Here is a 67,205-nt window from a genome sequence, read left to right as displayed (position 1 = left end):
TTTAGTCCTTTAACTTTTTAAGGATCGCCTAGAGATGTCCTTATGACTTGTTTATTTCAGTTCTTCACAATGTGATGCTCTATATGCGCAACTATTTGCCGTGCAGTTCAATTTCATCAATAACAGTTTCAACAGTACCACTATGAATTACGATATTTGGTTGCTATTAAGGATATTGCAGTTAACATGCCTTTTCGTTTTTCAATTGTTGTTTAGCAACATGCATTGTACTGAATGACTAAATATGCAATCCCAGGCTACATAGCAACAAGGAAGAGTGTTACCTTAATGTTCTGATGATGTCTAGATATACATGTAATAAAATCTTATATAATGGGATGGATGGAATGTTGTACTACATCATTTTTCAATTGTTGTTTAGCTTCTAATATTAACTTGGTGCTTTTAGGTACATATATCATTGCCAAAGATCCACACTTCGACCCTTTCTGCGCATGGGGCAATGAGATATTCATGAACCAGCATCAAGTGAGGAAACTGATAAAGATTGTTACTAAAATGGGTCAAAAGATGTCAATCAAACTATTTGTTTACACTTTATGCAAGACAATAGTGAACTGCAGGATGGTAAGTAAGAACCCTGTAGCCTTCTTTTTACTGCCCGTAATGAGTTGTGTTAGATGACAATATCTGGATCTTTTTTCTTTTGCAGTGGATCCTGAAGCAGTTTACTCAAGATTACCTCTCAAACTACATGATTGGCGGTCGGCCATCACAAGGGGTTGGACTAGAGTCCTGCATGCCTTCTACATCGAGGAGAGCACAATAGGGCCATTCCGCTTCATCTTGCTCAGCAACTGGAATGTTTGTCGCCTCTTTCTTTACCATCTGTAATAGTACAAGTATAGAACCCTGGTACATCATTCTTTATTTGGTGCTTATGTAATTCTTAAAAATATGTACCTGTGAATCGAATAATGCATTGGTTGTTTGAACCTGATGGATATGAACAAAGCTATAGCTTACTTTCAAGTTTAAATTAGGTACAATTTTAAATAGCAGCAATTAAATTAGGGCGAAATTATGTTGTGCGGGTCATTACGGCACACACACGGTTGGTAAAACACAAACGTTTGCGATATACACCATAATCTGAGACGGTTCACAGAGAGGAAACGTGTGCAAGAATGCACATAGTTGCCGTTCGCAAAGTGTGTGTGATGTCAGACACTATCACATACGATGCGGGAAAACTAAATGTGTGTGATTGTCTACCTATTGTACACGGTTTATAATCATGACTGTTTGTGATGTGCTAGGCATCATAAATCTCCCGTGCCTGGAATCTGCCTAGAATCTTCTTTGAAAGCTCCCGTGCCTAGAATCTGCCTGGTTTAGGCAGAACCACAAAACTCCGACTGCGATGGCAATGCAAGCACAAACGAGTAGCAAGGATGGAGCATTTGGGATATTTGAGATATCAGAAACAGTTATATAGGGACAACGGTATGCATCAAGGCTCCCTATCCCCGACGGTTTCTGGGTCGTGTGGGAAGGACCCCCCCTATCGCCCACACTCACTTGCCGACGGTTCCAAATGCCATCGTGGAAAGGGGTAAAAACCCGTTTGTTTAGGACCGACGCGCACCAGTGTTATGTCATTGATATGAGTCATTATAATCTTTAAGAGTTATTGTCGACATGGTTAGTTATAATGCTGGCTGAAAACCTGGGTGCTGTCTAAACTTATTTATGCAAACAAGAGCAAAATAGTTCGTAAAAGTTTTTCTTTCTCACTTTTAGTTTATCAACTGAATTGCTTGAGGACAAGGAAAGGTTTAACCTTGGGGGAGTTGATACGTCTCCAACGTATCTACATTTCTCACGCTTTTCCTCTTGTTTTGGACTCTAATTTGCATGATTTGAATGAAACTAACCCCGGACTGACGCTGTTTTCAGCAGAGCTACCATGGTGTTGTTTTTGTGCAGAAATAAAAGTTCTCGGAATGGAACGAAACTTCATGAGGATTTTTTATATAATAAATAAGAATTTCTGGAGCCAAGACCTACCGGAGAGGGGCCCCTAGGTGGGCACAACCCACCAGGGCGCGCCCCCTCTCCTGGCGCGCCTAGGTGGGTTGTACCCACCTAGTCGCCCCATAGACCTCAACCCTGACACTATAAATTCCTATTTTCGGAGAAAAAATCAGGGAGAAAGAATTATCACGATCCACGAGATGGAGCCGCCGCCAAGCCGCGTTCTTCCTCGGGAGGGCATATGGAGTCCATTTGGGGCTCCGGAGAGGGGGGATCTTCGTTCTTCATCATCACCAACCCTTCTCCATCGCCAATTCGATGATGCTCCCCACCGGGAGTGAGTAATTCCTTCATAGGCTCGCTGGTCGGTGAGGAGTTGGATGAGATTCATCATGTAATTAATCGAGTTAGTTTTGTTAGGGCATGATCCCTAGTATCCACTATGTTCTTAGATTGATGTTGCTATGACTTTGCCATGCTTAATGCTTGTCACTTTGGGCTCGGGTGCCATGATTTCAGATCTGAACCGTTTATGTTATCACCATTATACCCATGTGCTAGATCCGATCTTGCAAGTTATAGTCACCTACTACGTGTTATGATCCGGCAACCCCGGAATGACAATAACCGGGACTACTCCCGGTGATGACCGTAGTTTGAGGAGTTCATGTATTCACTATGTGTTAATGCTTTGTTCCGGTTCTCTATTAAAAGGAGGCCTTAATATCCCTTAGTTTTCAATATGGACCCCGCTGCCACGGGATGGTAGGACAAAAGATGTCATGCAAGTTCTTTTAACAAAGCATGTATGACTATTTACGGAATACAGACCTACATTATATCGATGAACTGGAGCTAGTCCCATATCGCCCTAGGTTATAACTATCACATGATGAATATCGTCCAACAAGTCACTGATCCAATGCCTACGAATTTATCTTATATTGTTTCTGCGAAGTTACTACTGCTATCATCACTGTTACACTTGCTATAAAATTACTGCTATCACTGTTACTGTTACTATTGCTGCTGTCACTACTGTCAAAACTATCAAACTACTTTGCTACTGATCACTTTGTTACTGTTACTATTTCGGTTACTGTTCCGGTTCTCTATCAAACTACTTTGTTACTGTTACTGTTACTGTTACTATTGTAGTGGTGTTTGCTTGTGATAAAGTTAGACCTTATATTGTTGATTCCAAAGTAACTATCCACACATACCATGCTGCTATTAAATGTCTTATGGAAAAAAAGATGCTAAACCTAGACTTATTCAATGGGTTCTCTTGTTACAAGAATTTGATTTACATATCATTGATAGAAAAAGAGCTGAGAACCCAGTAGCTGATAATCTGTCTAGGCTTGAAAATGTGCTTGATGACCCACTACCTATTGATGATATTTTTCCTGATGAGCAGTTAGCTGCAATAAATGTTTCTCACAGTACTCCTTGGTATGCTGACTATGCTAATTACATTGTTACTAAATATTTACCACCTAGCTTTACCAACGAAAGAGAAATTCTTCTATGATTTAAGACATTACTTTTGGGATGACCCACATCTTTACAAAGAAGGAGTAGATGGTATTATTAGACATCGTGTACCTGAGCTTGAACAGGGACAAATCCTACGGAAATGTCACTCCGAAGCTTATGGAGGGCATCATGCTGGAGATAGAACTGCTCATAAGGTATTGCAATCTGGATTTTATTGGCCTACTCTCTTTAAGGATGCCGTAAGTTCATCTTATCTTGTGATGAATGCCAAAGAATAGGTAATATCGGTAAGCGTCAAGAAATGCCTATGAATTATTCACTTGTTGTTGAACCATTTGATGTTTGGGGATTGGATTATATGGGACCTTTTCATTCCTCTAATGGGTATACACATATTTTGGTTGTTGTTGATTATGTTACTAAATGGGTAGAAGCTATTACAACCAGTAGTGCTGACGACAACACCTCTATTAAAATGCTTAAGGAAGTTATTTTCCCAAGGTTTGGATTCCCTAGATATTTAATGACTGATGGTGGTTCACACTTTCTTCATGGTGCTTTCCTTAAAATGCTCGCCAAGTATGATATTAACCATAGAATTGCATCACGTTATCATCCTTATTCTAGTGGTCAAGTTGAACTTAGCAATAGAGAAATAAATTAATTTTTCAAAAGACTGTTAATAGGTCCAGGAAGAATTGGTCTAAGAAATTAGATGATGCACTTTGGGCTTATAGAACAACATATAAAAATCCTATGGGTATGTCTCCTTATAAAATGGTTTATGGAAAAGCTTGCCATTGCCTCTTGAGTTAGAACATAAAGCATTTTGGGCAATCAAAGTAATCAATTATGATTTCAAACTTGTCGGTGAAAAGATGTTATTTGGTATTAGCTCTCTAGATGAATGGAGAACCCAAGCTTATGAAAATGCAAAATTATTCAAAGAAAAAGTTAAAAGATGGCATGACAAAAGAATTCAAAAGCGTGAGTTTAAAGTCGGAGAATATGTTCTTTTGTACAACTCTCGTTTCAGATTCTTTGCAGGAAAACTCCTCTCAAAATGGGAAGGCACATATGTCATCGAGGAGGTTTATTGGTTTGGAGCCATCAAAATAAATAATTCTGAAGGTACTAACCTGAAGGTTGTTAATGGGCATCGAATAAAGCATTATATCTCAGGTACGCCTATTAGTGTTGAAAGTAATATTATAAAAACTTTGACACCGGAACGGAACACTCTAGAATCTTAAAAATAAGGAGGTACGTGATACGGTAAGTAAACGGACTCCGAAAAATCTGCAAAAATATTTTTTATTAGTTTTGGAATATTTAAGAATTTTGAAAATAAAGAAACTTCCAGGAAGCATCCCCTGGTGGGCACAAGACACCAGGGCGCGCCAGGTGCCTGGCGCGCCCAGGTGGGTAGTGCCCACCTGGGACACCTTCCGTACTCCGTTTTTCTACAGTATGCTTGTCCTCCAAGATAAAAAAAATCTATATATACTTTCCGAACCTGTTGATCACCGTATCGCAGAGAAATCCTCTGTTCTCTTTTCTTGCTGTTTTCTGTCAGATCTGTCGGGCCAAGCATCATGTCTTCTTCTTCCTCCAACAACATGGAAGGGGATGCTTGGTTGATGAAGATCGAGCTGAAGAGAGAAGAGCCCGTGGAAGCCGTCGGAGGAGATGTGAGCAAGGAGGTTACCGTAGATCAGCCTCTGGTCTTCGAACAAGCACTGCCAGCTGAGGAGGAGGAGGAAGATATCCTTAAACCTTACCTTACTCATCTTACTCCTGCTGAGATTGAAGCCTTTCTCATCATTGAAATAGTTCGCATACAAAATAAGTATCTCACTCGTGAAAATATTCTGCATCAAGAGCACATCACCCACCTCCGGAGCGGCATCCGTCGGTTGGAGAATCTCTTAATACTTAAGGATAGAATCGCTTCATCACCACCATCATCTTCTTCATCACCAAAAGAGAATAAAGTATCGGTTATGGGCACTCCCCTTGGCTTCCGCCAAGCTTGGGGGAGGTGCCCCGGTATCGTATCATCCCACTATCTTTTTGCTTTTACTTATTTTTAGTTCGATCTTTGGCTTTAGATGAATAAAAGTTTAGTTCGATCCCTTCTTCTTTGAGAGTTTGCTTAGTGACATATCCTTGTAATCGTGTGCAAGTTATATAATAAAGTTTAGTTTGAGTTTTTGCTTTCTTTACTTTCGTGTTGCAGAAATAAGAAAGAATAAAGGAAAGGGAAAAATAATGAAAAGATTATATACTAATCGTATGGTAGGTGATGGCACCACATAAGGAAAGGTATAAGTAGAAAATTTTATTAGAGATTGACAAACATAGCATGAGTCAATGATGCAACTCATGAAAGAATTAATAAGGGAAGAGAAGATTCACATATAAATATACTATCCTAGAAATCTTTTATGATTGTGAGCCCTCATCAAAATATTATATACCAAAATTGTTGAAGTTGGACAAGGAAGACAACTTAATGATTTATATTTGTTCATATTCACATAGAAGTCATATTGTCGTGGATCCTTTAACATGTGGTGCTTGCCCCCTATCTTTGTTAGCCAAAAATTCCGCACTAAGTAGAGATACAACTTGTGCATCCAAAAAACCTTAAACCCAAATCTCATTTTCAAGTGTCCACCATACCTACCTAGGGAGTGAGCAAGATCCCTCAAGTAAGTTGTCATCGGTGCAAAAAGGCAATAAAAATTGCTTCTAAAAATGTGAGATCATTTAGTGTAAGAGAAAATTGAGCGTTGCACGAACTTGTGATGGTGAAGAATAAAAGCAACAGACTGCATAATAAAGGTCGCTATCACAAGGGGCAATGTAACATGGCGTTCTTTTGCACTAAGGGATTGAGCATACAAACAAATAAGCGCATGGCAACGTCTTCTTCCCTCTGCGAAGGGCCTATCTTTTACTTTTATGCAAGAGTCAAAGTTTTTCTCTGTATTCCTTTTATTTTTCTCCTTTGGCAAGCATCATGTGGTGAGGAAAGATCTAGGAACATATGTCCAGTTGAATATGGGTGGCATGAGTTATTATTGTTGACATCACCTTTGAGGTGAGTACGTTGGGAGGCGAAACCATAAGCCCCTATCTTTCTATGTGTACGGTTGAAACGTTTTGCTCATGTGTACGCGGTGAGTATTAGCAATCATAGAAGACTATATGACGGTTGAGTATGTGGACATTCCTAAAGGCTCCGACACGTGACCCTTCCTGAAAAGATGATGAATTGTAGTTGCAAAGTTGACTGAGAACATAGTTTGTTGGTTTCTAATAGAGTTTTTGCTTTATACTTGGATCGTGTGATGAACTATTACTTATTCATGAGAAGTATATGATAAAAGCCCTATGTTTAATTGTGTTGTTGTTATAATAGTCAACATGATGCTTCTATGTCCGTATTTTGTTTTTATCGACACCTCTCTCTCAAAACATGTGGACATGTTTTTCGATTTCGGTTTTCGCTTGAGGACAAGCGAGGTCTAAGCTTGGGGGAGTTGATATGTCCATTTTGCATCATGTTTTCTTACTGTTATTTATAATGTTTTTATATATAATAATTCTTTTTGAGTAATTCTAATGCCTTTTACCTCATAATTTGTAAGGTACACACCAAGAGGGAGAATTCCGGTAGATGGAAATCTGGATCTGGAAAAGCTACGTCAGGCTACCTATTTTGCACAACTGCAAACAAGCTGAAACTTCACGAGAATTTTTTATGGAATATATAAGAATTATTGGAGCCAATAAGTACCAGAGGGGGCCTACCAGGTGGGCACAACCCACCTGGGCGCGCCAGCGAGCCCAGGCGCACCCTGGTGAGTTGTGCTCCCCTCGGCCCACCTCCGGTGCCAATCTTTTGGTATATAAGTCATTTTGACCTAAAAAAATATAGGACTTTCGGGACGAAGCGCCAACGCCTCGAGGCGAACTTGGGCAGGAGCATTTTTGTCCTCCAGCGGAGCGATTCCGCCAGGGAAACTTCACTCCCTGAGGGGGAAATCATCGTCATCATCATCACCAACAACTCTCCCATCTTGAGGAGGGCAATCTCCATCAACATCTTCAACAACACCATATCCTCTCAAACCCTAGTTCATCTCTTGTGTTCAATCTTGTTACCGGAACTATAGATTGGTACTTGTGGGTGACTAGTAGTGTTGATTACATCTTTTAGTTGATTACTATATGGTCTATTTTATGGAAGATTATATGTTCCGATCCAATATGCTATTTAATACTCCTCTGATCATGAGCATGTTTATCATTTGTGAATAGTTACCTTTGTTCTTGAGGTCACGGGAGAAATCATGTTGCAAGTAATCATGTGAATTTGATATGTGTTCGATATTTTGATAGTATGTATGTTGTGATTCCCTTAGTGGTGTCATGTGAACGTCGACTACATGATACTTCATCATATTTGGGTCTAAGGGAATGCATTATGGAGTAGCAATTAGATGATGGGTTGCTAGAGTGACAGAAACTTAAACCCCAGTTTATGCGCTATTTCAAGGGATCGATTGGATCCAAAAGTTTAATGCTATGGTTAGAATTTATTCTTAATACTTTTCTCGTAGTTGTGGATGCTTGCGGGAGGGTTAATCATAAGTAGGAGGTTTGTTCAAGTAAGAATAACATCTAAGCACCGGTCCACCCACATATCAAATTATCAAAGTACCGAACACGAATTAAACCAACATGATGAAAGTGACTAGATGAAATTCCCGTGTACCCTCAAGAACGCTTTGCTTATCATAAAAGACCATTTGGCTTGTCCTTTGCCTCAAAAGGATTGGGCTACCTTGCTGCACTTTTGTTACTACTATCATTACCTGCTCGTTACCAATTATCTTATTATCAAACTACACTGCTACTTACAATTTCAGCACTTGCAGACATTACCTTACTGGAAACCACTTGTCATTTCCTTCTGCTCCTTGTTGGGTTTGACACTCTTACTTATCAAAAAGAGCTACAATTGATCCCCTATACTTGTGGGTCATCAGCCATTAGGCCCATTACGTACTCTAACACCTGTCCTTCTCCCACTTGTTCCCTATCACCTACCATTTTTCTCTCGGCATAGTGACTTGTATGTCTGCCCCACCATTTTCTTCTTCTTCGTCATCCAATCCAATCGATAGTGGAACTAGACCCATGGATTTTTCTTCATCTTCTTCGTGCTGCTTTCAATCTCCTCGAGGACGGTTTGCCACTTAGGTTTTCCGTTCAATTTCATCCAACAATGTGACATATTGAATGGCTTCTTCTCGGGTTGATGGCACAAAGTCCTCGTCAAAGTTGCATGGGTTTGAAGTCCAATGCCGCTTTGGTTCCGGCTAACAGCTTGTTTGTGAAAACCAACAAATTTGCTCACATTTTCTTGGATGGTGGACAAACTATGTTGTATTGATTGGGTGTGGCCTCACAGGGTGTTTTTGCTCATGATAAAATATGTGGATTTTTTCCCAATATTTCTCGCCTTTTTTCACATATCGGATCCATGCTAGTGTTCAACCAACTATCAACCAATAAAACATCTTCAAATTGTGTGAATGCCGGACCTTTGGCTTCACTACCTTCTTCTTTTTAGTGTGTGATGTTTGCCCAACTTCAAACACCGAGGAGATTAGCATTCCCCATGTTAAATTGCAGCCAACTTTAAACACCGAGGAAATTAGTATTCCCCATGTTAAATTGCAAAGACTTTTGACCATCAATTTTTTATCATGTTAAGCAATATTTGTTTTTTTAAACAAACTCGCAAAGTTTTTATTAATTTGTCACAACGTTTACATGGACAGATGGGAGATTGCCGGCATGACCTAACCAAATATGACGGCCACCACCGAGTGCAAGAGAGCGCTTCTCTAAATTGTGAGCTCCTAAATTCATGAACTATTTTACGAGAAATAAAAGCAGTAGAATGGTCCGATATTTCATGTATAATCGCACCATAACTTGCTGCATTCCTTTGCTTGATGTCACTGACAACCACCATGCAGTCTGAAAGCAATGCTCCCACAATATGCATCACACTTGCACGCGGGGGACTTGGCAACACGAAGCTTCGTAGTACTACGGTAGCACTGATTTTCTATCTTATGCCTCGTGAAATTCCAAAATCTCCGCCTCTACTGCTCGTCCTATTCGTTGCGGCTGCCGGGAAGCTGAAAGGTGTAAATGCGTAAATCAACCTTAAGCGCTTGGCTCTTCGCATCCCAACCCAGAATTAATTGACAGGCAGACGGAATCCCACCGGCCCGCTACCGTGCGTGCCCTTTTATATCCATCGTCGACGGCGACACACCTTGCTGCAACCTGAAACCAAGCCCCACGCATTTGCAAGGCCTGCGACCGATCAAAAACTTCTCTCGCCGGAGCCCGGCGGCGCGGGAGTGGCAAGATGAGCTTCTACAGCTATGACAGCTACGACGACGACGACGACCTCGTGCTCGTGCGGCAGGGAAGCGAAATGACTGCACGGGCGGCAAATGATAGCAGGTACAGCATGTGGACGCAGACCGAGATGGAGAAGCAGATGTTCTCGTGGTCATTTGAGCAGGTGCGCAACAGGAATCTTCTCAAGAAAAAGGTAATTCTTCTCAGTTACGTAGCTTGTTCTACCTGTTTATCTTCCTTTGTTTTCCAGATGATTGCCTAGGTGTTACATAGGCAAGTTAGCAGATGTCTCTTCTACACTTCTGAATAATCAATGCATGTTCGATCGTCAAAAAATAAGTGTCTACCTTTCGTGCAGACAGATTTGTTATAGGCGTTTTAGTGTCAAAGCATGCACTTCGTTTCTGTTAGAATTTTCAGTACATTTTTTATAGGATTTTGTAAGATGCTTTGGTTTTGTTAGAAAATAGTAAGTATCTGAGACGCGTCGTCCCAAAATACCAGTATACGTCTGAAAGGAAACATAACTGATCAATAAGGTTTGATAAAAGATCTATCAATCTGAGCATAGTATGTTCATCAAACTGTAAAGGTCAAATACACATTCATGGAACAAATATAAATATATTCACCCTGAAGCCCATATTTTTTTTTGAAAAGGGGGACTCCCCGGCCTCTGCATCAGAATGATGCATACGGCCATCTTATTAACCAAATAAAGAAGTGCCAACAAGGTTCCAAAGTCTCCAAAAGTAATGAAAAGCAAAGAAAGCTCACATAGAGCTAAAAAGAGGCTAGAAACACCAACTAGCCATGAACAGACGCCACAACCAGCTGGCTAAAGCTAGGTAGGTAAACTAAACGCCTATCCTATTACATGACCGCCATCCAAACCGATTGAAGATATCCCGAGCTACCATCTCCCAGCGGAAAGATCACCCTGAAGCCCATATAATTCATGGACCAGCTAGGTATTTCTTATGTATCTCCTATATTTTGTTCTTCAATTGTTCTATCAGATTTATTAAGCTTTTCTTAATAACTGTAAATATGTTAGTTTTCTTAATAACTGTAAGGAGTACTACTGTTTTGTTGTGCACAGTTGGCTCGGTCCTGCACTCTGTGTTCTGTGCTCTAGTCTTATTCTGTTGCATTTACATCAGGTTAAGAAGGTACCAAGAACTTTCACTTCACTAGAGGAGTACATGGGATCATTTACCCTACCACTGATTGAAGAAACTCGTGCCGATCTCTACTCTGCGCTGGAGTGTATCAAACACGCACCAGCCACTGAAGTGAAACGGATCGACGAGCTTTGTTCAAAGCAGTCCATCTTCAGCATCTTGGTCAAGAAGGCTGACCCTATGAACACAAACCCGGGGGAAGTATATGCCCTCAAGGATGCAGACATACTTGTGTTCTTGGATAGGAAGCCGAGGCACATCTCGGACCTGGGGCGCAGCAAGGTGCCCTATGTGATTGCCTCGGTGCTGAAAGCAGAGGACGCCAACGGCAATGCGATCGTGAGGCTGTCAGGCGGGAAACGGGACCTTGTGCCGCCCCTCGTCGCGGTGTTCCTGATCAACATGACAACGTACAATCGTATATGGAATGCACTGGACATGCATGTTGCTGGTCTCAGGAACACTAGCATCATTGAGAAGATTGTACGTTATGCTCCAAAGGTTTGTACTCCAATTTACATTCGACAGGCTTTAATTTTATCTTGTAGGAACTACATCTTTAAGCAATGTAAATGTGTGTTTACTTTTTTGATGGTGGTTGGCCAGGAGGACAGTTCAGAACTACCTCTACATTTGCCAGACAGATCACTTGGCCTTGAAAAATTTAGGCTAAACAGGTCACAGCAGATGGCAGTACTTGACTGTGTTTCAGCAATGGAGCAGCAGGGTACATATCCGGTGCGTCTGATATGGGGGCCTCCCAGCACAGGGAAGACGAAGACGATCAGCACGCTCCTGTGGTCCATGATGGTCAAGAACCACAGAACGCTGACCTGTGCTCCGACCAACACTGCGGTGGTGGAGGTCGCGTCTCGGATCCTCAGCCTCATCGGAGAATCCTCCGCTGGCGGTGGAAATGGCTGCTTTCTGAGTGATGTTGTCCTGTTCGGAAATGAGGATAGGATGAACGTCGATCAGGACCTCACGAAGATTTTCTTGGAGAAGCGCGTTCGCCGTCTCCAGAAGTGCTTGACGCCAGGTTCGGGGTGGACCAGCTGCCTGAGCTCTATGGTACGAATTCTCGAGGAACCTTTGGTTCAGTATGCTTCCTACGTTGAGCACACTGAAAGGCTGATCAAGGAACTTGCCAAGAAAGAAAAAGAGGAACTTGCGAAGAAGGCGAAGAACAAAGGGGTGGAGGTGAAGGAGGATGTTGCTAAGAAGGAAGCAGATAAGAAAAGCATAAAGATACAGTCGTTCAAAGAATATTTCACGAGTAGCTACAAACGAATCGAGGATGAGCTCCGCACCTGCATCGAGACTTTCCGCGACGATCTCCCAAGATCAGCCACATCTAGGCAGAATTTCCGTTGCATGACGGAGGTTCTGCACCTGCTTACAGAGTTTGGGAAACAAGTGCAGTCCGAGCCAGAGAAGCAGCTGCAGACGCTGTTCAGAGACACGTCGGACGGGAAGAACAGCTGCCTGTTTCAGAGTCTGGTGTCATACGCGGAAGACAGCGTGCGCTCAGAACTTAAGCAAGCGAGAGCCCAGTGCGTCGAGAAGCTGAATCACCTGTCCAACAACTTCGACCTCCCGGGCATTTTCGACAAGCGGTCCATCGAGGAGTTCTTGCTGCAGAAGAGCAAGAGCGTGCTCTGCACCGCGTCCAGCTCCGCCCGCCTGCACTACCTGCAGAAGGCCGAGCCGTTCGACATCCTCGTCGTCGACGAGGCCGCGCAGCTCAAGGAGTGCGAGTCGATGATACCTCTGCAGATTCCTGGGATCCGGCTCGCCGTTCTCATCGGCGATGAGTACCAGCTTCCGGCGCTCGTGAAGAGCCAGGTGACACGGCATTGTCCTTGGTGCTTTTGTTGGTTGTTTTGCCCGTTGATCGCTAGCTAACTCTTGCGTTGCGTGCAGGTGTGTGATGAAGCCGACTTCGGGAGGAGCCTGTTCGAGAGGCTGAGTTCGCTGGGGCACCCCAAGCACCTTCTTAACGTGCAGTACAGGATGCACCCGGGGATAAGCAAGTTCCCGGTCTCGAGCTTCTACGGCGGCCAGATCGACGACGGCGAGAACGTCCTGCGCAGGGACTACGAGCGCAAGCACCTGACCGGCCCGATGTACGGGTCCTACTCCTTCATCAACATCGAAGGCGGAAAGGAGAGCTCCGGCAAGCACGACAAGAGCCTCATCAACACCATCGAGGTCGCCGCCGTGACCCGGATCGTGCAGAGGCTCTTCAGAGGTACGCACGCACGCTAGCTTAGCTTCACTCTGAATCCATGGATGAATTCTTTCTCCATTGCTTTGGCCACCGAAGAGATGAATGGATGATTTGTGCATGCTCGTAGAGTCGGTGGAGACGAGGAGGAAGCTTAGCGTGGGCGTGGTGTCGCCGTACAAGGGCCAGGTCCGCGCCATCCAGGAGAAGCTGGGCAAGACGTACGAGATGCACGGCGGGTTCTCGGTGAAGGTCCGGTCGGTGGACGGGTTCCAGGGCGCCGAGGAGGACATCATCATCTTCTCCACCGTGCGGAGCAACAGCACCGGCACCGTCGGCTTCCTCAACAACGTGAACCGCACCAACGTCGCGCTCACACGGGCCAAGTGAGCCGAGTCGAGCTCCCCGGTTCGCCTGCAGCATTTTCCTCCATGAGCTGCATGTGATTTTGTGTTTGCTTGCGCAGGCACTGTCTGTGGATCGTAGGGAACGCGACCACATTGGTGAGCAGCAAGACGGTGTGGCAGAAGATAGTGACTGACGCCAAGGAGAGGGGCTGCTTCTTCGACGCCAACGACGACCAGGACCTCTCGGGCGCGATCGTCAAGGCCGTCATCGAGCTCGACGAAGTGGAGAGCGCGCTGAGCATGGAGATGGGCAACCTCCGCATCGGCGGGTCACGGTCCGGGGTACGAAACAACCAAACCCCGTGCACAAATCCTGGTGCCAATTAGCTGACGGCGTTTTTTACTTCAGGCATTTCTTCTCTCTCTAAATAAACACCATGTTTTTGCTGCAGAAATCCAAGACAAAGTACGTGTGAAATTCTGGATGCTGCTACAAGAAAAGCTTGCACGGTTGTCTGGTCGTCGGCGAGCAGAAGAAATTACCAGCCGTGTGCTCTGCAAGACAGTAGTAGTAACTCTGATGCGGCGACGACTGCGACCAACCTTTCCCTAGTGTGTCTTGTACTGCTGTGTTCAAGACTGTCAATATTGTCTCAAGAACATATTTATTAAACTTCTTAATGGAGCAACCTTTATCAGTATGATATGTCTTGAAGGGCATATGACGAGCATCCACGCAAATATCCTAACTGTCGCGTCAAAGCCCACTGGCTCATCTTAAGCGCCGGGTTTCAGTGAACGATGCACGCTCATACTACTGTACTAAAAGTCCTTCAGTCTAGCCCAATCACCAGCAGCATTGAGCCGTTGAATCACGAGATTCAACTTGAGCCCATCAACTTTGCTCACGAGATTCTAACTTCTAAGCATCCAATTAACAACGCACCATAACTACTGTCAAAAGACTCTGAACTTACTTAGTTTAGTGATCTAAAAGATCTTATTAGTTTACAGAGGGAGTAGGTAGCACAAATTCTCTATAAAAGCATCATCCTCCTCGTTACAAACACAAGAAGAGACATTTTGAGCTTCCAGTTTGTGCTGCTTTAGCTGCTGGATCGTGCGCAGCATGGACCATGACATGTCCAGGAAGCCTCGAGATCAGCAGCACAAGAGCTGCAGGTCCAGGGCCCTGGTTCTACTTATCGCCGTCGCCACCAACACCGCCATCTTCCTCCTCTTCTCCGACACCAGCTCCGCAATCGGCATTCGCTCCGGTGAGCACGGCTTCTTCTGGAAGTCGACTAAGCTGTCATTCCGCGACATCAACATCACGGAGTATGCGCTGGCCGCTAGCCGCGACGAGCTCCTGCACCTGCACGATCGCCTCGCCACGGCAAGCTCCCTTGTCGTGACGCTCCTGGGCATAAACGACACTTCCAGCGACATGGCAGCCGCCAGGGACGAGCAGAAGCATGCGGGAGCCGACGGACTGTGGCAGCCGGAGCTCACCGGAGAGCTCCGGCTGGCCGTCGGCCCCCACAAACTGCCATTAGGCTTCACGAAGAACCTGGGGTCCGATCAGCTGTTCCCGGCGGTGGGGCAAGCGTGCCGCCGTTTCCCGGACGAGCTGGAGCGATATATGAACTACAAGCCCGGCGGCGAGTGTCCGTCTGACGAGCAGTTCTCACAGCGGCTCATGCTCAAGGGCTGTGAGCCACTGCCACGGCGGCGGTGCCGGACACGCAGCCCGGCAGGGTACGCCGAGCCCACACCACTGCCGGCGAGCCTGTGGTCCATGCCGCCGGACACCAGCATCATGTGGGACGCGTACACGTGCAAGAACTACTCCTGCCTTGCTAATCGCAGCAAGACCAAGGGATTCTACGACTGCAAAGACTGCTTCGACCTGCTCAACGGCCGGGAGAAGGGCCGGTGGACGCGCGACGACGGTGCACTCTCATACTCCATCGATGCTGTGCTTGCAACGAAGCCAAACGGCACAGTGCGCATCGGGCTTGACATTGGCGGCGGGTCAGGCACATTCGCTGCACGGATGCAGGAGCGTGGGGTGACCGTGGTGACCACGTCCATGAACTTCGATGGCCCATTCAATAGCTTCATAGCTTCACGGGGTCTTGTCCCCATGCACCTCAGCATCGCGAACCGGCTACCGTTCTTCGACGGCACACTCGACATCGTGCACTCGATGCATGTGCTCAGCCACTGGATCCCTGATGTGATGCTCGAGTTCGCGTTGTTCGACATCTACAGAGTGCTGAGGCCTGGAGGATTGTTCTGGCTCGACCACTTCTTCTGCCTCGGCACACAGATGAACACGACGTATGTGCCCATGTTCAATCAAATCGGTTTCAACAAGGTGCGGTGGAATGCGAGACGGAAGCTGGACCGAGGGATCAAGATGAACGAATGGTACCTTTCAGCGCTGCTCGAAAAGCCCACCACCTAAGTGACCATTTGCTATTTCACTCTCTGACATTATACTCCAGCAGTTTCATCATGATGCAGGAGAACAAGTAGATGAAGCAATGTATCCATTCCACAAATTAGTGGTGTACAGCATAAGCATAGACTGTACTTATCAACACTCTCAAAATCGATCATCTTGCCATGATCGCTTCAACTTATTCTCAAACCATGTAAACTGCATAATTCTTAGCCTACATATCAGAACTGCAAAACAGGAATTGCCGTCTCGAATTTCTCTCTGTTTGTATGATTCTATTGTACCATATTTTTATTGTACCATCATGGTATCCCGCAAAAAAAAATGAGAGCATCATGGTTTATTGGTTTTCCAACCTATATTTTTCCTTCAATTCAAAAGAAGGGACCAAATGCCTACCTTATTTGGTGATTCCAAATCCACTGCACCCACATTTTCTTCCCCTCCGCCTCTGTTTCCGCCTTCTCTGTCACGGACTCTCCCTCTGCCTCTGCTCCTGCTTCCACCTCCTTGGTTGCCGAGATCACATTGTTAAATTGGCGCTGAATGTCGCTGGCGATCGCGAGCAGAGGGAATTACCAGCCATGTGCTCTGCAAGACGGTAGTAGTAACAATTGGATGCAGCCACGACTGCAACCAACCTTTACCTAGTGTCTGTCTCTCTGTCTTGTGCTGATGTGTTGGAAGACTCTTAAGATTGCCTCAAGAACATGCTTCATTGTCACAACTATTTACACTTCTTAGTGCAGCAATCTTTATTAGTATGATATACATGTCTAGAAGCGCGGATGACCAGCATCCACACAAATATCCTAACTGTCGCGTCAAAGCCCACTGGCTCATCTTAAGCGCCGGGTTTCAGTGAACGATGCACGCTCATACTGAAAGTCCATCAGTCTAGCCCAATCACTAGCATTGAGCCGTTGAATCACGAGATTCCAACTTGAGCCTGTCTACTTTTCTCACCTGTCAAGCAACACCCCAGTTCTAAACTGTCAACTGTGAGGTGAGGTTGGACTCTAAACATTTTTAGTAAGAGTCGTAGTAAAAGAAAGGAGTAGTGGGATAGCACAGTTTCTATAAAAGCATCGTCCTCATTACAAACACAAGAAGAGGCATTTTGAGTTTCCTTGTGCTGCTTTAGTTGTTGTTGCAACATGCGCAGCATGGACTACCACATGTCCAGGAAACCTAGAGATCGGCAGCACAACAGCTGCAGGTCCAGGGCCCTGGTTCTACTTATCGTCGTCGCCACCAACACAGCCACCTTCCTCCTCTTCTCCGACGCCAGTTACTTAGTTGGCAATGGCTCCGGCGAGCACAACCGCAGCGTCCCCTTCTGGAACTCCGGTAACATCACGGATTACGCTCTCGCTGCGAGCCACGATGAGCTCGTGCACCTGCACGACCACCTCGCCACGGCAAACTCCCTTGTCGAGACGCTCCTGGGCCTAAAGGCTACTGCCAGCGACATGGCAGCCGCCAGGGATGAGCAGAAGCATGTCGGGGTTGACGGACTGTGGCAATGGGAGCTCACCAGCGAGCTCCAGCTGGCCGTCGGCCCCCACAAACTGCCATTAGGCTTCACGAAGAACCTGGGGTCCGATCAGCTGTTCCCGACGGTGGGGCAAGCGTGCCACCATTTCCCGGACGAGCTGGAGCGCTATATGGACTACAAGCCCGGTGGCGAGTGTCCGTCCAATGAGCAGTTTGCACAGCGGCTCATGCTCAAGGGCTGCGAGCCATTGCCACGACGGAGATGCCGGCCACGCCGCCCGATAGGGTATGCTAAGCCCACACCACTGCCAGCGAGCCTGTGGGCCATGCCGCCAGACACCAGCATCGTGTGGGACGAGTACACGTGCAAGAACTACTCCTGCCTTGTCAACCGCCGCAAGACCAAGGGTTCCTACGACTGCAAAGACTGCTTCGACCTGCTCAGCGGCCGGGAGAAGGGCCGGTGGATGCGCGACGACGGTGCACTCTCATACTCCATTGATGCCGTGCTTGCAACAAAGCCAAATGGCACGGTGCGCATTGGGCTCGACATTGGGGGTGGATCAGGCACGTTTGCTGCATGGATGCAGGAGCGTGGGGTGACCGTGGTGACCACGTCCATGAACTTCGATGCCCCATTCAATAACTTCATAGCTTCGCGGGGTCTTCTCCCCATGCACCTGAGCATCGCGCACCGGCTACCGTTCTTTGATGGCACGCTCGACATTGTGCATTCGATGCATGTGCTTAGCCACTGGATCCCCGATGCCATGCTCGAGTTCACCTTGTTTGACATTTACAGAGTGCTGAGGCCCGGAGGATTGTTCTGGCTCGACCACTTCTTCTGCCTCGGCACGCAAATGAACACAACATATGTGCCCATGTTCAATCAAATCGGTTTCAACAAGGTGCGGTAGAATGCCAGACGGAAGCTGGACCAAGGGATCAAGAGGAACGAGTGGTACCTCTCAGCGCTGCTCGAGAAGCCCACGACCTAGGTGACCATTTCCTATAGATTTTTCACTCCTTGGCATTATATTCCAGCAATTTCATCATGATGTAAGAGAACAAATACATGAAGCAATGTATCCATTCCATAAATTAGTGGTGTACAGCAGAAGTATAGACTGTACTTATCAACACTCTCAAAATCGATCACCTTACCATGATCGCCTCGACTTATTCTCAAACCATGTAAATTGCATAATTCTTAGCCTACATATCAGAACTGCAAAACAGGAATTGCCGTCTCGAATTTCTCTCTGTTTGTATGATTCTACTGTACCATTAGAGCATCATCATGGCGTTCCAACCTATATTTTCCTTCAAAAGAAAGGGAGAAAATGCCTACCTTATTTGGTGATGATTCCAAATCCGCTGCACTCACAGTTTCTCCCCCTCCGCCTCTGTTTCCGTCTTCTCTGTCACGGGCTCAGCCTCTGCCTCTGCTGCTGCTTCCACCTCCTTGGTCGCCGAGATCGGCATTGTCAAATTGGCGCTGAATTTGTCGCCGGCGATCGCCTGGCAGCGCTCGAGCATCGACTCCGACTCCGCCGCCCTGCCCAGAACAGAGTACAGAACGTACTGGCAGAACAGGGGGCGGTAGTCGCCGGGGTCCTCCCGCGCGAGCTCCTCGAAGGCGGCGATCGCCTCGTCGGCCTTGCCGTCCACGAAGAGCGTCTGCGCTGCGAGGAGCCGAGCATAGTCCTCGCCGCCTCCGGCGGCGGAGAGGCGGGCCCGCGCGGCCTCCGCGCCGCTGACATGGGAGAGGGCGGCGGTCTCGATGATGAGCTTCTCGAAGAGGTGGGAGTCGTCCTGGATGGCGTCCTCGGGCGAGACCGTGACGGTGGGCGCGGGGGGCGGAGGCGGGGGCGGCGTGCACGCGATGGCCGGGGAGGTGGCCGCGAGGAGGACCGCGGCGGAGGCGGCGAGGCGGAGGGAGGAGATGATGGGGTGGCGGGGAACCGAATTCGAATTGGTGGTGGCCTTCACGGCCGTGGGTAGATCGTACCGGCGCCGGGAGGAGGAGACGAGGGCGAAGGGGCTGCGGATGGAGGCTGCGCCGGCGTGGAAGGCCATGGCGGCGGCTAGGGTTTGCGGCGCGGAGATTACCAAGGTTTGAGTTTGTATAAATCACGGACAGGACAGAGGTGGAGAGAGCAGCGGCGGAGTTTTGTTTTGTTTGCTGGAGAAAAGAATTGAAATTTCGGTTGGTACGCTCTATGCTGTTCGGTAGCCTGGCGGTAGGTGGCGTCGGCGCCTCCGACTATTCTTTACTTCTGTTTTTATTTCCTTTTTCTCTTTTCGATGAAAGCCGAATAAAACTGACTAGTACTCCTCTACTGTGTCATGCACACAAATTTGAAAAAAAAATTAGGGGTACACAAATTTGAAAAAATACCCAAAATGCGCATAAGATTATTTAACCTTTCTGCACATGATTTAACATTTTGTCTTTACATTTTTCAGTTGAACTTTTCGACTGAATTAAACTTTTCTTTTGAGCTGTCCTAAGAGAGGATAAAGGCAGATTCATGGCTAGAGGAAATTGGAAAATTGATTGGTGCGTGGACATCCTGACAGCCGAAGCCTTGGCTCTAAGTATTGGCCTATAACTTGCACGCTTAGTTATTAACTTTGATAATTTAGAGGTACCATGAAGAATGGAGGGCGTTCTGATGCAGCGGTGGTGACTGCTTTTAACGATTTTTTATTTTATTGCTTGTGGTTTTCGTCTCGCTACTTTCAAACATTGTAATAAGGAAACTAATAAGGTTGCTTTAAGCGAAATTTTACCCCCTCATAAACAATGCAAACTGTTATTTCAAACGAATAAAGCTTTGTGTTTTTCAAAACAAAAATAGCTTATGAGGAATTTTGCCTGCTCAACAAGTGAAGATGCTTGATTTCTAATCACACCAACAGTAATTAATTACATGAAATTAGCACCCTTAAACTATCAAGTTAGTGGCTACATAAGGTAAGTTCACGCGTAGATTTCAGATCCCTGTCTGTACACATTTTGAACGACCAGACCATAGACCAGCCCTTTTTAAGTCTTGGGGTCGCATTCAGCTATGTTGCAGCAACTTCTCTATATTTCAGCTCAGAAGGGGACACCGCTTTTATCTCTAGCCGCTGCTGAGGGGATGGTAACGTGCGAGCTTTAGCTTCGAAGGGATCCTCCGCAGAATGTACAGGACAAGAGCCGAAGGAACGATTTCGACAAGCTGTAGAAAAAAGGAGGTTAACATCAATGCCAATGATGGTTTCAATTTATAGACTAGGCAAAAATAAAACGAGGTGGTGACTATGAGCTGCAAAAGTCACACATACGAGGTAATATATGAAATTCAGAATTGGATGGTCAAGAACATCCAGATCAGCATCTTTATTGAAGGCAGCGAAACACATCTGCAGAAAAACAAAAGTGCGTCAGCAACAGTGAGAAATGAACCATATGACTTGCAATCTCGTTCAAGGATCGGAGGACAGACATCCTTACCATTACGCATCTTGCCAAGAAGCAACAGGAACAAATAGCGGCCACTCTGCCAACCTCGCTCAGCTTTTGTTGCCTCCCTTTAGACTCGATAGGGAAACGCTTCAACATGAGGAATAGCCTGCCAAACAAATCAGGAGCACACGGATACAGTTAGTACCATAGTGTTATAGTTGTATTGTATAATTAAATAGATCAAACCCTGAAACAAATGGGTATAGTCTACAGTACCAAACTACAGAACCGTTACTAGACTGCGGCTAGCCTCACTGATTAACTTGACTGTAAACATGATCTAAGTGAATCATAATTCAAACTTTATGAAAGAGGTATTCTTACCTCCCTCCGTACAGCAGAAAACCCAGAGCAGCGGAAAATGAAAGTCCCGCAATGAATAACTTTGAAAGCACAAGCATAGATGAATTTGGATTCAACCACAACAATACCCACACCAAAACCTGAAAGCAAATGTATTCGAGTATTTTCAGCCAAGGCAGTCAAACGGTGATTGAGCACACATAATAAAAACAGATGAACGGAGCAGTTAGTTAAGTGAGAAGAACTCATGTAGAACAGGCATGTGAGGGTCAGTATTTAAATAAAAAACACCAACCATCAAAGACTACAATAAATGACTAAGTGCAAACTATTTCCCTATTACCTTCATGCATTTGTTTCTGTTATACTGTTCCAGATATGCACTACTCCCTCTGACAAAACATACGGCATCCACACATAACTTTGACCACCAATATAATTTATCTGCCTCGATGCTATAATTTCCATTGCAGATAAGTACAGAACACATATATATTACCGGTCTAATTGATGGTTACAGTTAAACCTCGAAATGCATGACATACATGACCCACATATACTATTGGTCTAACCGATGGTAAGTGTATCATAGTTTTTCATATTGAAAAGAGTTTTCACAAGAATAAATTTTCAGGATTCACCAGTACGATAAAAGGGAAAACATCCTGACATGTATAGGGTTTAGGGTCAGATAGTTCTCGTACAACTATACAAAATACTACTACTTCTCTACCAAGATAAGACGTTTTTGCAGTTCAATTTGAACAACAAAAACATCTTATATTTTGATACAGAGGGAGTAGCTATCTACCACAATATAAGACATTTTTGCAGTTCAAAAGACATCACGTCATTACGTCTTATATTTAGTGCAAATTTATATTAAAAAAAACTGCTTTACCTGCATCGCATAAACGACACCGTTAATAGTATAGAAACCTGATCTGAGGCCATCAGTGTCTAGACCACGTGCTTGATAAGATATTTCAGCCCAGAAAAGTGCCAACATTGCATAGGTAGTGAAGAATGCAAGCCCCGGCAGATCAAGAATAACATGCTGAAAGATCTGAAATAAAATAAACACGATTAAAACTCTGATCAATCAAATTGAATATTTCATTCGAGTGACAGAAAATAATGAAGCTATCCAAACCTGAGGGTTCACTAGTTGCACTTGACGACGGAAAGCAAAGATGGAACACCTTGCTGCAGATTAGCAACAGAGTAAAATTAGAATTACACGGGATATAAATGAGCATGCAAATTTTACCCCAGTTGAGACTGAACAATGTACCTCCATTAACCAAGAAATTAAGGAACTGGAAGACCTTTTGTGTTGTCCATCCATATTCAGGAACTCTGTGCTGTATTCTGGCAACTTGGATCTGCATATACACATACATAGCACAGTGTTAATATTGCCTTCTCTTCCTCGAGTAAATTTATTCATCAAGCTGTAAACATTGGCATGTGCACATGACAAGTATAAACCTTACTAAGATATTTATTTATTTATTTGCAAGAAACCGAGGTATTTACAGTTGAGAGTTCATAGAATTATATGCATAATTCAGATGCTACCAGCGCATTCTTATCCACCAAGGTTTTCATGGATTAGAGAGAGATAAGCATGAAAGCAAACACAGGTCCTTGTCCACCTATCCGCATTCAGAATCACAGTTTTCCCCTTGATTGATCTAAAGCTCTGTGAGATGCTATTCGTTCGCATTATCGGCTTTCATACAAAAGCCTAGTATTATGCTCAAGCCACAAAGCAAATAAAAACAGCCTTTATTCTCTAGTGAAATCGCTGGTTGTGACATCACAAATTTATTCATCGGTACCCCTGCCAAATATTCTCTTGCCTCGCCACCAGGGCACCAACCTAGCAGTAGAAGGGGTACAGGTTTGTTCCGAGGACAGATTGGATGCTTACGAAGGAGGAGGCGGCGATGAGGCCGTAGAGTGCGGCGAGGGCCCAGAAGATCCCGTCCTGCCACGCCGGCGAGCCGTTCACGTGCTCCCACCACCCCGCGAAGGCCGCCGGCAGGGGCACCGGCGCCGGAGCCGATAACAGCGCCGCAGCCGCCATCGCCGCCAGGCTGCACGGAGATCCCTGGAAGAGAGACAGACAGACAGACAGACAGACGGCCTTCCTCTCGGGTAGAATCAAAAATCAAAATTTTTGGGTGGCTTGGGGAATCTGGTGGTGCCGCTGGCGGCGACGTGGGTTTGTAGGGGCGGCTCGCGTCGCCTTCGTAGCTCGGAACACAGGTTGGATCGGAGCCGACGTGTTTGGTAGTTTTGTAATCCGACGGAGTACGTCCTAACATCAGCCGCGCTCTGCTTATATCTGCGCCCTGCTTATATCTGCGCCCGCGTTCTTGGCTAGAATTAGGACGTACTCCGGCTCGGGGGCCCATCCGAGTCCGGGGAAACATCAGCTTTTGTGTCCTTGTTGTCCTAAAAAGAAAAGAAAAGGAAAGGAACCCGCAGTTACGTCGGATCCCGATCAAACACATAGAATTATTTATTGTAGCGCGACGATATTTTCTGATAGTAGTTTTTTACACTACATAAAGTTTTACTTTAGAACATGGTAAATTTTGCACGGCGGCATGATAAATTTATCTGTTTTCACATGTCCAATCTAGATGTTCGCTGGCAAAAGCTGGAAATCCGACGTCGGATTTTTAACATTTAGAAGAAGAAATAAACAGTCTGATTTAGTATGCGAGAGATCCGAAAGTGGAATAAAGAGTGTCTGCAAGAGGCCCCTCTACCCGCCGGCGAGGGAGCGGATCCCTGCCTCCCCTGCTTGCTTCCGCGGCGGGGGGAGTTGGGGACTCGCTCATCTTCTTTAGGCGTGTAGACATGCCATGTAGGTGTCGATTTGGAGAAGGGTTCATCGCCGATCTGGAGAAATAAATCTGCCACTTCCCTTCTCCCGTGTCGGTGTTGGTTTTCCCGCCATGAGGGCGGCATTGCTATCGGTGTTCTGGGAACTAGGGTATCCAGACCTGCCTGCCTGCAGCCCACGGCGTGGCTCTATTGACGGCCTGGTACGGCCCATCTTCAACTTCGGTAAGACAAGACCCTCGCGAGACGGACGACACCAAGACCTCCGGAGGAAGCGACCTCCCTAGGCTGGCTCCTGGGGAGCGGAGACTTCTATGCAAGCGTTCACCTCATGAGGCTGAGGTGACGCAAGCCATGACGACCAAGGCTAGACGGGCGCCAGCGGGCGCAAAGCAGCAGGTTTCCTCTTTGGTGCTAAGGATGCAAGCGCAGGTGCAACGAGACTAAAACCGCCAGGACGGATGTTATCACCGAGCCCACCGTGGCGTCACGACCGGAAGCTTTGCAGGCGAAGACGACCTTTTGTCAGGATAGGATGTACTTCCTGTCCCCCTTCAAAATTGGCCATTGTGGGATCCCTTCCCGCCTTCATTTGGGGGAAGAGGACCAATGCCACTATAAATATAGCTGAGCCACCACCGTAGGAGAGAGAGACTTCTCTTGCTCACACCTACACAAGAACAGTCCTTCTGAGGTTGTTCTTCCTTTGTAGTAGTTCATCCTCAGCCCCTCGCGAGGCTAATCCACCCGAAAGTAGGAGTATGGTCTTACACCGCAAGATGGCCCGAACCTGAGTAAACTGCCGCTTCTCTTTCCTTCCCCGTTCGTCGAGCTAGGCCGGGAAAGCGACGATCAGTTGGCTTGAGAGGTTGAGTTCTTCGCACACGTCCCAGAGTTCGAACCTTTATTGGGTCTGCGGAGCCCTGAATCCGACAATTGCTCTCCCTTGATCTACGTATCAAACAGTAGTTTGGATCCCATGTCCGTTGGTGGCAGCGACGTTCAGTGGGATAATTTTGCTCATCGTGGGTCTCTGGATCGCTCTGGTTCTTCGATCAAACAGGGAGGCGAAGCGACGTCGGCATCTTCGTCTTGTGAGTTTTGTTCTGCCCTCCCTCCCCGTCATGGTGTCGGTGTATTCCCCATCTTTAGCGCGGTGGCAGAGTCCTGGTGTGCAAGTAGGGATGATCTATGGATACGCGTGGTGATTCCTCGATGATGGTTATTGCTCCGGTGTGCTGGTCCTTGGTGGCCGAAGTTGGAGACTTCCCATCTGCCATGGCTGACTTCAAAAAGGTGTTGGCTCCGGGAGGAGTGTAGCGGCGGCGGCACGCCCTCAACTCGCTCCGGCGAGCGTAGTCTTCGTGAGGTGGTCTGAGGACCTTGTTGTAAATTTATTTATTTTTAGGGTGCTTTGTACTACATCTGAATCATCAATGTTATCCTGAGGTCCTTTTCGCAAAGAAGAATAAGAAGAAGAAAAAAAACATTTGGATACTTTGTTGGCTGGGCGAGTCATGAAAACACCCGTTTTTGTGTTTGGTTATTATAATCCGACGCGGTCAGGTCCAGCCGTCCATGGTCCAGCTTAATTGATAACACTCACCTTAATTATGGTCACACTACTTTGTTTTTTTGCAGGTAACTCGCGATTACCTACCATGTATTGATTGATTTTTGTTCCCATGTAGCCTCCCGCAAGCCGCAACTCACCAACCTCCTAACCTACCACAAACCTCACTATCCACAGCGTGTTAGCAATGCCGGTCAAACCTGATGAGCATCGTGCCAATATTCTACGGCACTTGCGTTGTTGGTGGTGGTGTAGCAGCCAGTGCGATGGGAGACGAGACCTTGTCGTTAGGCGACTCGTGAATCGCTGAATTGTTCTGCTACATGTTGCCAAGTTGTTTGTTTCGGATTTTTTCAGAGTGCTGAAAGTTCAGAGGGGGTATTCGGCCCAGAGGTTGCCATCTCACCGGTCCGTGTCACCGTCGGCACACATTCAGACAAAACCAACGATCAGCTTACCAGAACGAGAAGATATGTAACTTTCATATGTAAAAGCCACTTTCGGCTAGTTAGGCCTGTCTTTGTGACCAGAGAACAAGAATCATTCGAGCTTCGGTTCTCCCTTGTATTGTTTTCCTTTAAATGGCAGGATTCAGCATTAATTAAGAAAAAAATAGTTGATCAGTTAACTACAGAAAATCGAGCGAAAACCATATTGTTTAATTAATTATAAAGAACCGAGTGAAAAATCATCACAACCGCTGAGCGGCACACATAAAATAGCCCACGCACAATACTTCAAAAAGTGTCTCGTCGAGACAGCAGTCGGGCGTTATCACCATCACTCCTCCCCTAGAAGCGTCATCGCAATTCCTAAACCGTGAGAAAACGACTCCGACTACACCATAGGCGATCGTCGACCCAACCCAACATTGTAGAGGCCATGTGGAGATGTATAAAGATCCGCGCCAAAACTCATGCACTTGTGACCAGACATCGCAGCTCCGACTCTGATAGAGAACCATGGAGGAGAACTAGACATGGCTGGCGCCGTGAAAGATCATCGAACGAACCACCTGTTGCCCGTCATCGTACGCAACTGGGACCCTCCACCGCAACTCCGACTTCACAGTAACAAACCGGCCGAGGCAATCCCGCGGACACGTCGGAGAAGAGCCAACTACCTCAACCATAGCTACGTCTCCGACATTGCTCCCCCCATCATCGTTGCCCCAGAGGCCTCAGTGCCAACACCACTGTCTTCCACTGGCCCTGCTCGCCAATACTCAGCTGCAAAGACGAAACCCCCAAGGAGGAATAGGACACCATGGTAGCGACATCGTCCGATCAAACAAGATCAAAGTTTTCCTCCAGAGCTGCAATGATCCGCGTGGGAGGGGTGTGGAACGATGCCTCCAAGAAGGTAAGTGACCACCATGGGCACCGCCAACGCTGGTCATGGCGACAATCGAGATAGGGTCTTCACCGAAGCTCACGACGCCACCTCATCCGCGTGTCATCTCGCCACGACGCCCACCTAGCACCACCGTCGAGCCAGCTCACAGTTGAAGAAGCCCATCGTCGGAGCAGCCGACCGCACCTTGCAAAGGTAGCCGACCAACACTAGTTGCTAGCCACCAATAGGAAGTCGGGTCACAGGACGCAGCATGAACCATCTATCCTTGCCGAGTATCGCGCCGACAGGGACCAAAGATAAGCCAACCGAGGCCATGAACTACCTTGGCTTCCTGTCGTGACCAATATCCCACGCGCACGTGCACCACGTGCACCCGCTGGAGAACGCAGAAGAACCAACAGCCGCAAGCGCCCTCCTGCTCCATCACTACACGTTGCTCCACCACGCCACCCACTAGCTGTCGCGCCGCCCGAGCAACATCCTCTCAGTGCGCCACTGTCCAACCTCACGGCGACAAGTCCTCGCCGCCGGACCCCTTGTGCCGCACCTTCCCACGCAGACTCACCGCGACTCGGCCACGACCAAAGCACCTCACAAGACCACCGCAGAGGAGCCACAAAACAGATCCGCCACAACCAACCCTTCAAGCCCCTCCCACCGTCGCCGTCGCTCGCTACCAACACCTCTAACGGCCGCCATGATCAGGCTCGCCCTGCCGCGCCATTGTAGGCCTCTTGCGCCATCAGCCCCGCGCGTGCCACCATGTCACTGAGCAACAACAGCGCCACAAAGTGGGCGCCACTACAACGTCCCGAGCAGCCGCCGCCACCGCCCTCATGCCCGCAACTGCTGCATCCACCATGCGGAAGGAGATGCCCTGCTGTCACCATCTTGGGGACCAGCCGAGCTTCGTTGGCGGCTCCTCTAGTGGCAGCAAGACGAGGGAAAGGGCGGAGGTCGCTCGCGGGTGGTGAAATGCGGCTAGGGGTCCCCATGCCACCACCAAGGGAGGGTGGCGTGAGGGGGTGGGGTAGGGAAGTACCACTCTTAGGTCGGTTGCGTGGTAAAAGATCGTGGATGTCGAGGGGGGTGAATAGGCGCTTTAAAATAATTACGGTTTAGGCTTGAACAAATGTGGATTAAAACTGGAGTTTAATTTGTCAAGCACAAAATTTAAAACAACTAAGCTCATCTATGTGCACCAACAACTTATTGTAAGCAAGATAAACAACTAAGTGATGATATATATATATATATATATATATATATATATATATATATATATATATATATATATATATATATATATATATATATCATGAAACACTATGGCTATCACAAGGTAAAGTGCATAAGTAAAGGGCTCAGGTAATAGATAACCGGGGCACACAGAGACGATGATGTATCTCAAAGTTCACACCCTTGCGGATGCTAATCTCCATTTGAAGTGGTGTGGAGGCACAATGCTCCCCAAGAAGCCACTAGGGCCACCGTAATCTCCTCACGCCCTCACACAATGCAAGATGTCGTGATTCCACTAAGGGACCCTTGAGGGTGGTCACCGAACCTGTGCAATTGGCAACCCTTGGGGCGGTCATGGAACTAGTACACTTTGGAAACCCTTGGGTGCGGTCATCGGAACCCGTACAAATTGCTCGGGGCAATCTCCACAACCTAATTGGAGACCCCGACGCTTGTCCGGAGCTTTACATCACACTGATTGAGCTCTGAGACATTACCAACCATCTAGGGCGCCCAAGCACCCAAGAGGAACAAACTCTAGGGTACCAATCACCAATGAGTAATAAGCTTCTCAACTTTTCACTTCCATGAATTACCGTGAAGAACCCAAACCGATGCAACTAATGCAATGGCAAGAACACACGAAGTGGTCAAGTCCCTCACTCCCAAATCCCACCAAAGCAATAAAAGTTATGGAGGAATATGAGAGGAAGAACAAGGAGATCACCAAGAACTCCAAGATCTAGATCCAACGGGTTCCCTTCACATAAAGGAGAAAGTGATTGGTGGAAACGTAGATCTAGATCTTCTCTCTCTTTTCCCTCAAGAACTAGCAAGAATCATTGGAGGGATTGAGAGATAGCAAGCTCGAAGAAGGTCAACAATGGGGGCAAAACACAAGCTCAAGAATAAGGTCCATTGGGGAAGAAGACCCCCTTTTATAGGTGGGGGGAAATCCAACCGTATGCCCTCTACCCATGCACAAGCGGTACTACCGCTTCAGGTGGTAGTACCAGAAGGTACTGCGGTACTAAGTTGGTTGACGACAAGGCAGTACCGCACAAAAGCGGCACCGGGCAGTACTACCACCCTAGTACCATGAAAGTTGCGAGGGACTACAGAAGTAGAAAGATAAGCGGAAGTGCAAGCGGAGATAGAATGTGGCAGTACCGCACAAGCGGTACCACCGCTTAAATTCCCAGGGCCACAACAAGAGTTGCGGTAGTGAGGCAGAAGTGTGAGCCGTAGTGCCACTTGAGTGGTACTACAACTCGCCACTACCTCCCTACTACCAAAAAAGTGTCCCGTAGCCCGAGAACAAGCGGTAGTTCCCATGATGCTGGACCGCAGAAGTACCGCACAAGTGGTACTATCGCTACCTAGGGCGGCACTACCACTAGTGAGCTTCAAAATAGCCCAAGAAAAACAGATGGATGCAAGAAAACCATAACTGCCATAACTTCTGTAAATGAGCTCCAAATACAACGAACTCAAGCTTGTTGGATAGATGACGACAAGTACTATCCAAAAGTGATGTGAAACCTCCATCTGTGAAGAACGAGCATAAACTACATCATCAAAAACATCATAGAAGATGCATATGAACTCCGTTTTTGATGAAATCGAGGTTGTCATGAAGATGACTACTAGCTCAAAAACTCACATAGAGGAAACACCAAACAAGAACCAAGAAAGATGATGGAAGGATGCAATGGTTTGAGCTCTGTACGAACGATATGATCAAGCTAACCACTTAAGTGCCCCCTTAATAGTATGACAATCGGTCCTATAACCCGGTCTCCCAATTACCATCGTGAGACCGGTAAAATAGAAAACCTATCAAGGGCAAACCTTTGCCTTGTGCATAGTCCACTTGAGCTAGATGATGACGATCTTGTCCTCCTCAAGTAGGACCACCTCTCTTGATTGCGCTGGCTCGATGAAGACTAGTAGATTGCTCCCACATACTCCACTATGGGTGAGCCCCTCTTCGGCACATCTTCACAAGTCAATCGTCACCACAATGGACGACAAACTTCAAGCATGATCTCTTTGTGATGTTGCACTTGAACTTGCACACCGCAGTCTTGATGACGGTCACCACTTGATGTCATCCTCCATGGGTTGTATGAGAGCTTCCTCTTGAAGGAAGCCCATGGAAACATACCTAACCCCACGTAGAACTCTCATGTAGGCCATGGGTTAGTACACAAAGCGCAATGGACAATACTTACCATATCATAGGATCACTTGATCCTTCTCGGTACATCTTCTACGCTTTTTGTGTTGATCAACTTGATTCACTCTTTGACTTAGTCGTGATCAACCTTGTATCATGTCTTCTCTATGATCAATTTGTTGGGGAATGTAGCATGCAATTTCAAAAAAATTCTTACGATCACGCAAGATCTATCTAGTAGATGCATAGCAACGAGAGGGGGAGAGTGTGTCCACGTACCCTCGTAGACCGAAAGCGGAAGCGTTAGGTTAACACGGTTGATGTAGTCGAACGTCTTCATGATCCAACCGATCTTAGTACCGAATGTACGGCACCTCTGAGTTCAGCACACGTTCGGCTCGATGACGTCCCTCGAACTCTTGATCCAGCAGAGGGTCGAGGCAGAGTTTCGTCAGCACGACAGCGTGGTGACGGTGATGGTGATGTGATCCGTGCAAGGCTTCGCCTAAGAACTACGATGCTATGACCGGAGGAGTAAACTATGGAGGGGGCACCGCACACGGCTAAGAGAACAATTTATGTGCCTTTGGGGTGCCCCCCGCCCCCATATATAAAGGAGGGGAGGAGGAGGCCGGCCGGCCCTAGGGGTGCGCCAAGTGGGGGGAGTCCCACTAGGACTCCTAGTCCTAGTTGGCTCCCCCTTCCTTCCAACGGAGAGGGGGAAAGGGGAAAAGGGGGAGAGGGAGAAGGAAAGGGGGGTCGCGCCCCCACCCCTTGTCCAACTCGGACTACTGTGGGGGGCACCTCTTGTGGCCTGCCTCCTCCTCTCCATTATGGCCCATGAGGCCCATTAACTTTCCCGAGGGGTTCCGGTAACCTCCTGGTACTCCGAAAAATCCTTGAACCTCTTCGGAACCATTCCGGTGTCCGTACATAACCTTCCAATATATGAATCTTTACCTCTCAACCATTTCGAGACTCCTCATCATGTTTGTGATCTCATCCGGGACTCCGAACAAACTTCGATCACCAAAACAAATAACTTATAATACAAATCATCATCGAATGTTAAGCGTGCGGCCCTACGGGTTCGAGAACTATGTAGACATGACCGAGACACATCTCTGGTCAATAACCAATAGCGGAACCTGGATGCTCATATTGGTTCCTACATATTCTACGAAGATCTTTATCGGTCAAACCGCAATAACAACATACGTTATTCCCTTTGTCCTCGGTATGTTACTTGCCCGAGATTCGATCGTCGGTATCATTGGTACCTCTTGAGCATGCGTTGGTTTTCCCTTGAAGAGGAAAGGGTGATGCAGCAAAGCAACATAAGTATTTCCCTCAGTTTTTGAGAACCAAGGTATCAATCCAGTAGGAGACCGCGCGCGAGTCACCTCGTACCTACATAAACAAATAAGAACCTCGCAACCAACGCGATAAAGGGGTTGTCAATCCCTTCACGACCACTTGCAAGAGTGAGATCTGATATAGATGATAATAATAAGATAACTATTTTTGGTATTTTTATGATATAAATTGAAAGTAAAGATTGCAAAATAAAATAGATTGGAAACTTGTATGATGGAAAATAGACCCGGGGGCCATAGGTTTCACTAGTAGCTTCTCTCAAGATAGCATAAGTATTATGATGGGTGAACAAACTACTGTCGAGTAATTGATAGAATTGATTATAGTTATGGGAATATCTAGGTATGATCATGTATATAGGCATCACATCCGTGACAAGTAGATCGACTCCTGCCTGCATCTACTACTATTACTCCACACGTCGACCGCTATCCAGCATGCATCTAGAGTATTAAGTTCATAAGAACGGAGTAACACTTCAAGCAAGATGACATGATGTAGAGGGATAAACTCATGCAATATGATATAAAACCCATATTTTTATCCTCGATGGCAACAATACAATACGTGTCGTTTCGCCTACTGTCACTGGGATCGAGCACCGCAAGATTGAACCCAAAGCTAAGCACTTCTCCCATTGCAAGAAAGATCAATCTAGTAGGCCAAACCAAACTGATAAATCGAATAAACTTGCAAATATAACCAATCATACATAAAAGAATTCAGAGAAGATTCAAATATTGTTCATAGATAATCTTGATCATAAACCCATAATTCATCGGATCTTGACAAACACACTGCAAAAGAAGATTACATCGAATAGATCTCCAAGAGAATTGAGGAGAACTTTGTATTGAGATCCAAAGAGAGAGAAGAAGCCATCTAGCTAATAACTATGGACCCGAAGGTCGGAGGTAAACTACTCACACATCATCGGAGAGGCTATGGTGTTGATGTAGAAGCCCTCCGTGATTAATGCCCCCTCCGGCGGAGCGCCGGAAAAGGCCCCAAGATGGGATCTCACGGTTAAAGAAGGTTGCGGCGGTTGTCGGTGTCAAAACCGGCGAATCTCGGGTAGGGGGTCTTGAACTATGCGTCTAAGGTTGATGGTAACAGGAGACAGGGGACACGATGTTTACCCAGGTTCGGGCCCTCTCTATGGAGGTAATACCCTACTTCCTGCTTGATTGATCTTGATGAATATGAGTATTACAAGAGTTGATCTACCATGAGATCGTATTGGCTAAACCCTAGAAGTCTAGCCTGTATGACTACGGTATTGAGTATATCCTTTCCGGACTACACCCTCCAGTTTATATAGACACCGGGGGGATCTAGGGTTACATAGAGTCGGTTACATAAGATGGAATCTTCATAATTGTTCACCAAGATTGCCTTCCACGCTAAGGAGAGTCCCATCCGGACACGGGGACAGTCTTCAGTCTTCATATCCTCACAGCCCATCAGTCCGACCCATAGATAACAGGTCGGACGCCCGAGGACCCCTTTGTTGGGGAACGTAGTAATTTCAAAAAAATTCCTACGCACACGCAAGATCATGGTGATGTATAGCAACAAGAGGGGAGAGTGTTGTCTACGTACCCTCGTAGACCGACAGTGGAAGCGTTATGACAACGCGGTTGATGTAGTCGTACGTCTTCACGGCCCGATCGATCAAGCACCGAAACTACGACACCTCCGAGTTCTAGCACACGTTCAGCTCGATGACGATCCCCGGACTCCGATCCAGCAAAGTGTCAGGGAAGAGTTCCATCAGCACGACGGTGTGGTGACGATCTTGATGTTCTACTGTCGCAGGGCTTCGCCTAAGCACCACTACAATATTATCGAGGACTATGGTGGAGGGGGGCACCGCACACGGCTAAGAGAACGATCTTGAAGATCAACTTGTGTGTCTAGAGGTGCCCCCTGCCCCCGTATATAAAGGAGCAAGGGGGGGAGGGTGCGGCCAGCCCTAGGAGGAGGCGCGCAGGAGGAGTCCTACTCCTACTGGGAGTAGGACCCCCCCTTTCCCTAGTTGGATTAGGACTTGGGGGGAAGGAGGAGAGGGAAGAAAGAAAAGGGGGGGGGGCGCCCCCCTTCCTTGTCCAATTCGGACTTGGGGGGGGGAGGGGCGCGCGGCAGCCCCTAGGCCTCCTTTCCTCTTCCTCCACTAGGCCCATTAAGGCCCATTAGGTTACCGGGGGGTTTCGGTAACCTCCCGGTACTCCGGTAAAATGCCGATTTCACCCGGAACACTTCCGATGTCCAAACATAGGATTCCAATATATCAATCTTTATGTCTTGACCATTTTGAGACTCCTCGTCATGTCCGTGATCACATCCGGGACTCCGAACAAACTTCGGTACATCAAAATATATAAACTCATAATGAAACTGTCATCATAACGTTAAGCGTGCGGACCCTACGGGTTCGAGAACAATGTAGACATGACCGAGACATGTCTCCGGTCAATAACCAATAGCGGAACCTAGATGCTCATATTGGCTCCTACATATTCTACGAAGATCTTTATCGGTCAGACCGCATAACAACATACGTTGTTCCCTTTCTCATCGGTATGTTACTTGCCCAAGATTCGATCGTCGGTATCTCAATACCTAGTTCAATATCGTTACCGGCAAGTCTCTTTACTCGTTTCGTAATACATCATCTCGCAACTAACTCATTAGTTGCAATGGTTGCAAGGCTTATGTGATGTGCATTACCGAGAGGGCCCAGAGATACCTCTCCGACAATCGGAGTGACAAATTCTAATCTCAAAATACGCCAACCCAACATGTACCTTTGGAGACACCTGTAGAGCTCCTTTATAATCACCCAGTTACGTTGTGACGTTTGGTAGCACACAAAGTGTTCCTCCGGCAAACGGGAGTTGCATAATCTCATAGTCATAGGAACATGTATAAGTCATGAAGAAAGCAATAGCAACATATCGGGTGCTAAGCTAATGGAATGGGTCATGTCAATCACATCATTCTCCTAATGATGTGATCCCGTTAATCAAATGACAACACATGTCGGTGGTTAGGAAACATAACCATCTTTGATTAACGAGCTAGTCAAGTCGAGGCGCACTAGTGACGTTTAGTTTGTCTATGTATTCACACAAGTATTATGTTTCCGGATAATACAATTCTAGCATGAATAATAAACATTTATCATGATATAAGGAAATAAATAATAATCTTTATTATTGCCTCTAGGGCATATTTCCTTCACCCTTTGTCCAGGACTCCCTCAGTAGCCCCTGAACCTGGCTTCAATGACAAGGTATCCAACGCGTAGTGCTGTCTTCGGCATTGCAAGGCAGGTTCCTCCATCCGAACTTCCGAATAGTCTCCAGATGAATTGATCGTGCCCGGACCTGTAACACACACCGCACACAACCGCAGAGAGAATATAATAACACACGAGTCCAATCTGCTGACAACTTTAGTAATGTGACATCACGCCTGTCCGATCATAATTTCGAACCGTTTTTCACCCCACGTTTCGAGACGCGGTTGTCATTGGCACGTCTTGTCAAAGCAGAGATCGTGTCCCCTTATTACGGGATTCTCATCAATACGAGCGTGGGTAACCCAATCGTACCGTTTACACAGCCCTTGGGAGCAGGCAAATTTTAAGGCGAATGGGGGGGGGGCGTTCGATATTCACCGCCCTTATAAGGATATAAGATTCACCTTTCTTCTCCCACGCTTTCTTCCTGCCTCTCCGCTCTTGAGCTCCAACGCCCAAGTCCTCATTCATTCCCATTTAAACAAACACCCAATCATGTCCGGATCCGGAGCCGGCGACAAGTGGATGGCCTCCTCCGTTAAGAGGAAAGATATAGAGGAGCTCCAAGAGGCAGGATACCTGGCCAAGGAGACCGTTTACCGACTTCAGGCCAAGGGACAGATCATACCCACCCCCGAGCCTCATGAGATAGTGGTGTTCCTCACGCATTTTGTCCGTGGGCTAGGATTCCCTCTCCACCCGTTTGTCCGCGGACTGATGTTTTATTATGGGCTAGATTTCCATGATCCAGCCCCCAACTTTATTCTCAACATCTCAGCATTTATAGTCATGTGCGAGGCCTTTCTCCACATCCTACCTCATTTCGGCCTATGGCTGAAGACTTTCAATGTGAAGCCGAAGGTGGTGAGCGGTCAACAGGCAGAGTGCGGAGGAGCTATGTTGGGTAGGATGCCCAACGTCACCTGGCTTGAAGGTTCTTTCATGTAAACGGTGAAGGGGTGGCAATCAGGGTGGTTCTACATCACCGAGCCGTGCGACACCAACTGGACGACGGCCCCCGAATTCCGATCTGGAGCCCCGATGCGGCTCACCTCCTGGAAAGAGAAGGGCCTAACCTAGGGTTCTCTGGGCGAGCTGACAGGGCTCCAGATGTGTGTCCAGAACATAATATCCAAAAAGATCAAGCTTGTCAATGTGATCCAGGTTATGCCTATCCGCCGGATCCTCCCGTGCCAACGCCGGACTTGCTATTTGTGGGAATTCGATCCGGCCAAGCACCAGACGCTGCTAGAGCTCTTCGGCACAACGCATGAGGATATCTGGAAAGTGCTATTCAAGGCCGGCGAGATGCCACCACCTACAACCGAGGATCGTGGGCTTAGCTCAAAGCGCCAAGCCAATTCGGTAAGTTCTTTCACGCTCTCAAGGCATAATATTTACTAGCGTATTGTGAGAAAGAAGTCTAAGCTCTCCTATCAATTTTTTCCTTAGGCCTGGACCGACATAGCGAGGCAGATTAACTGTCCAGCCCCGCTACCCAAAAGAAAAGAGACCCCACTCCTGACGAAGATGTTGTTCCCGTCGCCTTATGAAGTGCCAGAGAAGAACACCAAGAAGGCGACCAAGGGGACCAGGAGTGGCCTTCATCGAAAGGATACTTCAGACCTGTCGTCTGAAGACGACGAGGAGGAGGAGGAAGAAGACAGCTCCCCCCTGAGGGGGAAGGAAGAAAAGGGTGGCCTCCACGAACCTGGAGGTGAAGGCACCCAAGAGGGGGAAGGGCTCCCTCACGGAGAACTCCGCGTGGGATGTCGATAGCAGTCCGTAACGAATGCACCGGACCAAGCCTCGGGCCGCTTCGTAAGTACCAAAGACCTTATGCTCGTCCAGATGTATGGCCCTTCCCCTTTGCCATATTAATATGTTTAATTTATGCTATTGCAGTCCGGCCCGTGACAGTTCTCCACAATCCTCGACAGAGGGCTCGCTAGACTCAAAGGAGATGGCTATCATGTCGCCACCACCTGCTCACTCTACCTCGCCCAAAGGCGATGATGAGGTGGTGTCCCAAAGGGCCTTTACCAACCAAGGGGAGGCTCCGTAGATCGTCAGGGCGGAGTCCAAGGATGACTCCACGGCCGCCGGACACATGGGGGAAGAAGCCCCCATGGGGACTGATGGTGGTGGCCGAGTTCCATTCGGCCCTCAGCCGGACCTGCACGGCTCCGGAGTCCAGTGAACGGTCTTCCCCGAAAGGAGGGGGTGTGCCTGTTCCGCTGGTGACCTCCTTCCAACCAGAGGCGCCGAATGATCTGCTGGAAGCACTGCGAGGTGCTTCCATTGTAGATGAACACCGTGTCCTCATGGGTACGATGATAAAAAAAAGGTTCAGTCTGCCAAAAGCGGGCTGACTGAAGCCTGCACTAGCCTTTTAACAGGCTTTAGGTAATAATAATTGTAGAAAGAATATCACAGCATAGACAGTATCCCCTGATGCTCTGTTCGGTGTTCGGAAAGAAAAGCCGAACAGAGGATCAAAACAATTTTTGCAGGAGTCTAACATATGATGTCTATGAAAATAAGCAGGCGTTGCTACTGGCTGCTGCCGCTCATACTGCGGAGGTCTTCGAACTGAAGCGGAGTCTGGAGCGGGCCGAGGAAGAGCTTAGCCTTGTGAAGAAGCAGTTGGAGGACAGCCAAGGTATGCAGTAACCTGTGCGTGTATGTTAGGAAGGATGAATACTTCGTGCTGACTAAAGTGTCATGGACTATGCTAGGGGCCACGACCGAGGTGGTGGCCCTCAAGAAGGCATTAGCCGAGGCCGAGGACAAAGCGGCCAAGGAACACGCTGTACACGAAAAGCAGGAGGCCCGGGTCAGCGAGGTTCAGTAAGAGCTTCAGGATGCCGTCAAGAAGTACGAGTCCCTGGAGCGTGATTCTAAGACGCAGGCGTCCAAACTTGCGAAGGCCGGCCAGAGCACACAAGAGGCTCGAGCCGAGGCCCAGAGCGCCCTTCAGGAATTCCAGGCGGCTAAGAAGATTGCGACGGGTAAGGCTTTCATTATGCAAAGCAAGTCTGTGAAGGAAACACTCCTTTTACCTACCCGAATTTGGTGCTCTACACGGGCGCTTACGGATTTGCCGCGCAGCGTATCCGATGCTGCTGAATTCTATCGAGCCGGGGAAGGGAGTTCGACGGAGAAGCTGTTCTGGTCTCAATATCTTGGGCCAGAACATCCGGTATCCTACAGCGACCAACTGAAACAGTTGGTCGAGCTGCACAAGGCGGCCGAGCTGGCCATGAGGGACCTGATAGTCCGGCTATGGCCTGCCGCGCTGGTACCCAGCAGCTACTTCGGGCTTGTTAAGCGGCTTGTTAGTGACTACCCGCAGCTTGAGGTCGTAAAGCGGTCGGTCTGTATTGAAGGTGCCCGGATGGCCTTTGCTCGTTGCAAGATGTGGTGGGCGAAGATGGACGCCATCGAGCTGACCAAGGGGCCGCCGAAGGGCAAGGAGCACCATACACCTGAGCGCTACTTTGCGGATGTTCTAGAGGGGTCTCATATTGTAGCCGCGCAGCGCGGGTAGGACATTATTTTCGAGTGAATACACTCGTATTTTGTCTTGTATGATGTCGACAAATCTGCTTTGTAATATAATTTATGTTTTGATTGTGTCCTCCTGTGCGGCCGTGTTGTATGAAATCTGAGGGTTGGCCAGTCGTCGGCTTCTACCCTCATGTAGGTAGTACGGAGGTGTTCGGGATGGTATCTAAACAATCTTGATCCAATTATATGGTCCTTGAAGGAGTTGTTTAGTGCAACGAACCAGACAACCAGACTATACGGCTTGAACGCCCTCACTTAGCCATAGGAGTTTTATAATAAAACATTGGCGCAACCCCTGGTATATGAACCAGAGTGCTGTCAGCGTCTTATCGGGAAGTACGATCCTTTGCGAAATGCGGAAAAACCTCCAACGATTTGAGACCTCTGAACAGCTGACCGGCTCTCGCCGCATCATGACAGTCAGTTTTCGGCTTTCTCCACTGAGGTGCTCATCCATTTTAGACCAGGGCACAATCACAGCAGTTCTCTCTTTACTATCCTAGCTGATGTAGCGGAACATAGGGTAGCAAGCACAGGAGCCGGGCAACCCTACTATTGACCAAAGACATGATTCGGAGCCAATGCATATAATGCTAAATTCGGGGTGTCGAACTATACTTATAAGAAGTGTTCGGACTTTTGTTGCCGTAATGTGGGGCGCTATAAAGCCCCTGGCAAACATCAAAATGTACCAAAGTGTATGGGTGCTACCTGATGGGGTTATCCACAGGGAAACTGAAAAAAAGGAAAGAGAGAAAGAAAACAAAAAAGATGTAAAGGTAAAAAGCTGGGGACCTATAGCTCCAGCTAAAAATTGTTTTCATTGTAATGTAATTAGTACGTCAAGGTGCATTGATACAAGTAGTGCAATAAGCAACATGCTATTTAACATGCCGAAACCAGGGGAGAGTAGCATATGGGTCCTGGAAGACAGGTAGAGTTATCGTTAACGGAATCACCTAAAAAGTCCCCGTATGTCTGCGCTCCTCGCCATCTTGGTGTATTTATCCTTCAAGAGGACCGATAACCGGACCACCCGATGGGGCTTGTAGGATTAAAACCTGAAATAAAACAAGAAAAAGTGAAAGTATGTGTGTATCCGATGTCGGTTGAGCCATGCCATGGATCACAAGCTAGCTATGCCTCCATCGATGCCCATGGAATTTTGTGTGCGTAGTTATGTATGCGCGGCACGTAGGCCACCGCTTGATCAGGACTGAGACGGAGGCTGGATTTCTAGTCGAGCTCCTGAAGAGCCAAGCTCTCCTGCTGCAGAGTAGTCCAGACCCTCTTAAGGGTGTCTGAGGGCTCGGCAGCCGAATGAAGGTTCTGCTTGAGAAGGCCGCTTTGTACTTCTGCTGCTAGGGCAGCTGTGTGCTCTTCTATACGAAGAGAGCATTCCGTATTGCCATTGACTATTATGACGCCGCGTGGGCCGAGCATCTTGAACTTGAGATAAGCATAGTATGGCACTGCATTGAATCAAGCAAACGCAGTTCATCCGAGCAGTGCATGATAGCCACTGCGGAATGGGACGATATCGAAGACTAACTCCTCGCTTTGGAAGTTGTCCGAAGATCCGAAGACAACCTCTAGTGTGATTGAGCCTGTACAATGGGCCTCTACGCCTGGGATGACTCCTTTAAAGGTGGTCTTTGTAGGCTTGATCCTTGATGGGTTAATGCCCATTTTTCGCACTGTATCCTGATAGAGCAGATTGAGGCTGCTACCGCCGTCCATAAGGACATGAGTTAGGTGGAACCCATCAATTATTGGGTCTAAGACCAGTGCGACTGAGCCTCCATGACGGATGCTAGTCAGGTGATCCCGGCGATCAAAGGTGATCAGGCATGACGACCATGGATTGAATTTTGGGGCGACTGGCTCTATCGCATAGATGTCCCTGAGCGCACGCTTGCGCTCCCTCTTGGGTATGTGGGTAGCATATATCATGTTCACCGTTTTGACCTGAGGGGGAAACTTCTTTTGTCCCCCTGCGTTCGGTTGCCGTGGCTCTTCGTCATCGTCCTTGCTTTGTGATCCCTTTTCCATGTTCTTGGCGTTTAATTTGCCGACCTGTTTGAAAACCCAACAATCTCTATTTTTATGATTAGGAGGCTTGTCGGGGGTGCCGTGAATCTGGCACGGACGATCAAGTATGCGGTCCAAGCTGGATGGGCCCAAATTGTTCTTTTGGAATGGCTTCTTCCGCTGACCGGACTTAGAGCCATTGAATCCGGCGTTGACCGTCGTATCCTCGGTGTTGTCACTATTGTTTTGGCGCTTGTATCTATTGCGTCAAGACTTGTCTTTGTTGCTTTTAACTTCAGGGGTGCCGGCGTCGCTTGCATTGTTTTTGCTACAGGCCAACCAACTGTCCTTGCCCGCACAAAAGCGGGTCATGAGTGCCGTGAGGGCTGCCATGGATTTTGGCTTTTCTTGGCCGAGGTGGCGAGCGAGCCATTCGTCGCGGATGCTATGCTTAAAAGCTGCTAGAGCTTCGGCGTCCGGACAGTCGATAATTTGGTTCCTTTTAGTTAAGAACCTTGTCCAGAATTTCCTGGCGGACTCTCCAGGCTATTGAACTTTATGGCTTAAGTCATCAGCGTCCGGAGGTCGAACATATGTACCTTGGAAGTTATCGAGGAAAGCCTCTTCCAAGTCATCTCATCTGCCAATGGAATTTTCAGGCAGACTGTTTAGCCAATGCCGAGCTGGCCCTTTGAGTTTTAGAGGGAGGTATTTTATGGCGTGGAGGTCATCTCCGCGGGCCATATGGATGTGGAGAATGAAGTCTTCGATCCACACTGCGGGGTCCGTGGTTCCATCGTATGATTCTATGTTCATGGGCTTGAATCCTTCGGGGAATTCATGATCCAGGACCTCATCAGTGAAGCAATGAGGGTGTGCGGGGCCTCTATATCGGGCCGTATCGTGATGCAGCTCTGATAGAGTCCGCCTGCAGTGTTCGCCGCCCCGCATGAATGGGTTTGTCATGTCCGAATAGGTGGCCGTGGTCACGTGTCGAGGCGCGTCCTCGTGATCCGTAGATTGATATTGTATGTCCTGCTTTATTGTTCAGGTTCTGCCGGAGGTCATATGTATGGTCGTGGGCTAATTTACCTCTGCCTGAGTGATGAGGCGGGGCGGGCTGGTGTTCGGCATGAGTTGCCATTTTGTCCCGACCATGTGGTGGTCGGTCGGCTGTATTGTGAGATGGTGGTATGTACTCCGACGCCTCCTCGTCGAACTGAGGTAGCAATTTGCGCTTTGGATAACTTTTGGTTGGGCGCTTGAGGCCGTACTCTTCGGCTGCTAGGACATCAGTCCATTTATCATTGAGAAGATCTTGGTCAGCTTGAAGCTGCTGCTGCTTCTTTTTCAGGCTCCTTGCCGTGGCTATTAGCTGGCGCTTGAAGCGCTCCTGCTCAAGAGGTTCCTCGGGCACGATGAAATCTTTGGTGCCGAGGCTCACCTCATCTTCGGAGAGCGGGAGGTAATTATCGTCCTCCGAATCTTCGTGCGTGGCATGTTTAACATGGCTAACCTACTCATCTTCCTGTTCATCTTGTTTGTTTGCTTTATCGACGGGGTCTTCGTTGTCTTCAGCACCTTCCGGAGTGTCATCTTCTCCTGTGCCGGTGTTGATGTCTTTACTGCAGCGTGACTTAGAGCGGCGCCGCTGATGCTGGCGCTTGGACTGTATTTCGGAAGGTTTATCCTCAACTGGGTCTTCCTTATCGTCGCCGCTGTTCTCCTTTGGTGCATCCACCATTTATATGTCATACGAGGAAGTGGCCGTCCAGCGTCCGGTGAACGGCGGGTTCTGGGCCTCTTCTTCTCCGGCATCGTCGTCCATACCGTCGATGTCCTCGGAGTCGTAATCAAGTTCGTCGGCCAAATCCTTGATCGTGGCTATAAAGTGGGTGGCGGGTGGGAAGTAAAATTCTCCATCGTCAGCCCCTAGTTCGAGCCGGATATAGTTCAGCTGAGAGTCCTCCGCCAAGGACAGGTTTTTTAATGAGTTTAGCACATCGCCCAAAGGCGAGTGCTGGAAGATTTCTGTGGCGCTGAATTTCAAGATCGATAAACGATCAAGCTTGGCGTCCACGGGCTCGCGCAGTTCGGAACCTACGACCATAGACGAGTCCGGCGTTCCGGTGGCATAGGCATCGTGTGAGACCAGGTCCATGTGTGGCTCCAACGCCGTGGAGTCTGTGGCCTCCGAGGTGGGGTTAATCCTCCCGTCTTTGGATGGCGCAGCCTGCTCCGGCTCTAGGGCCAGAGCGGATATAGGAGCGATCTCCTGGATGTGGCCCGATGATAGATTTAGGTCATGATCATCGAGGTGACCGGGAGCGGCCACCGCGACATCGAATCCGGCGAAGTCAAGTGTCCACGGATGTCCACGACGTAGTTCAAACTCCCGAATCTGACCTGATGGCCACAAGCGTAGCTTTCGATCCGCTCCAGATGGCCAAATGAGTTGGCCCGCAGTGCGAAGCCACCGAACACGAAGATCTGCCCGGGGAGGAAAGTTTCTCCACGGACAGCGTCATTATTGATGATTGAAGGGGCCATCAAACCTTTCAGCGATAGCACAGAGGAACTCTCAATGAAAGCACCAATGTCGGTGTCAAAACCGGCGGATCTCAGGTAGGGGGTCCCGAACTATGCGTCTAAGGTTGATGGTAATAGGAGACAGGGGACACGATGTTTACCCAGGTTCGGGCCCCCTCTATGGAGGTAATACCCTACTTCCTGCTTGATTGATCTTGATGAATATGAGTATTACAAGAGTTGATCTACCACGAGATCATAATGGCTAAACCCTAGAAGTCTAGCCTGTATGACTACGGTATTGAGTATATCCTTTCCGGACTACACCCTCTGGTTTATATAGACACCGGGGGGATCTAGGGTTACATAGAGTCGGTTACATAAGATGGAATCTTCATAATTGTTCGCCAAGCTTGCCTTCCACGCCAAGGAGAGTCCCATCCGGACACGGGGATAGTCTTTGGTCTTCATATCCTCACAGCCCATCAGTCCGGCCCATAGATAACAGGTCAGACGACCGAGGACCCCTTAGTCCAGGACTCCCTCCGCGGTGGAATTAGGTTTTCGTGGTGCTCCCTGATGTTTTCAGAGTACGTAGGTATATATAGGAGGAAGAAGTAGGTTGGTGGAGCCATGAGGGTGGAGGGCGCGCCCAGGGGGGTAGGCGCGCCCCCTGCCTCGTGGCTTCCTCGTTGGTTGCTTGACGTCCACTCTAAGTCCTCTGAATCACATTTGTTCCAAAAATCATGCTCCCGAAGGTTTCATTCCGTTTGGACTCCGTTTGATATTCTTTTTCTGCGAAACACTGAAATAGGCAAAAAAACAGCAATTTGGGCTGGGCCTCCGGTTAATAGGTTAGTCCCAAAAATAATATAAAAGTGTATAAATAAGCCCATTAAACATCCAAAACAGAATATGTAATAGCATGGAACAATAAAAAATTATAGATACGTTGGAGACGTATCAAGCATCCCCAAGTTTAATTCCTGCTCGTCCTCGAGTAGGTAAATGATAAAAACAGAATTTTTGATGTGGAATGTTTCCTAACATATTTCTCAATGTAATTTTCTTTATTGTGGCATGAATGTTCAGATCCGAAAGATTCAAGATAAAAGTTTAATATTGGCATAAAAATAATAATACTTCAAGCATACTAACTAAGCAATCATGTCTTCTCAAAATGACATGGCCAAAGAAAGTTATCCCTACAAAATCATATAGTGTGGCTATGATCTATCTTCATCACACAAAATATTAAATCATGCACAACCCCGATGACAAGCCAAGCAATTGTTTCATACTTTTGACGTTCTCAAACTTTTTCAACTTTCACATAATACATGAGCGTGGGCCATGGACATAGCACTATAGGTGAAATAGAATGGTGGTTGTGGAGAAGATAAAAAGGAGAAGATAGTCTCACATCAACTAGGCGTATCAATGGGCTATGGATATGCCCATCAATAGATATCAATCTGAGTGAGTAGGGATTGCCATGCAACGGATCCACTAGAGCTATAAGTGTATGAAAGCTCAACAAAAGAAACTAAGTGGGTGTGCATCCAAGTTGCTTGCTCACGAAAACCTAGGGCAATTTGAGGAAGCCCATCATTGGAATATACAAGCCAAGTTCTATAATGTAAAATTCCCGCTAGTTTATGAAAGTGACAACATAGGAGACTCTCTATCATGAAGATCATGGTGCTACTTTGAAGCACAAGTGTGGAAAAAGGATAGTAACATTGTCCCTTCTCTCTTTTTCTCTCATTTTTTATTTGGGCCTTCTTTCTTTTTTCTTTCTTTTGGCCTCTTTTTTTCGTCCGGAGTCTCATCCCGACTTGTGGGGGAATCATAGTCTCCATCATCCTTTCCTCACTGGAAAAATGCTCTGATAATGATGATCATCACACTTCATTTTACTTACAACTCAATACTTAGAACAAAATATGACTCTATGTGAATGCCTCCAGCGGAGTACCGGGATATGCAATGAATCAAGAGTGACATGTATGAAAAAAATGAACGGTGGCTTTGCCACAAATACGATGTGAACTACATGATCATGCATGGCAATATGACAATGATGAAGCATGTCATAACAAACGGAACGATGGAAAGTTGCATGGCAATATATCTCGGAATGGCTATGGAAATGCCATAATAGGTAGGTATGGTGGCTGTTTTGAGGAAGGTATATGGTGGGTGTATGATACCGACGAAAAGTGTGCGGTAATAGAGAGGCTAGCAAATGTGGAAGGGTGAGAGTGCGTATAATCCATGGACTCAACATTAGTCATAAAGAACTCACATACTTATTGCAAAAATCTATTAGTTATCGAAACAAAGTACTACGCGCATGCTCCTAGGGGGATAGATTGATAGGAAAAGACCATCGCTCGTCCCCGACCGCCACTCATAAGGAAGACAATAAATAAATAAATCATGCTCCGACTTCATCACATAACGGTTCACCATGCGTGCATGCTACGGGAATCACAAACTTCAACACAAGTATTTTTCTCAAATTCACAACTACTCAACTAGCATGACTATAATATCACCATCTCCATATCTCAAAACAATTATCAAGTATCAAACTTCTCATAGTATTCAATGCACTTTTATGAAAGTTTTTATTATGCCTAAAAGCAAATTACCATGCTGTTCTAAAGGACTCTCAAAATAATATAAGTGAAGCATGAGAGATCAATTATTTCTATAAAATAAAACCACCACAGTGCTCTAAAAGATATAAGTGAAGCACTAGAGCAATAACTATATAGCTCAAAAGATATAAGTGAAGCACATAAAGTATTCTAATAAATTCCGATTCATGTGTGTCTCTCTAAAAAGGTGTGTACAGCAAGGATGATTGTGGTAAACTAAAAATCAAAGACTCAAATCATACAAGACGCTCCAAGCAAAACACATATCATGTGGTGAATAAAAATATAGTTCCAAGTAAAGTTACCGATGAACAAAGACAAAAGAGGGGATGCCTTCCGGGGCATCCCCAAGCTTAGGATTTTTGGTGTCCTTGGATTTTACCTTGGGGTGCCTTGGGCATCCCAAGCTTAGGCTCTTGCCACTCCTTGTTCCATAATCCATCAAATCTTTACCCAAAACTTGAAAACTTCACAACACAAAACTTAACAAAAAATCTCGTGATCTCCTTTAGCGAAAGAAAACAAAACACCACTTCAAGGTACTGTAATGAACTCATTCTTTATTTATATTGGTGTTAAACTTAATGTATTCCAACTTTTCTATGGTTTATAAACTCCATTACTAGCCATAGATTCAGTCAAAAACAGAACAGTCTGTAGTAATCTGTATCAAACGCATACTTCTGGAACTCCAAAAATTCTAAAATAAATTGCTGGACGTGAGGAATCTATCTATTAATCATCTGCAAAAAGAATTAACTAAATAGCACTCTCCAGTAAAAAGTTGTAGCTAATCTCGTGAGCACTAAAGGTTCTGTTTTTTACAGCAAGATCAAAAAGACTTTCCCCAAGTCTTCCCAACGGTTCTACTTGGCACAAACACTAATTAAACACAAAAAATACAACCAAAACAGAGGCTAGATAAATTATTTATTACTAAATGGGAACAAAAAGCAAAGAATAAAAATAAAATTGGGTTGCCTCTCCCAACAAGCGCTATCGTTTAACGCCCCTAGCTAGGCATAAAAGCGAGGATAGATCTAGGTATTGCCATCTTTGGTAGGCAATCCATAAGCGTATCTCATAATAGATTCATATGGTAATTTAATTTTCTTTCTAGGGAAGTGTTTCATGACTTTCCTTAACGGAAATTGGAATCTAATATCCCCTTCCTTCATATCAATAATTGCGCCAATCGTTCTAAGGAAAGGTCTACCAAGAATAATAGGACATGAAGGATTGCAATCTATATCAAGAACAATGAAATCTACGGGCACATAATTCCTATTTGCAACAATAAGAACATCATTAATTCTTCCCATAGGTTTCTTAATAGTGGAATCCACAAGGTGCAAGTTTAAAGAACAATCATCAAATTCACGGGAACCTAGCAAATCACACAAAGTTTTTGGGATCGTGGAAACACTAGCACCCAAATCACACAAAGCATAGCATTCATGATCTTTAATTTTTATTTTAATTGTAGGTTCCCTCTCATCATAAAGTTTTCTAGGGATAGAAACTTCCAACTTAAGTTTTTCTTTGTAAGATTGCATTAAAGCATCAACAATATGTTTAGTAAAAGCTTTATTTTGACTATAAGAATGAGGAGAATTTAGCACGGATTGCAACAAGGAAATACAATCTATCAAAGAGCAATTATCATAATTAAATTCCTTGAAATCCAAGATAGTGGGTTCGTTGCTATCTAAAGTTTTAACCTCTTCAATCCCACTTTTACCAATTTTTGCATCAAGATCTAAAAACTCCGAACTTTTGGGACGCCTTCTAACTAAAGTTGACTCATCTCCAGTCCCATCATTATCAAGATTCACATTGCAAAACAAGGATTTAATAGGGTACACATCAATCACTTTTAGATTTTCATCTTTATTCTCATAAAAACTTTCCGGCTTGGCGGCCATCTTATTAACTAAGGTGGTCTGCTTATCCGAAATTTCAGCTATTAATTTTTCAAAATGAGCAATCTGAGATTTCAAACCATAAAATTCCTTAGACATGTCATCAATTTCTTTATTCATGTACTCCATAAAGCCTTTTTGTTCCTTGAGCTCGTTTCTAAAGAAATTATTATGCTCAAATTGTAAAGTCATAAAGCTTCTGACATTGCTTTCAATCTCTTCCAACCTTTTAAGGTGAAGATCACCAAATTTAGGCAGGACCATAAGGGAAACAAGCAACAAGAGGCAAGCGAAAAAGAGGAGAACAGAAAAGAGGGCGAATAAAACGGAAAGGGTGAAGTGGGGGAGAGGAAAACGAGAGGCAAATGGCCAATAATGCAATGCGAAGGGTAAGAGTTGTGATGGGTACTTGGTATGTCTTGACTTGGCATAGATCTCCCCGGCAACGGTGCCAGGAATCCTTCTTGCTACCTCTTGAGCATGCGTTGGTTTTTCCTTGAAGAGGAAAGGGTGATGCAACAAAGCAGCGTAAGTATTTCCCTCAGTTTTTGAGAACCAAGGTATCAATCCAGTAGGAGACCACGCTTGAGTCACCTCGTACCTACACAAACAAATAAGAACCTCGCAACCAACGCGGTAAAGGGGTTGTCAATCCCTTCACGACCACTTGCAAGAGTGAGATCTGATAGAGATGATAATAATAAGATAAATATTTTTGGTATTTTTATGATATAAATTGAAAGTAAAGATTGCAAAATAAAATAGACTGGAAACTTGTATGATGGAAAATAGACCCGGGGGGCATAGGTTTCACTAGTGGCTTCTCTCAAGATAGCATAAGTATTATGGTGGGTGAACAAGTTACTGTCGAGCAATTGATATAATTGAGCATAGTTATGAGAATATCTAGGTATGATCATGTATATAGGCATCACGTCCGTGACAAGTAGATCGACTCCTGCCTGCATCTACTACTATTACTCCACACATCGACCGCTATCCAGCATGCATCTAGAGTATTACGTTCATAAGAACGGAGTAATGCTTTAAGCAAGATGACATGATGTAGAGGGATAAACTCATGCAATATGATATAAACCCCATCTTTTTATCCTTGATGGCAACAATACAATATGTGTCGTTTCCCCTACTGTAACTGGGATCGAGCACCGCAAGATTGAACCCAAAGCTAAGCACTTCTCCTATTGCAAGAAAGATCAATCTAGTAGGCCAAACCAAACTGATAAATCAAAGAGACTTGCAAAGATAACCAATCATACATAAAAGAATTCAAAGAAGATTCAAATATTGTTCATAGATAATCTTGATCATAAACCCACAATTCATCGGATCTCGACAAACACACTGCAAAAGAAGATTACATTGAATAGATCTCCAAGAGAATCGAGGAGAACTTTGTAGAGATCCAAAGAGAGAGAAGAAGCCATCTAGCTAATAACTATGGACCCGAAGGTCTGGGGTAAACTACTCACACATCATCGGAGAGGCTATGGTCTTGATGTAGAAGCCCTCCATGATCAATGCCCCCTCCGGCGGAGCGCCGGAAGAGGCCCCAAGATGGGATCTCACGGGTACATAAGGTTGCGACAGTGGAATTAGGTTTTCGTGGTGCTCCATGATGTTTGCAGGGTACATAGGTATATATAGGAGGAAGAAGTAGGTCGGTGGAACCATGAGGGCCCACGAGGGTGGAGGGCACGCCTAGGGGGTAGGCGCGCCCCCTGCCTCGTGGCTTCCTTGTTGGTTGCTTGACATCCACTCCAAGTCCTCTGGATCACGTTTGTTCCAAAAATCACGCTCCTGAAGGTTTCATTCCGTTTGGACTCTGTTTGATATTCTTTTTCTTCGAAACACTGAAATAGGAAAAAAAACAACAATTTGGGCTGGGCCTCCGGTTAATAGGTTAGTCCCAAAAATATTATAAAAGTGTATAAATAAGCCCATTAAACATCCAAAACAGAATATATAATAGCGTGGAACAATAAAAAATTATCGATACGTTGGAGACGTATCAATCATCATACCTAGTTCAATCTCGTTACCGACAAGTCTCTTGTTCCGTAATGCATCATCCGGTAACTAACTCATTAGTCACATTGCTTGCAAGGCTTATACTGATGTGCATTACCGAGAGAGCCCAGAGATACCTCTCCGATACTCGGAGTGACAAATCCTAATCTTGATCTATGCCAACACAACAAACACCTTTGGAGACACCTGTAGATCATCGTTATAATCACCCAGTTACGTGTGACGTTTGATAGCACACAAAGTTTTCCTCCGGTATTCGGGAGTTGCATAATCTCATAGTCAGAGGAATATGTATAAGTCATGAAGAACGAAATAGAAATAAAAATTAATGGTCATTATGCCAAGCTAACGGATGGTATTGTCCATCACATCATTCTCTAATGATGTGATCCCGTTCATCAAATGACAACACATATCTATGGTCAGGAAACTTAACCATGTTTGATTAACGAGCTAGTCAAGTAGAGGCATACTAGGGACACTCTATTTTGTCTATGTATTCACACATGTACTAAGTTTCTGGTTAATACAATTCTAGCATGAATAATAAACATTAATCATGATATAAGGAGATATAAATAACAACTTTATTATTGCCTCTAGGGCATATTTCCATCAGTATCCCACTTGCACTAGAGTCAATAATCTAGATTACATAGTAATGATTCTAACACCCATGGAGTCTTTGTGCTGATCATGTTTTGCTCGTGGAAGAGGATTAGTCAACGGGTCTGCAACATTTAGATCTGTATGTATCTTGCAAATCTCTATGTCTCCCTCCTTGACTTGATCGCGGATGGAATTGAAGCATCTCTTGATGTGTTTGGTTCTCTTGTGAAATCTTGATTCCTTCGCCAAGGCAATTGCTCCAGTATTATCACAAAAGATTTTCATTTGACCCGTTGCACTAGGTATTACACCTAGATCGGATATGAACTCCTTCATCCAGACTCCTTCATTTGCTGCTTCTGAAGCAGCTATGTACTCCGCTTCACACGTAGATCCCGTCACGGCGCTCTGCTTGGAACTGCACCAACTTACAGCTCCAACATTCAATATAAATACATATCCGGCTTGCGATTTAGAGTCATCCGGATCAATGTGAAAGCTTGCATCGACGTAACCATTTACGACACGCTTGTTGTCACCTCCATAAACGAGAAACATATCCTTAGTCCTTTTCAGGTATTTCAGGATGTTCTTGACTACTGTCCAGTGATCCACTCCTGGATTACTTTGGTACCTCCCTGCTAAACTTATAGCAAGGCACACATTAGGTCTAGTACACAACATTACATACATGATAGAACCTATGGCCGAGGCATAGGGAATGACTTTCATTTTCTCTCTATCTTCTGCAGTGGTCGGGCATTGAGTCTGACTCAACTTCACACCTTATAACATAGCCAAGAACCCTTTCTTTGACTGATCCATTTTGAACTTCTTCAAAACTTTATCAAGGTATGTGCTTTGTGAAAGTCCAATTAAGCGTCTTGATCTATCTCTATAGATCTTGATGCCCAATATATAAGCAGCTTCATCGAGGTCTTTCATTGAAAAGTTCTTATTCAAGTATCCTTTTATGCTATCCAGAAATTCTATATTATTTCCAATCAACAATATTTTATCCACATATAATATTAGAAATGCTACAGAGCTCCCACTCACTTTCTTGTAAATACAGGCTTCTCCAAAAGTCTGTATAAAACCATAGGCTTTGATTGGTGGGGAACGTAGTATTTCAAAAAAATTCCTACGATCACGCAAGATCTATCTTGGAGAAGCATAGCAACGAGCGAGGAGAGTGTGTCCACAAACCCTCGTAGACCGAAAGAGGAAGCGTTAAGTAGCGCAGTGATGTAGTCGAACGTCTTCGCAATCCAACCGATCAAGTACTGAACGCACAGCACCTCCGTGATCTGCACACGTTCAGCTTGGTGACGTCCCTCGAACTCTTGATCCAGTTGAGGGCAAGGGAGAGTTTCCTCGGCACGACGGCATGGTGACGGTGATGATGAAGTTCACCGGCGCAGGGCTTCGCCTAAGCACTATGACGATATGACCGAGGTGTGTTTCTGTGGAGGAGGGCACCACACACGGCTAAAAGATCAACTTGTGTGTCTATGGGATGCCCCCTCCCCCGTATATAAAGGAGGGGAGGAGGAGGGCCTGCCACAAGGGGCGCGCCCAAAGGGGGGATTCCTACTCCTAGTAGGAGTAGGTTTCCCCCTTTCCTAGTCCAAGTAGGAGAAGAAGGAAGGAGAGGAGAGGGAGAAGGAAAGAGGGGGGCGCCGCCTGAGGGAGTCATGGACTAACGGGTCCTCGGGCGTCCGGCCTATTGGACATGGGCCGGATTGATGGGCTGTGAAGGAACAAGACCGAAGACTGCACCCGTGTCCGGATAGGACTGTCCTTGGCATGGAAGGCAAGCATGGCGATCAAATAAGTAGATTCCTTTCTTTGTAACTGACCTTGTGTAACCCTAGATCCTCCCGATGTCTATATAAACCAGAGGACTTAGTCTGGAGGGGGGACAATCATTATCATAGTCATACAGGTTAGGCTTTTGGGGTTTAGCCATCTCGATCTCGTGGTAGATCAACTCTTGTAATACTCATATTCATCAAGATCAATCAAACAGGAAGTAGGGTATTACATCCATAGAGAGGGCCCGAACCTGGGTAAACATCGTGTCCCCTGTATCCTGTTACCATCGACCTTAGACGCACAGTTCAGGACCCCCTACCCGAGATCCATTGGTTTTGACACCGACATTGGTGCTTTGATTAAGAGTTCCATTGTGCCGTCCTCAAAAGGTTTGATGGCTCCTTCAATCATCCACAAAGACGCTGTCCAAGGGGAGGTCTTCCTCCCCGGACAGATCTTCGTGTTCGGCGGCTTCGCACTGCAGGCCAACTCGCTTGGCCATCTGGATCAGATCGACAGCTACGCCCCTGGCCATCAGGTCAGATTCAGGAGCTTGAACTACGTCGCAGATATCCGTGGAGACTTGATCTTCGACAGATTTGATACCACGGCAATCTCTCCCAGTCACCTCGATGAACATGACTTAGATCTGTCATCGGGCCATACCCAGGAAATTGCACCTATAACTGCTCTGGCCTTAGATCCGGAGCAGGTCGCGCCATGCGAGGACAGGAAGCTTAACACCACCACGGAAGCCGCAGACTCCACGGCATTGGAGCCACACACAGACCTAACCTTTGGTAATGCATATGTCACCGGAACCTCGGGCTTGTTTCTGGATAAAAGTTTCGAACTATATGTGTCCGCGCATGTCGAGCATGATCGGTTATCGATCGCCGAATTCAGCGCCCCGGACATCTTCCGGCACTCACCCTTGGGCGATGTGCTGAATTCATTAAAAAATCTATCCTTAGTGGGGGATTCACAGTCGAACTATATCCGGTTCGAACTAGAAGCTGATGACAGGGAATTTTGCTCCCCACCCGCCACCACTTTATAACCAATGTCGAAGTCTTAACAGACATGCTCGATTACGGCTCCGAAGACATCGACGGTATGGACGACGATGCAGATGAGGAACATGGCCAAAACCCGTCGTTTATCGGACGCTGGACAACCACCTCTTCGTACGACGTATACATGGTGGACACACCTAAAGAATCTAACGACGACGACCAATAAGATCCAGTCGAGGACAAACCTCCGGGGACACAGCCTAAGCGCCAACGTCAGCGGCGCCGCACCAAGTCACATCATGCACAAGATAGCAATACCGGCACAGGAGAAGATAATACTCCTGACGGTGCCGACGATAATGAAGACCCCATTGAAGCAACTTACGAACAAGAAGAACGGGAAGATGGGCAAGTTAGCCCCGACGAACATGCCATAAACGAAGACTCGGAGGACAGTAATTATATTCCGCTCTCTGAGGATGAGGTGAGCATCGCGACGAAGATTTCATCGTGCCTGAAGAACCTCTCGAGTAGGAGCGCTTCAAGCGCGAGCTAATAGCCACCACAAGAAGCATGAAAAAGAAGCAACAACAACTTCAAGCTGATCAAGACCTGTTAAATGATAGATGGACTGATGTCCTAACAGCCGAAGAATACGGCCTTAAGTGCCCAGCCAAAAGTTACCCGAAGCGCAAACTACTACCTCAGTTCGACGATGAGGCGCTGGAGCCCATACCATCATCACGTAACGAGGTCGGCCGACCACCACATGGCCGTGATAAAGTAGCAACTCAAGCCGAACACCAGCCCACCCCGCCTCATTATAAAACAGCTCGTGGTTGTCGGTTCAATATCTGGCGTATCTCGTAGTAGGGGTCCTAAGCTAGGCGTCTTGGAGCGATGGTAACATGGACACGACTTTTACCCAAGTTCGGCCCCTCTTGATGGAGGTAAAACCCTACATCCTGCTTTTGATTGTATTCATATGGGGTGTCATACAGAGTACATGTATCTACCACAAGATTGTAGTAATGAATATGAGATTGTCTATTGACTAGCCTGGCCTCGGTTTATATAAGACACCGGAGGCCTAGGGTTTTAGGAGAGTCCTTGTCTTGGGCACCAAGTCTTGTGGAGTCTTCCTTGTATGCGGCATCGGTTGTCCAAACTGGCCCAATAGTGAACCACCATGGGGGTCCTCGGCCCGATACACCTATTAGGGAGACGATGTGTTGAGTACCCCCTAGTCCAGTACACCGTCAGTAGCCCCCTAAACCGGTCTTCAAGTTGGGGACGCTCCTCGATTCTTCCGAACTGTTCTTCATCTTCGATCATCGGTGTTGAAAACTGGTTCAACAAATCTTCTCATCTTCGATCTTGAGGATCGCCGAAGTGCATCCAAAGAGTTTACACGTCGGGTATTCGAGGATCCCCTTTAAGTTTCCGGCCTTTATCAACGCCTTGTTATTTTTATGCCACACCTCGGGTTTGAAGTTGTTCCCGGGCGGCAGCGTCCTCTTGCGTCCGATCTCCAACGCCGGACTGCATTCGAGGTATCCTTTGCAGCATAGCACCAACGTCGGACCGCTTCCGAGCTCCAATGCCGGAATGTATGCGAAGAGTATTATTACAATCGAGCTCCAACGCCGAACTGCATCCGAGCTCCAGTGCCAGACCATATCCGAGCTCCAACGCCGGACTATTTCCAAGCTCCAGCGCCGGACTGTATCCGAGGTGTCATAGATCACCTTGGTTCAAAAAAGTTGAAGGAGTTTAGCTGAGCTTAATGCCGAAAATGCCCTCTATGGAGCCAGCCACTAGTGCCCGAGCTTTATGCCAGACTGCTTCCGAGATGGTGCACCACCCCAACCACGGGCCGATTTTTGATTGGTGCAATTTATTCTCTGCCGAGATATATATCTAGTAGCCCTCAAGGTGTGTATCGGTCTAAAACCCGAGATGCACCTGAAGGATGACATAAGACCACTGATCCTAGTAGCCCCTGAGACTCAGGTTGAGGATCAACTCCTAGCTCGGCAGAATACTTCGGGACACAAAAAGCGGTGTGCAAAGTCCTCGAGACTCAGGTTGGGTGCGGTCGACCAACCTGAGGATCATAATCTCCTCGAAAACTATATTGCACTTAAATTCTCTGCATTGGATTGCCAATGCAGTAGCCCCTTGATACGTCTCCAACGTATCTATAATTTTTGATTGCTCCATGCTATATTATCTACTGTTTTGGACATTATTGGGCTTGATTTTCCACTTTTATATTATTTTTGGGACTAACCTATTAACCGAAGGCCCAGCCCAGAATTGCCGGGTTTTTTTGCCTATTTTAGGGTTTCGAAGAAAAGGAATATAAAACGGAGTCCAAACGGAATGAAACCTTCGGGAACGTGATTTTCTCGCCGAGCTTGATCCAGGAGACTTGGACCCTACGTCAAGAAACAAAGGAGGAGGCCACGAGGTAGGGGGCACGCCTACCCCCCCAGACGCGCCCTCCACCCTCGTGGGCCCCCTGTTGCTCCACCGACGTACTCCTTCCTCCTATATATACGTACATACCCCCAAATGATCAGATACGGAGCCAAAACCCTAATTCCACCGCGTAAATTCCTGTATCCACGAGATCCCATCTTGGGGCCTGTTCCGGAGCTCCACCGGAGGGGGTATCCATCACAGAGGGCTTCTACATCAACACCATAGCCTCTTCGATGAAGTGTGAGTAGTTTAACTTAGGCCTTCGGGTCCATAGTTATTAGCTAGATGGCTTCTTCTCCCTTTTTGGATCTCAATACAATGTTCTCCCACTCTCTTGTGGAGATTTATTCGATGTAATCTTCTTTTTGCGGTGTGTTTGTTGAGAATGATGAATTGTGGGTTTATGATCAAGTCTATCTATGAACAATATTTGAATCTTCTCTGAATTCTTTTATGTATGATTGGTTATCTTTGCAAGTCTCTTCGAATTATCAGTTTGGTTTGGCCTACTAGATTGATCTTTCTTGCAATGGCAGAAGCGCTTAGCTTTGGGTTCAATCTTGCAGTGTCCTTTCCCAGTGATAGTAGGGGCAGCAAGGCACGTATTGTATTGTTGCCAGCGAGGATAACAAGATGGTTTTTTTTATCATATTGCATGAATTTATCCCTCTACATCATGTCATCTTGCTTAAGGCGTTACTCTATTTTCATGAACTTAATACTCTAGATGCATGCTGGATAGCGGTCGATGAGTGGAGTAGTAGTATTAGATGCAGGCATGAGTCGTCTACCTGTCTTGGACGTGATGCCTATAAACATGATCATACCTAGATATTCTCATAACTATGTTGAATTCTGTCAATTGCTCAACAGTAATTCGTTCACCCACCGTAGAATACTTATGCTCTTGAGAGAAGCCACTAGTGAAACCTATGGCCCCCGGGTCTATCTTCATCATATTAATCTTCCAATACTTAGTTATTTCCTTTGCTTTTACTTTGCATCTTTTGTTTTCTTTCGCTAACGGAGCTCACGAGATTTTCTACTTTGAGTTTTGTGTTGTGAAGTTTTCAAGTTTTGGGTAAAGATTTGATGGATTATGGAACAAGGAGTTGAAAGAGCCTAAGCTTGGGGATGCCCATGGCACCCCCAAGATAATCTAAGGACACCTAAAAGCCAAAGCATGGGGATGCCCCGGAAGACATCCCCTCTTTCGTCTACTTCTATCGGTAACTTTACTTGGAGCTATATTTTTATTCGCCACATGATATGTGTTTTTCTTGGAGCGTCTTGTATGATTTGAGTCTTTGCTTTTTAGTTTACCACAATCATCCTTGCTGTACACACCTTTTGAGAGAGCCATACATGATTTGGAATTTGTTAGAATACTCTATGTGCTTCGCTTATATCTTTTGAGTTATATAGTTTTGCTCTAATACTTCACTTATATCTTTTAGAGGACGGTGGTGGATTTGTTTTATAGAAACTATTGATCTCTCATGCTTCACTTAGATTATTTTGAGAGTCTTAAATAGCATGGTAATTTGCTTAAATAATCCTAATATGCTAGGTATTCAAGATTAGTAAAAAAATTCCTATGAGTGTTTTGAATACTAAGAGAAGTTTGATGCTTGATGATTGTTTTGAGATATGGAGGTAATAATATCAAAGTCGTGCTAGTTGAGTAGTTGTGAATTTGAGAAGTTCTTGTGTTGAAGTTTGCAAGTCCCGTAGCATGCACGTATGGTAAACATTATGTAACAAATTTGAAACATGAGGTGTTCTTTGATTGTCTTCCTTATGAGTGGCGGTTGGGGACGAGCGATGGTCTTTTCCTACCAATCTATCCCCCTAGGAGCATGCGCGTAGTGCTTGGGTTTTTGATGACTTGTAGATTTTTGCAATAAGTATGTGAGTTATTTATGACTAATGTTGAGTCTATGGATTATACACACTCTCACCCTTCCATCATTGCTAGCCTCTTCGGTACCGTGCATTGCCCTTGCTCACATTGAGAGTTGGTGCAAACTTCGCCGGTGCATCCAAACCTCGTGATATGATACGCTCTTTCACATATAAACCTCCTTATATCTTCCTCAAAACATCCACCATACCTACCTATTATGGCATTTCCATAGCCATTCCGAGATATATTGCCATGCAACTTTCCACCATTCCGTTTATCATGACACATTCATCATTGTCATATTGCTAAGCATGATCATGTAGTTGACATAGTATTTGTGGCAAAGCCTCCGTTCATAATTTTCATACATGTCACTCTTGATTCATTGCATATCCCGGTACACCGCCGGAGGCATTCATATAGAGTCATCTTTTGTTCTAGTATCGAGTTGTAATCATTGAGTTGTAAATAAATAGAAGTGTGATGATCATCGTTTTCTAGAGCATTGTCCCAAGTGAGGAATATAAAAAAGAAGAAGAAGAAAGGCCATAAAAAGAGAAGGCCCCAAAAAATGAGAGAAAAAGAGATAAGGGACAATGCTACTATCCTTTGCCACACTTGTGCTTCAAAGTAGCACCATAATCTTCATGATAGAGAGTCTTTTGTTTTGTCACTTTCATATACTAGTGGGAATTTTCATTATAGAACTTGGCTTGTATATTCCAACAATGGGCCTCCTCAAGTGTCCTAGGTCTTCGTGAGCAAGCAAGTTGGATGCACATCCGCTGTAACTTCCTGTATCCACGAGATCCCATCTTGGGGCCTGTTCCAGAGCTCCGCCGGAGGGGGTATCCATCATGGAGGGCTTCTACATCAACACCATAGCCTCTCCGATGAAGTGTGAGTAGTTTACCTCAGACCTTCGGGTCCATAGTTATTAGCTAGATGACTTCTTCTCTCTTTTAGGATCTCAATACAATGTTCTCCCCTCTCTTGCGGAGATCTATTCATGTAATCTTCTTTTTGCGGTGTGTTTGTTGAGACCGATGAATTGTGGGTTTATGATCAAGTCTATCTATGAACAATATTTGAATCTTCTCTGAATTCTTTTATGTATGATTGGTTATCTTTGCAAGTCTCTTCGAGTTATCATTTTGGTTTGGCCTACTAGATTGATCTTTCTTGCAATGGGAGAAGTGCTTAGCTTTGGGTTCAATCTTGCGGTGTCCTTTCCCAGTGACAGTAGGGGCAGCAAGGCACGTATTGTATTGTTGCCATCGAGGATAACAAGATGGGTTTTTTTATCATATTGCATGAATTTATCCCTCTACATCATGTCATCTTGCTTAAGGCGTTACTCTGTTTTCATGAACTTAATACTCTAGATGCATGCTGGATAGCGGTCGATGAGTGGAGTAATAGTAGTAGATGCAGGCAGGAGTCGGTCTACCTGTCTTGGACGTGATGCCTATAAACATGATCATACCTAGATATTCTCATAACTATGCTCAATTCTGTCAATTGCTCAATAGTAATTCGTTCACCCACCGTAGAATACTTATGCTCTTGAGAGAAGCCACTAGTGAAACCTATGGCCCCCGGGTCTATCTTCGTTGTATTAACCTTCCAGTACTTAGTTATTTCCTTTTTCTTTTACTTTGCATCTTTATCATAAAAAATACCAAAAATATTATCTTATCATATCTATCAGATCTCACTCTCGTAAGTGGCCGTGAAGGGATTGACAACCCCTTATCGTGTTGGTTGCGATGAGTTATTTGTTTTCTGCAGGTACTAGGGACTTCGCGCGCAGCCTCCTACTGGATTGATACCTTGGTTCTCAAAAACTGAGGGAAATACTTACGCTACTTTGCTGCATCATCCCTTCCTCTTCGGGGAAATCCAACGTAGTGCTCAAGAGGTAGCACCCCCCGAGAATTGGGTTGGGCAACATGGCCGACCCTAGGATCGTACCTCCTCGGGAACTAGTTCAACTATCATGTATGTTTTGACAATACCGAGGTGGGGTTCGGCAGAAAAGATGCTGAACTGTAGTTTTATAAAAGAGTTTCACGCGAACACCTCAACCAAGAGAATGTCCTACTTCCTGAAAGGAAAACATAAAATATGTGAAAAGATGTTATAAGCTCAAAGGCCAAAAACATGCGTAAAACTTTACGTCTAGATTGAATCAAGCTATTTTGGTGCCAATAAGAAATTGGTCTTAAAATTGTACATCCGGCGTGCTTTGACATGACAAATCCGATCTCTAGACTTCAAGTGGGTCAACCTTCAGCTTCAACCTCCCTATCCCGAAGGCGGAGTGTTTCTCAGGCCAGTTTAGCAAACTAAACGCGAGCGACTTTAGAGAGAAATCAGGCTACCCGGCTATTGATCATACACCTGGTCGATAAAGGAGTGGTAGAAAAAGATTTTGCAACGACTAAGAACAAAACTGTTCATATTAATTTAAGAGCCCCCAAGTGATTTGGCTAAAAGAATTTTATCTATAATGAGTGTACGTACCGAAGTACTTATATCATATTTGTGTTCGCCCGAACTTTAAACACGTCTTAACCGACCGTCGGCTTCTCTCTCTTCGGCCAAGGGCCGAAAAGTGTTATGTACTCCACCTGTCGAGAATATCGACAGTGTTTTCGTAACCAGGCAATCAGGCCATAAGGCTGTAACAGACAAAGCGCGCTCAGGGAACTTATGCTATATTACTGACGAAGTGTAAGAAGCATCTTCGAAGAAAATAGTAGCTCCACCGACACCTTTCTTCGGTTGCTCATTGTTACTATGAGACTTGTGAAATTGATTTTTTGTATTCATGAGTTCCATTGTGTGTCGACCATGATTGAAAACAATAAGAGCGCTAGCTTTCGGCTTCACCCAGTCTGAGGTACACATCCGGATGACCCGGCAGTAATGATCGCAGAGGTGCTCCCTTTACTCCCTAGCCGAACAATCGGGAACGTAGGGGTAAACACAGGAGCAAGGCAACCTAGCTTGTGGAACACTTAAGTCAATATGGTGCATATTGTGGCGTAATCCTCGAACAAGGAACGAAGCCATACAAGTATAATCATATGCAAGGGGAAAGGCTTCATAAAGGAAGCCCCCAAGTGAGCGGGGTATTTGAATTTGCTTGCAACAAACAAGGCTTTGACAAAGAAAGTTTTTCGCAACCCACTTTTTGCTAAAAAAAGTATAATGCTTGGTCGAACCGAACAAAATTTAAAACTGAAAGTTTTTTTAGCATGAAAGCGACTTAGCTGGTTAATGTTGTCGGTATTGAAGACGCGGTCCGAGCTTGATGCGGGACAACATTCCATCCCCCAAGCCGGTCCCGAGGTGGCGGAGCGTAGAGCTCAGCACTCCGAAGTGGTGACATAGCACAGCCGATGCAGGCCGGCAGAGTGACACCGAAATCCCCAGCATGGGTTGATGAAGTGATGATGAAGCCCCCTATCTAGCCAAGGAGACGTGGTATGTCGGTACGCCGAGGTGACAGCGCTGCCGGACCCAGATCATTTATCTATGCACGGAAAATAGTGCAAGCCGAAGATAATAGTAATAATAAAAAATTAGTTGCATAATTAATAATTTACGCAAAGTGAGTAATAAAAGAAATATGGCCCATGTTACGAACACTCAATGAGGTAGAGCTCTCTGAGTGATGCCGAAGTCTCCGGGGCAACCGAACATGTTCGTATGGTCGTTCGACCAACAAGGTGATCACGCGAGCCGATTTATGCCGATTGGGATGACGCCATTGGCTTGCCGAAGTGATCGAGTGACGCAGTCGAAGTCGATTACCTGCTTAATTAAATAATATAGAGGGAGAAAGGAAAACAGAAAGTCAAATCTCCTTGTGATGGTGCCGAGCCGAACTCTCTTCGGCCTCAATGGGCGTCGTTTCACCAGGTAATGCGCGGTGTAAGTTAATTGCCTGCACAGATACAATAGTCCAAGGCCAGAGATGATAATATATATGTTTCTTATAAAAAATATCCTCTACTTAATTAACTTAAGTGAAGTAGATAATTAAAGAATGTAGCGACCAGACCTCAAACGGTCCAATCTCTGTGCTCCGGTATCATCCCTGGATCAGTAATGCTGACACCACACAGTACTTGAAGGATTTATAACAGAGTAGCAATCACACACTTATTACATCGAGTGTCTCAAAAGAGAACTTATTACAATAAATATGGCTTAAGGCCATCTAATAACGATAACAGTGGAAGGCTTGGAAGATAAGTGAGTCCATCAACTCCAACGGCATCACTGAGTATAGAACCACGACCTAAAGGCACCTTAATCATCGTCTGAAAAGTCTGCAACATTAACGTTGCAGCCTGAAACCGGTCAGCACATGGAATATGCTGGCAATGTAACACATAGAGAGTAATGGAATAAAATAGGCTATTCTATATGCATATATGGCTGGTGGAAAGCTCTATGGTTACAGTTTTGCGTAAAGCCAATTTTTCCCTACTGCAAAGGAATAAATTTTTTAACTATCATGGTAGTTGTTAAACATTGAGAATGGTTGACAGCATTCTCAATCCCAATTAAGCATCATCATTAAAACCCAACAATTAACTTTAGAGTAACATGATGAGATTCACATGATAATCCAGGTACTAGATACTCAAGATGTCCATAACCGGGGACACGGATAACCATGATTAGTTTATACACTCTGCAGAGGTTTGCGCACTTTTCCCCACAAGACTCGATCTCCTTCGTTGGTTTTCTCGCACTGCATGGTGTTTGAGAAACGGATGACCGAGACATAGCCTTTCAGAAGCGCTAGCACCTTACGAATGGGTAGACCGTACCAACCTACATCCCCTACATCTGCTAGTCTACCACTGTAAGAGTTCGCACGACTTAGTCAACTATGCTAGAGCCCATAGTAGCTCGTGGCTGCACACAGAAGTTTCTAGTATGAATAATCTCATGATCCCTTTGAGCCTGGGTGGCGGTCCAAAAGAAAACAGGCAATCGCTGGAATACCCAGGTGCCTCAATCCACCCAGATGTGTGTTTAGGTTGCCACCTTAAATAAATCATTAATTAACAAAGCTCACATCTGTCATGGATACACTCACCCAATCCACGTCTACTAGCATAGCATAGCAATAATAAGCAAACGTAGAGTAACTCCCAAAGGTTTGATAATAAACAGGTAATAGGTTCTACCTCAACTACTCCCCAAACCCACAATTTAATTAGATCCTAACCATGCAATGTGTGAGGATTGATCTAATGCAATAAAACTGGGTAGTAGGAGGTATGATCAAAGTGTTACTTGCCTTGCTGATGATCCGGGAAACCTAGCGATTTGAAGTAGCAAGCGGCGCACTCTGGGTACTCTATCGCAAACAAACAAACATACAATAAGTACTCAACTAATGCACAGGTAAAACTCGAACAAGAGAACTAACCAGAAAGTTCAACTTAAGAACTCCGGTTGGCAAAAAGAATCAAAATGAACGAAGCAACGAAAGACAAACGGCAAGAGAAACAAGCTTCGTTTACTATTCTGGGTCTAAGGCAATTTTTACAATGGAAAAAACTTGTTTGAGTTGGTTAAACGGAAAGACGGTTTCGAGACGAAACTCCAGGCGTTTGAATCGCCTGATTCCGATAAACGAGCGAAAAGTTAAACTAGAACGAACATCAGATCAAAGATCGCGATCAGAAAAACCGCGGATTTAATCCGAGAAAAAGAAAAAAATGACGAATAGTTAACGAATGAACGTTCGTTAATAGAAACTAAACGAAAAACGTGTTCTTTAAAACGAACGGACGAATGGGCGCTCGCTAAATAAATAAACCAGAAAAACCGATCTATTTATTAAAAAAACGGAACTAGGGTTTTAAAAAAAACGGCCGGCGACTACCTCGGCGGCTCTCCGGTGAGGCTTCGGAAGGCGGCGGGGTGAGGAGAGGGCGGTGGGGCGGCGGCTCCGGGCGGCGTGGGGCGGCGGCAAGCGGCGGCGGCGGGCTGCGGTGCGGGGCGGCGGGGTAAGGAGAGGGCGGCGGCGGGGCGGCTATTTAAGAGGGGGAGGGGGTTGACTTGGGGAAGGGGCGACGGGTGGCGGCGGCTCCGGCTCGAACTCCTTGAGTCCGGCGGGAAGGCGGCGGCGGCTGGGCCGGCCTGGCACGGCTGGGCCCTTGGCCCAGTCGGGCACGGGTCTCTCTTTTTTTAAACAATTTTGTTGCGCCTAAAAAAACCTAGAAAAATAAAGAAAAATCTAAAAAAATGTCAAAACAAATTTTCTCCGTCTAAATAAAATATTTAGAACAGGATGAACATTTGTTTGGCTCCAAATGCAATTTTTGAAAACGTGCAATTTTGACTAAATTCAAATAAAATAGCAAATAAAACCAAAATAAAATCTTATTTGATTTTTTATTAAATCCTCAATATTTCTTTATTTTGGGAAAGTCATTTTATTCCCTCTCTCATAATTTTATAATAGAAATAATTGAAGATAAAATAAATAAAATCAAATGATCCTATCTTCAAAATTTGAGAAAAACTCAAATATGAAAATAACGAAATCCCCAACTCTCTCCGAGGGTCCTTGAGTTGCGTAGAATTTCTAGGATCAACCAGAAAAGAAATAAAATATGATATGCAATGATGATCTAATGTATAACATTCCAAATTAAAAATTTGGGATGTTACAAACCTACCCCCCTTAAGATGAATCTCGCCTTCGAGATTCGGGTTGGTTAGAAAATAAGTGAGGGTGGTCCTTCAGCAATTCTTCCTCTCGCTCCCAGGTGGCTTCATCCTCCGTGTGGTGGCCCACTGAACTTTGCAAAACTTGATAACCTTGCCGCAGGTGACTCGACTGGCATACTCTAGAATCTTAACTGGTTTCTCCTCATAGGTCAAATCACTCTCCAACTGAATTGCTTCAGTGGCACTGTATCTCCTAGCGGTATATCAACCATCTCTACGGGGCACGTCTTCAACTGGGAAACGTGGAACACGTCATGAACTCCTGACAATCCTTCGGGCAATTCCAACTTATAGGCTACTTCTCCCATACGCTCCAAAACTTTGTATGGGCCTACAAAACGTGGCGCTAACTTTCCCTTAACTCCAAAGCGCTTATCTCCTCGAAGTGGTGATACTCGAAGATAAACTCGGTCTCCAACTTCGTAAAATGTCTCCTTGCGTTTAGAATCTGCGTAGCTCTTCTGCCTGGACTGGGCTACCTTGAGCCTATCGCGAATCAATTTCACTTTCTGTTCAGACTCCTTAATCAGATCCGGTCCAAACAACTGACGGACTCCAACTTCATCCCAAGACAATGGGGTCCTGCACCTCCTTCCGTATAAGGCTTCGAAAGGGGCCATCTTCAAACTGGATTGATAACTTTTGTTGTAAGAGAACTCTGCATATGGCAAATTCTCGTCCCAACTAGATCCATAATCTAGCGCACAAGCTCTTAGCATATCCTCCAAAATCTGATTGACTCTCTCAGTCTGTCCATCTGTCTGCGGATGGAAGGATGTACTAAACTCTAGTCTGGTACCCAAAGTTTCATGCAACTGATTCTAGAATTTTGAGGTAAATTGGGTTCCTCTATCTGATACAATGCTCTTTGGAACTCCATGCAGACATACGATTCTGGTCATGTATATCTTTGCCAACTTTGCACTGGTATAGGTAGTCTTCACTGGAATGAAATGGGCTACCTTTGTCAAACGATCGACTACAACCCATATTGAGTCATAGCCTGAACAAGTTCTGGGTAAACCTGTAATAAAATCATTGCCTAACTTATCCCACTTCCATTCGGGTATCGACAATGGCTGTAGCAATCCTGCTGGCTTCTGATGCTCTGCCTTTACTCTCTGACATACATCACAAACTGCTACATACTCCGCAATATCTTTCTTCATTCCGGTCCACCAGAAAGTATCCTTCAAATCCAAATACATCTTCATATTTCCTGGGTGAATCGAATATGGTGAATCATGTGCCTCTTGCAGAATTAACTTCCTGATCTCCAAATCATTAGGCACATAAACACGGTCTTCAAACCATAGGGTATCGTGCTCATCCTCACGAAATCCCTTAGCTTTTCCTTTGGTCATTTTCTCCTTAATAGAGGCAATCTCCTTGTCAGTCCTTTGAGCTTCTCTGATCTTATCCATCAAGGTAGACTGAATCTCCAATGCTGCTACATAGCCTCTCGGAACTATCTCCAAACTTAGCTCAAGAAGGTTTTCAGCTAACTCCCTTGGTAAATCTCCGGTCATTAGGGTGTTGATGTGGCTTTTACGGCTCAATGCGTCAGCTACTACGTTAGCTTTTCCGGGGTGATAATGTAATCTCATATCGTAATCCTTGATGAGCTCCAACCATCTTCTTTGCCTGAGATTTAACTCTTTCTGCGTGAAAATATACTTCAAACTCTTGTGATCCGTGTACACCTCACAATGGTTTCCAATGAGAAAATGTCTCCAAGTTTTCAATACATGCACTACGGCTACTAACTCCAAATCATGCGTGGCATAATTCAACTCATGAGGCTTAAGTTGTCGTGAGGCATAGGAAACAACTCTTCCTTCCTGCATAAGCACTGCTCCAAGTCCTCGACGTGAAGCATCGCAATACACCTCATAATCCTTGGTCTGATCTAGCAAAATCAGCATAGGTGATGTAACCAAACGTTTCTTCAATTCCTGGAAACTGGCCTCACATTCCTCAGTCCATATGAACTTGGTATCCTTTTTCAACAACTCCGTCATAGGCTTCGCAATCTTTGAGAAATTCTTAATGAATCTCCGGTAGTATCCTGTGAGTCCAAGAAAACTCCAGATCTCTCAAACTGTTGTTGGCGCTTCCCAATTGGTCACGGTATCAACTTTAGTGGGATCTACTGCTATACCTTCTCCCGATATAACGTGTCCGAGAAATCCAACTTCCTTCAACCAAAACTCACATTTGCTAAACTTGGCATATAATTGGTGTTCTCTGAGTTTACCAAGCACCAAATGCAAATGTTCCTTATGCTCCTCTTCATTCTTTGAGTAAACCAGAATATCATCATTGAACACTACCACGAATTTATCCAGAAACTCCATAAACACCTTGTTCATCATGTTCATGAAATATGCTGGTGCTTTAGTCGGACCAAATGACATAAAGGTATACTCGTACAGCCCATACCTA

General features: G+C 45.9%; 4 protein-coding genes and 1 pseudogene across 4 annotated transcripts; 3 read left to right on the top strand and 2 right to left on the bottom strand.

The window, feature by feature from the left end:
* Positions 1 to 10,835: 10,835 nt before the first annotated feature.
* LOC119319443 (helicase sen1-like) lies at positions 10,836 to 14,392 on the top strand. Its single transcript, XM_037593926.1, has 7 exons — positions 10,836 to 10,925; positions 11,118 to 11,639; positions 11,745 to 12,983; positions 13,062 to 13,389; positions 13,496 to 13,751; positions 13,832 to 14,054; positions 14,165 to 14,392. The coding sequence occupies exons 2-7, from the start codon at positions 11,160 to 11,162 to the stop codon at positions 14,186 to 14,188; spliced, it is 2,550 nt and encodes an 849-aa protein (XP_037449823.1). The 5' UTR covers positions 10,836 to 10,925; positions 11,118 to 11,159; the 3' UTR covers positions 14,189 to 14,392.
* A 449-nt stretch (positions 14,393 to 14,841) lies between these two features.
* LOC119315930 lies at positions 14,842 to 16,216 on the top strand. The gene has a single exon (XM_037590365.1). The coding sequence runs from the start codon at positions 14,842 to 14,844 to the stop codon at positions 16,180 to 16,182; it is 1,341 nt and encodes a 446-aa protein (XP_037446262.1). The 3' UTR covers positions 16,183 to 16,216.
* A 389-nt stretch (positions 16,217 to 16,605) lies between these two features.
* LOC119317448 lies at positions 16,606 to 18,674 on the top strand (annotated as a pseudogene).
* Positions 18,675 to 18,748: 74 nt separating this feature from the next.
* Positions 18,749 to 19,848, bottom strand: LOC119317449. The gene has a single exon (XM_037591908.1). The coding sequence runs from the start codon at positions 19,753 to 19,755 to the stop codon at positions 19,060 to 19,062; it is 696 nt and encodes a 231-aa protein (XP_037447805.1). The 5' UTR covers positions 19,756 to 19,848; the 3' UTR covers positions 18,749 to 19,059.
* A 693-nt stretch (positions 19,849 to 20,541) lies between these two features.
* Positions 20,542 to 23,849, bottom strand: LOC119317447 (tobamovirus multiplication protein 3-like). Its single transcript, XM_037591907.1, has 8 exons — positions 23,433 to 23,849; positions 22,791 to 22,881; positions 22,650 to 22,702; positions 22,398 to 22,562; positions 21,518 to 21,636; positions 21,182 to 21,299; positions 21,013 to 21,090; positions 20,542 to 20,906 (listed from the first exon to the last, which is right to left on the bottom strand). The coding sequence occupies exons 1-8, from the start codon at positions 23,586 to 23,588 to the stop codon at positions 20,808 to 20,810; spliced, it is 879 nt and encodes a 292-aa protein (XP_037447804.1). The 5' UTR covers positions 23,589 to 23,849; the 3' UTR covers positions 20,542 to 20,807.
* Between the last annotated feature and the right edge of the window lie 43,356 nt (positions 23,850 to 67,205).

The sequence above is a fragment of the Triticum dicoccoides genome, chromosome 6A, assembly GCF_002162155.2.
Source record: "Triticum dicoccoides isolate Atlit2015 ecotype Zavitan chromosome 6A, WEW_v2.0, whole genome shotgun sequence".
Lineage (NCBI taxonomy): Eukaryota > Viridiplantae > Streptophyta > Magnoliopsida > Poales > Poaceae > Triticum > Triticum dicoccoides.
Note: the sequence above shows the minus strand (reverse complement) of the source record. Positions and strands in the feature narration are given on the sequence as shown.

Excerpts from the sequence above, each read along its gene's own strand:
- LOC119319443 (XM_037593926.1), top strand. The coding sequence starts at position 11,160 with ATGGGATCATTTACCCTACCACTGATTGAAGAAACTCGTGCCGATCTC. Across the intron at positions 13,390-13,495 it reads CGTGCAGAGGCTCTTCAGAG|AGTCGGTGGAGACGAGGAGG; the intron begins GTACGCACGCAC and ends GCATGCTCGTAG. Across the intron at positions 14,055-14,164 it reads TCGGCGGGTCACGGTCCGGG|AAATCCAAGACAAAGTACGT; the intron begins GTACGAAACAAC and ends TTTTTGCTGCAG.
- LOC119317449 (XM_037591908.1), bottom strand. The coding sequence starts at position 19,755 with ATGGCCTTCCACGCCGGCGCAGCCTCCATCCGCAGCCCCTTCGCCCTC.
- LOC119315930 (XM_037590365.1), top strand. The coding sequence starts at position 14,842 with ATGGACCATGACATGTCCAGGAAGCCTCGAGATCAGCAGCACAAGAGC.
- LOC119317447 (XM_037591907.1), bottom strand. The coding sequence starts at position 23,588 with ATGGCGGCTGCGGCGCTGTTATCGGCTCCGGCGCCGGTGCCCCTGCCG. Across the intron at positions 22,703-22,790 it reads TAATTTCTTGGTTAATGGAG|CAAGGTGTTCCATCTTTGCT; the intron begins GTACATTGTTCA and ends GCTAATCTGCAG. Across the intron at positions 21,637-22,397 it reads GTGTCGTTTATGCGATGCAG|GTTTTGGTGTGGGTATTGTT; the intron begins GTAAAGCAGTTT and ends ATTTGCTTTCAG.